Source organism: Cibotium barometz, chromosome 7 (genome assembly GCF_041138505.1).
Source record: "Cibotium barometz isolate CiBa-2024 chromosome 7, ASM4113850v1, whole genome shotgun sequence".
Lineage (NCBI taxonomy): Eukaryota > Viridiplantae > Streptophyta > Polypodiopsida > Cyatheales > Cibotiaceae > Cibotium > Cibotium barometz.
Genome location: NC_141052.1, coordinates 41,394,628 through 41,466,716, shown reverse-complemented (window position 1 = coordinate 41,466,716; position 72,089 = coordinate 41,394,628). Strand labels below are relative to the sequence as shown.

The window sequence follows — 72,089 nt, the reverse complement described above, 5'->3', positions numbered from 1 at the left end:
CTTTTATGCATCTATTTATGCATAAAAATCAATATTGATGAAAGTAACACTTTTATAATAAAAATTTTCTTCTGTGCATCATTTTATGCATAAAAATCCATTTTGATGAAAGTAACACTTTTATAATTAAAAACAAATCTTTTATGCATCTGTTTATAATTAAAAAAAATCTTTTATGCATCTATTTATGCATAAAAATCAATATTGATGAAAGAAACACTTTTATAATAAAATAAATTCTTTTATGCATCTATTTATGCATAAAAATCAATATTGATGAAAGTAATACTTTTATAATTAAAAAAATCTTTTATGCATCTATTTATGCATAAAAATCAATATTGATGAAAGTAACACTTTTATAATAAAAAATTCTTTTATGCATCTATTTATGCATAAAAATTGATTTTGATGAAAGTAACACTTTTATAATTTAAAAAAATCTTTTATGCATCTATTTATGCATAAAAATCAATATTAGTGAAAGAAACACTTTTATAATTAAAAAATTTCTTTTATGCATAAAAATCAATATTGATGAGAGTAACACTTTTATAATTAAAAAAATCTTTTATGCATAAAATCATTATTAATGAAAGTAACACAAATTATCCAATATGCATCTTTCTATGCATAGAATTCAAATGTAATGAAAATCACTCTTTTATAATTTAAAAAAAACCAATATGTATCCTTCTATATGCATATGCATAGAATTTAAATCTAATGAAAATCACTCTTTTATAATTAAAAAAATAACCAATATGCATCCTTCTATGCATAGAATTTAAATCTAATAGAAATCACTCTTTTATAATAAAAAATATTTCTACTATGCATTTTTCTATGCCTAGAATGAAAATAACACTTTTAGAATACACAAACGATGGGGATTACTCTTTTTGAATAATAAAAGGTAATACTTATTTCACAAAATTTAAGAAAATTATACCATAACCTCCTTTAAATGGCTGACCATTTTTCAATTTTTCCTATTCTTAATTTACTTAAAAATTATCCCCAATTCGTTTAAAGCATCCTAAGCTAATCAAATTCCACTTTTAAAAGAGAAACAATATAAAAAGTTTAATTCAAACAATTTGATTACTTAACTAGGATAAAGAAGGGCTGAATTTAAGAATGAGAGAGGGGGAAAGCCTTTCCAGCAAGGCATAGCATCAGATTATCATTTTAAAGATAACAAAAAATTAGAAAACCATTAAAAGAATAAGAAAAGGTAGGATTTCTAACTTACATGAATTTTTGGGAGCTTTCATTTGGCTTAATGGTTTGAGGGATCTACTCTTGTTTGCAACAAGAGTGGCCACCAATTCTTTAGAAGAGGAAATGGTCAAAAACTAATGAATTATTAATAAATTCACAGTTTTTGGCTCTGGGAGGAGTAGAGTAACAGTGCATAAAACACTATTAAGCTTCAACAAGGGGGAGGCTTCTATTTATAGGAAAAAGTGAGCTTCTAACCAAGCAAACTGATTCTAGAATTTTCTAGATCAATTTGGTCAATTTTTGACCATTTTTGGGTCAGTTTAACTTACTTTTTGGAACTAGACTTGAATTAGGAGAGAGGAGAGATGAAAAATCTCAATTTTTGGGAATTTAAAACTCCACAACACATGTGAAATAGGCGCCTCCTTCATGAGGGGGAATCCCCACATCTGACATGTCAAAAATTCATTGTTTTAGTATTTCCTTTGGTCCTTAGTCCACTCTTCATCTTATGTGAGTATTTACTCATTTTTGGGGGGGATTTTCTTTATTTCTTCTATTTATCTCCTCCACACATTTGGATGAATCTGATTGGTCCCTCAGAACCTTAATTTAAAAAATTCAAAAAATTCAAAAAATCTGGACCCCTAGGATAAGGCCTTTTGAACAGATTATAATTGATTTCCAATGCACCTTCTGAAAATCTTTTTGAACTTCTGTTTTGGGGGATTTTATTTTCATAAGAAGAGATATTTTTCCATCCAAAAATATCTAAAATCTGAATAACCTCTCTCTAGAACATTATCTCTCTCTGCCAAAATAGATAGAAATTAGATCTTTTATATTTCTGAAGAGGGATTTGATTACAGGGGAAGATACTGGACATCTTGAGGGGCTGGGGAGGAATCTTACAAGATAGATAAGAATGAATAGAGAATGGATGTGATGAGAATAGAAGTGATGAGAATGAGAGGTAAATAGATGTGATGTGAATTAGATAAATGTGAATGAATAGATGAGATGTGATGTCATGTGAATCAGGATGTAAATGAATGATATAGGATGTGAATGAATGTGTTAGCATGTGAATCGGGATGTGAATGAATGATATAGGATGTGAATGAATGTATTAGCATGTAAATCAGGATGTCAATGAATGATATAGGATGTGAATGAATGTGTTAGCATGTGAATCGGGATGTGAATGAATGATATAGGATGTGAATGAATGTGATAGCATGTGAATCGGGATGTGAATGAATGATAAGGTATGTGAATAGATGTGATGTCATGTGAATCGAGATGTAAATGAATGATATAAGATGTGAATGAATGTGTTAGCATGTAACGGGATATGAATGAATCATATAGGATGTAAATGAATGTGTTAGAGTGAATTAGGATGTGAATGAATGATATAGGATGTGAATGAATGTGATAGCATGTGAATCGAGATGTGAATGAATGATAAGGGATGTGAATGGATGTGATGTGATGTGAATGAACGATAAGGGACTTGAATGAATGTGTTAGCATGTGAATCAGGATGTGAATGAATGAGATGTGATGTGAAATAGATGTGATAAGATGCGATGTAAACTGGATAGATGTTAATGTATGTGAAGTGATGAGATGTATGGGTAGATACAAGTGGATGAGATCTGATGAGGATAAATGAGAAAATAAGTGATGAGATAGAAAAAGATGTGATTAGATGAGAATAGGAATACTTATGAAATAAATGTGGATTGATGTGGGTTATAATGTGGATAAATGTGGATTGATGTGGGTTGATGTGTGGATAATGTGGATTGATGTGGATGGATGTATGGATGATGTGGATTGATGTGTGGGTAATGTGGATTGACGTGAATGGATGTATGGATGATGTGGGTTGATGTGTGGATAATGTGGATTGACGTGAATGGATGTATGGATGATGTGGGTTGATGTGTGGATAATGTGGATTGATGTGGATGGATGTATGGATGATGTGGATTGACGTGTGGATTGATGTGGATGTCTGTATGGAAGATGTGGATGGATGTGTGGATAATGTGGATTGATGTGGATGGATATATGGATATATGGATGATGTGGATGATGTGGATGGATGTATGGATGATGTGGATTGATGTGTGGATGACGCGATTGGATGTCATTTGATGTGGGTGATGTGATAGGGATCGATGAAGAAAAAAATTTGTGGTTGGGAAGATGAGAAAAGATTGGGACTAATGTGAAAAGATGTGGAGTGATGAGAAAAGATGGAAATATTATTAGAGCTGTATTTATATGTGAAATCTGTTTTTAAATGACTGTTTTATATCAAGAATGCTGGGGAAGCATTTTGACCGTCTTGTGAATGAGGTCCTGGAGACCTATCTATTAAAGTTGTAACTACTATGACAGAGAGTCAATGGAGGAAGCGGCCTATGAGTGAAGCACTAGGTGACCTCCTGCGAAGGATCCTAGAGGGTGCTGGCCACATGGTGCTCGGGCTTTGGGTCACCAAAGATACCTACACGTACATCGAGGAAGATGTTGGAATATATAGTAAGAGTTGTTTTCTGAATTCGGGCATGGATCTGGCTGATTGACCCTGCTAGTCCTCCTCAACGGATGAGTCCATGGCTCTTTTATATGGATCTGTTGGTTGATCTTGCTGATCTTCAACGGAGACTCCATTTTTGTTAAAGTGAATACTTGCCGGTTACTATGAGCTAGGAACTATCGAAAAGGCCCCTGAGTGGATAGGGGGTGAGCGTTCTGCTTGCCAATGATGCCATAGGTACACCAATGAAGGAATGTTTGGAAATAAGGATTCAATTGGATAATTAGAGGATTATGATCAGTGATACTATGGTTTCATTAAATGATTGTTTTAAAGACTGTTGAATTTGTGAAAAAGGCAATTTCATATTGGGTGTGTAAGTGGTGTGACTAGTTTTAAGTTTGCATGAATATCCGGCTAGGGGGCCTAGGAACTCTTTTCCTTGGTACCCGAGACAGCCTAACCAAATTCTTAATTGGATTCCATCACTACAGTGGTTGGGCGGTTGGCTAACCCATGGGATTGGATGGGGTTAGGCTGGACTGATGGATCCCTAAATTGAGACTCAATTCTGTTCTGGTTCGATAGATGAAGTAAATCCCGGACAAAAATTGTTCTACAGAAAAGAAACAATGGCTGTGCCTCTCAATGAGGAAAAAAGCGTTGGTCTCTACGATCCAAGTACAATCTTTTCCCTGATCTGACTATGGGATTTACGGGTTCGATTGGATCAGTTCAGTTAGTTAAGGCTTTTGAGACTACATTAGAGAAAAGTTATCCTAGAGGAATCGCCCGTGCTTTCCAGGCAAGGGAAGGTTTTTCGGATTCGGTTTTGGAAGAACCGATGGATTAGTCTCTTGTCCGGATATCCGTGGTGGGCGAGGCCCCGAGTGTGAGACCCTGCCCACACAAGAAGTGCTACTTCTGCTGCTAGCACCCCTGAATTCGTTGCGCGATGGGGATAGGGACCTCACAGCTAGTATCAAAGCGAATTGGCTAATCAATCGAGAAGCCAAAAATGTCAAAAATTTATGAAGAAGTAGTAAAAGGTTGTAATTGTGTGATAAAATTCATACAACTTGATATTCAAACTGAAATTTATAAATTGGTAATTGAGTCTTCAAATGGAAGTACCGCAATCGTATGGAATCCCTGACTTGCTTGAGGCCTAGACATGATGGTATTTACCTTATAGTTCCAAGGACCGTGACTACCCGTATATACCGAGGGTATAACTGTAGCTCTTTACTGGTAGTATATACGAGTAAATCTAAGACTTGAAATTATAAGCATTAATACTATCCAGACGATGAATTTGAATGTGGTTGATTTGGATTCTGATTAAGAAATGAAGATTCCTGAATTTTGGTTGAAATGTAATAAACTAAGTAAAACCACAATGGGATTGTGCTGGCAGATTGCTGCTGTTTGACCCAGTGGATCAAGTTAAGGGATGTCAAATTAAAAATCTATATAATTGAAAATTTCCATGAAGGACATAAATTTCGATCTAATGGACCATTATTGTGATAAGGATTGAATGTTACGATCTGAGTGAATTATTATCTAATGATGAGTTTTATATAAGGGATCTTTAACCCCAGATTTTGTTGGGTTCACCAGACTATAAGGAACCCCAGAATCAGTTAGATCTTAAGGAAAAGAGTTCTCCTCTAATTTTGCGAGATGAGGACATCTCGCAATTTTTAAGTGGGGTAGGATGTAAGATTCTTCCCTCCGGCTTTTGAGGTGTGCAGGTGTAAGAACCTCCCCTTCTAATCTTATAATTATTCCCCTCTCTAAAATAAAAGAAAGATCCTGTTTTACCCTATTTTGGCCTAGAGAGAGAAAATATCTAGAGGGAGGTAATTCGAATTTGAGATATTTATATAAAAAAATCCTCCTAGTGTCTAAAATGGTTTCCCTTGAAAAACAGATATTCAAAAAGAAATTTCCAATGTGCAATTGGAATAAATTGAAATCACGTAAAAAGAACCTTAGACTAAGGGTCCAGATTTTTTGAAATTTTTGAATTGAGGTTCCTATGGACCAATTAGATTAATCCAAATGTAGGGAGGAGATAAATAAAAGAATAAAAAAATCTCCCAAAAATGAGTAAATGTTCACATAAGATGAAGAGTTGACTAAGGACAAGGTTATTAGTTAAAAAAGAAGAGATATTTAGAACAAATGATGCATTTTTGACACCTCAGTGTGAGGACTTCCCCTCATGAAGGAGGCGCCTATTTCACATGTGTGGTTGAGTTTTAAACTCACAAATAATGAGATATTTTCATCTCTCCTCTCTCCTGCTTCAACTAGATCAAAAAAGTAAGCTAAACTGACCTAAAAATGGTCAAAAATTGACCAAACTGATCTCAAAAATTCTAGAATCAGTTTGCTTGGTTAGAGGCTCACTTTTTCCTATAAATGAAGCCTCCCCCTTTGTAAATGGTTAATAGTGTTTTATGCACTGTTACTCTACTCCTCCCCAGAGCCAAAAATAGTGAATTCATTGATAATTCATTTGTTTTTGACCATTTCCTCTTCAAAAGAATTGGTGGCCACTCTTGTTGTTGCAAGCAACAGTAGATCCCTCAAACCATTAAGCCAAAGGAAAGCTCACAAAACTCCTAGTAAGTTAGAAATTCTACTTTTTCTTATTCTATTTTATGGTTTTTTGATTTTTGCTTTCTTTAAAATGAAAATGGATGTTATGCCTTGCTGGAAAGGCTTTCCCCCTTCTCTTCATTATTGAATTCAGCCTTTCTTTATCCTAGATGTGTAATCAAATTGATGGAATTAAACTTTTCATGTTGTTTACTCTTAATAAAGTGGAAATTGTTTACTCTTAATAAAGTGGAAATTGATTAGATTAGAATGATTTAAATCATCTTGGATAATTTCTAGTAAATTTTAGACTAAAAAATTTGAAAAATGGTCAGCCATACAAAGGAGGTTATGGCAAAATTTTCTTAAATTTGGTGAAGTAAGTTTTATCTTTTTATTATTCAAAAAGAGTAATCCCCACTGCTTGTGTATTCTAAAAGTGTTATTTTTATTCTATGCGTAGAAAAATGCATATTAGAAATATTTTTATTATAAAAGTGTTATTTTCATTAGAATTAATTTCTACGCATAGAAAGATGCATATTGGGAATATTTTGATTATAAAAGTGTTACTTTCATCAAAATTGATTTTTATGCATAAATAGCTGCATAAAAGTATTTTTTATTATAAAAGTGTTACTTTCATTAAAATTGAATTTATGCATAAATAGATGCATAAAAGAATTTTTTTAATTATAAAAGCGTTACTTTCATCAAATTTTGATTTTATGCATAGAAAGATGCATAAAGAAATTTATTTTTATTTCAAAAGAGTTACTCTCATTAATTTTGATTTTATGCATAGAAAGATGCATGAAGAAATTTATTTTTATTTCAAAAGCGTTACTCTCATTAATTTTGATTTTATGCATAGAAAGATGCATGAAGAAATTTATTTTTATTTCAAAAGAGTTACTCTCATTAATTTTGATTTTATGCATAGAAAGATGCATGAAGAAATTTAATTTTATTTCAAAAGAGTTACTCTCATGAATTTTGATTTTATGCATAGAAAGATGCATGAAGAAAATTATTTTTATTTCAAAAGAGTTACTCTCATCAATTTTGATTTTATGCATAGAAAGATGCATCAAGAAATTTATTTTTATTTCAAAAGAGTTATTCTCATCAATTTTGATTTTATGCATAGAAAGATGCATAAAGAAATTTTTTTTATTTCAAAAGAGTTATTCTCATCAATTTTGATTTTATTTATAGAAAGATACATAAAGAAATTTATTTTTATTTCAAAAGAGTTATTCTCATTAAAATTAAATTTATGCATAGAAAGATGCATAAAAGATTTATTTTTATTTCGAAAGTGTTATTCTCCTTAAAATTGAATTTATGCATAAATAGATGCATAAATGGATTTTTATAAAAGTGTTATTTCCCACTCAAGTTATTCTTATGCATAAATAGACGCGTAAAGAATCTTTATATCAAAAATAAGAATTCTCTTATATTCTATAAATAGATGTGATATGATGTGATATGAATCAGATAGATGAGAATGAATAGAGAATGGATGTGATAAGTATTAAGAGACTAAGGTTTTGTAAAAGGGGAAGAGAAGGGTGTGTGTGTGAATGGACTTATGGTCCACTAGCTCACCTATTTAAAGGCGGAGCTAGAAGGCATTTTGTATGGAGCAAGAAGCCTAGTTGTATTTTGAGAAACTTAGTAAGCAAGATATTTTGTTGTATTTTGTGAGTCTCTCACCTCCACATAATGATCTAGCATAAGCATATAAGTGATGAGAATGATAGGTAAATAGATGTGATGAGATGTGATGTGAATCAGATAAATGTGAATGAATAGATGTGATGTGATGTCATGTGAATCAGGATGTAAATGAATGATATAAGATGTGAATGAATGATATAGGATGTGAATGAATGTATTAGCATGTGAATCAGGATATAAATGAATGATATAGAATGTGAATGAATGTGTTAGCATGTGAATCGGGATGTGAATGAATGATATAGGATATGAAGAAATGTGATAACATGTGAATCATGATGTGATGAGAATAGAAGTGATGAGAATGAGAGGTAAATAGATGTGATGTGAATCAGATAAATGTGAATGAATAGATGAGATGTGATGTCATGTGAATCAGGATGTAAATGAATGATATAGGATGTGAATGAATGTGTTAGCATGTAAATCAGGATGTGAATGAATGATATAGGATGTGAATGAATGTGTTAGCATGTGAATCAGGATGTAAATGAAGGATATAGAATGTGAATGAATGTGTTAGCATGTGAATCGGGATGTGAATGAATGATATAGGATGTGAAGAAATGTGATAGTATGTGAATTGGGATGTGAATGAATGATAAGGGATGTGAATGGATGTGATGTCATGTGAATTCAGATGTAAATGAATGATATAGAATGTGAATGAATGTGTTAGCACGTGAATCGAGATGTGAATGAATGTGTTAGCATGTGAATCGGGATGTGAATGAATGATAAAGGATGTGAATGAATGTGATAGCATGTGAATCGAGATGTGAATGAATGATAAGGGATGTGAATGGATGTGATGTGATGTGAATGAACGATAAGGGACGTGAATGAACGATAAGGGACGTGAATGAATGTGTTAGCAAGTGAATCGGGATGTGAGTGAATGAGATGTGATGTGGAATGGATGTGATAAGATGCGATGTAAATTGGATAGATGATAATGTATGTGAAGTGATGAGATGTATAGGTAGATACAAGTGGATGAGATCTGATGAGGATAAATGAGAAAATAAGTGGAGATAGAAAAAGATGTGATTAGATGAGAATAGGAATACTTATGAAATGAATGTGGATTGATGTGGATTGATGTGTGGATAATGTGGATTGATGTGGGTTGATGTGTGTTGATGTGTGGATAAGGTGGATTGATGTGGATGGATGTATGGATGATGTGGATTGATGGGTGGGTAATGTGGATTGACGTGAATGGATATATGGATGATGTGGGTTGATGTGTGGATAATGTGGATTGACGTGAATGGATGTATGGATGATGTGGATAATGTGGATTGATGTGGATGGATGCATGGATGATGTGGATTAACGTGTGGATTAATGTGGATGGATGTATGGAAGATGTGGATGGATGTGTGAATAATGTGGATTGGTGTGGATGGATATGTGGATGATGTGGATGGATGTATGGATGATGTGGATTAATGTGTGGATGACGCGATTGGATGTGATTTGATGTGGAAATGATGTGATGTGATAGGGATCGATGAAGAAAAAAATTTGTGGGAAGATGAGAAAAAATGGAGACTAATGTGAAAAGATGTGGAGTGATGAAAAACATGGAAATATTGTTGGAACTATATTTGTATGTGAAATCTGTTTTTAAATGACTGTTTTATGTCAAGAATGTTGGGGAGGTATTTTGACCGTCTTGTGAATGAGGTCGTGGAGACCTATCTGTTAGAGTTGCAATTGCCGACGGAGAGTCAACGGAGGACGTCTTGCGTAGCAAGGTCGCGGCCGAGGTCTTGACCAGCCTCGGTTTGATTTAAATGGTGAGCTTTCGATACAGTGGATGAGGGACCAAGGAAGCACGCTATGAGTGAAGCACTAGGTGACCTGCAAAGGATCCTAGAGGGGGCTAACCATACGATGCTCGAGCTCTGGGTCACCGAAGATACCCACAAGTACGTCGGGGAAGATATTGGAACAAGGAGTAAGAGTTGTTTTCTGAATTCGGGCATGGATCTGGTTGATTGACCCTGCTGGTCCTCAACGGATGAGTCCATGGCTCTTTTATATGGATCTGTTGGTTGATCTTGTTGATCTTCAACGGAGACTCCATTTTTGTTAAATTGAATACTTGCTCGTTACTATGAGCTAGGAACTATCGCCCCTGAGTGGATAGGGGGTGAGCGTTCTGCTTGCCAATGATGCCATAGATACACCGATGAACGAATGTTTGGAAATAAGGATTCAACTGGATAATATAGAGGATTATGATCAATGACACTATAGTTTCATTAAATGATTGTTTTAAAGACTGTTGAATCTAGAAAAAAAGGCAATTTCATATTGGGTGTGTAAGTGGTGTGACTAGTTTTAAGTTTGCATGAATATCTAGCTAGGGGCCCTGGGAACTCTTTTCCCTGGTACCCGAAATAACCTAACCAAATTCTTAATTGGATCCCATCACTACAGTGGTTGGGCGGTTGGCTAACCCATGGGACTGGATGGGGTTAGGCTGGACTGATGGATCCCTAAATTGAGACTCAATTCTGTTCTGGTTCGATAGATGAAGTAAATCCCAGACAAAAATTGTTCTATGAAAAAGAATCAGCGGCTTTGCCTCTCAATGAGGAAAAAAGCATTGGTCTCTATGATCCAAGTACAATCTTTTCCCTGATCTGACTATGGGACTTACGGGTTTGGTCAGATCAGTTCAGTTAGTTAAGGCTTTTGACTACGTTAGAGAAAAGTTATCCTGAAGGAATCGCCCGTGCTTTCCGGGCAAGGGAGGTTTTTCCGGGTTCGGTTTTGGAAGAACCGATGGATTAGTCTCTTGTCCGAATATCCATGGGCGAGGCCCCGAGTGTGGGACCCTGCCCCACGCAAGAAGTGCTACTTTCACTGCTAGCACCCCTGAATTCGTTGCGCGGTGGGGATAGGGACCTCACAGCTGGTATCAAAGTGAATTTGCTAATGAGGATCAACCGAGAAGCCAAAAATATCAAAAATTTATGAAGAAGCAGTAAAAGTTTGTAATTGTGTGATAAAATTCATACAATTTGATATTCAAACAGAAATTCGTAAATTGGTAATTGGGTCTCCAGATGGAAGTACCGCAATTGTATGGAATCCCTGACTTGCTTGAGGCCTAGACATGATGGTATTTACCTTATAGTTCCAAGGACCGTGATACGAGTAAATCTAAGACTTGAAATTATAAGCATTAATACTATCCAGACAATGAATTGGAATGTGGTTGATATGATTTTAAATTTTGGTTGAGAACTAATGAGTTGATTTGGATTCTACTTGAAAAATGAAGATTTGGTTGAAATAATGTAATAAACTAAGCAAAACCACAGTGAGGATGAATGGGACGAGTCCCTATGATGATGTTCGTAGACGTTAATGACTTCAGTAAATCACTATTAGATTAGTGGATTGTGCTGGCAGATTGCTACTGTTAACACTTGACCTAGTGGATCAAGTTAAGGGATGTCAAATTAAAAATCTGTATAATTGAAAATTTCCATGGACTGTTTAGATAGAAATTTCGGTCTAATGGACCATTATTGTGATAAGGATTGAATGTTACGATCTGAGTGAATTATTATCTGATGATGAGTTTTATATAAGGGATCATTATCCTTGGATTCTATTGGGTTCACCAGACTATGAGGAACCCCAGAATCAGTTGGATCTTAAGGAAAAGAGTTCTTCTCTAATTTTGCAAGATGAGGACATCTCACGTTTTTTAAGTGGGGTAGGATATAAGATTCCTCCCTCCAGCTTTTGAGGTGTGCAAGTGTAAGAACCTCCCCTTCTGATCTTATAATTATTCCCCTCTCTGAAATAAAAGAAAGATCATGTTTTACCCTGTTTGGCCTAGAGAGAGAAAATGTCTAGAGGGAGGTAATTCAAAATTGAGTTTTTTTGGGATATAAAAATCCTCCTAGTGTCTAAAAATCCCCTGAAACAGATATTCAAGAAGAAATTTTCAATGTGCAATTGGAATAAATTGAAATCACGTGAAAAGGACCTTAGCTTAAGGGTCCAGATTTTCTGAAATTTTTGAATTAAGGTTCCTATGGACCAATTAGATTAATCCAAATGTAGGGAGGAGATAAATGGAAGAATAAAAGAAAACCCCCCAAAAATGAGTAAATGCTCACATAAGATGACGAGTTGACTAAGGACAAGGTTATTAGTTAAAAAAGAAGAGATATTTAGAAGAAATGATGCATTTTTGACACCTCAGTGTGGGGAATTTCCCTCATGAAGGAGGCACCTATTTCACATGTGTGGTTGAGTTTTAAACTCACAAATAATGAGATATTTTCATCTCTCCTCTCTCCTGCTTCAACTAGATCCAAAAAGTAAGCTAAACTAACCTAAAAATGGTCAAAAATTGTCTCGAAAATTCTAGAATCAGTTTGCTTGGTTAGAGGCTCACTTTTTCCTATAAATGAAACCTCCCCCTTTGTAAATGGTTAATAGTGTTTTATGCACTGTTACTCTACTCCTCCCCCCAGAGCCAAAAATAGTGAATTTATTGATAGTTCATTTGTTTTTGACCATTTCCTCTTCAAAAGAATTGGTGGCCACTCTTGTTGCAAACAAGAGTAGATTCCTCAAACCATCAAGCCAAAGGAAAGCTCACAAAACTCCTAGTAAGTTAGAAGTTCTACTTTTTCTTATTCTATTTTATGGTTTTTTTATTTTTGCTTTCTTTAAAATGAAAATGGATGTTATGCCTTGCTGGAAAGGCTTTCCCCCTTCTCTTCATTATTGAATTCAGCCTTTCTTTATCCTAGATGTGTAATCAAATTTATGGAATTAAACTTTTCATATTGCTTACTCTTAATAAAGTGGAAATTGATTAGATTAGAATGATTTAAATCATCTTGGATAATTTCTAGTAAATTTTAGACTGAAAAATTTGAAAAATGGTCAGTCCATACAAAGGAGGTTATGGCAAAATTTTCTTAAATTTGGTGAAGTAAGTTTTATCTTTTTATTATTCAAAAAGAGTAATTCCCAACGCTTGTGTATTCTAAAAGTATTATTTTTATTCTATGCATAGAAAAATGCATATTAGAAATATTTTTATTATAAAAGTGTTATTTTCATTAGAATTAATTTCTATGCATAGAAAGATGCATATTGGGAATATTTTGATTATAAAAGTTTTACTTTCATCAAAATTGATTTTTATGCATAAATAGATGCATAAAAGAATTTTTATTATAAAAGTGTTACTTTCATTAAAATTGAATTCATGCATAAATAGATGCATAAAAGAATTTTTTTAATTATAAAAGCATTACTTTCATCAAATTTTGATTTTATGCATAGAAAGATGCATAAAGAAATTTATTTTTATTTCAAAAGAGTTACTCTCATCAATTTTTATTTTATGCATAGAAAGATACATAAAGAAATTTATTTTTATTTCAAAAGAGTTACTCCCATCAATTTTGATTTTATGCATAGAAAGATGCATAAAGAAATTTATTTTTATTTCAAAAGAGTTACTCCCATCAATTTTGATTTTATGCATAGAAAGATGCATAAAGAAATTTATTTTTATTTCAAAAGAGTTACTCCCATCAATTTTGATTTTATGCATAGAAAGATGCATTTTTTTCTTTATTTTTATTTAAAGAGAGTTATTCTCATCAATTTTGATTTTATGCATAGAAAGATGCATAAAGAAATTTATTTTTATTTCAAAAGAGTTATTCTCATTAAAGTTGAATTTATGCAAAGAAAGATGCATAAAAGATTTATTTTTATTTCTAAAGTGTTATTCTCCTTAAAATTGAATTGATGCATGATTAGATGCATAAACGGATTTTTTATAAAAGTGTTATGTCCCACTGAAGTTGTTCTTGTGCATAAATAGATACGTAAAAAATCTTTGTATCAAAAATAATAATTCTCTCGCGTTAGTCATAACATCATGACAATGGACCCTTGGGTGTCATTGGGACAACCTAAACTCATCCCTACAAACAATAGCCTTGCAAGAGAAGCCAATGGCCAAAACATTGAAGTTCTAGATTACTTTAGCTACACTACTCAAACAATCAGTGGCGATATGGAATTTACATTCCATGTTACCCTAGATTACCTTGATTATGATGTCGTCCTTGGTGGACCTTGGATAGGTGAATTGTTGTATTCAATAGAAGAATCCATGCAAATAATCACCTTGAACACTCCTGCAGACATTGTACAATTGCTTTTATGGGAGAACGAGACCATAGAGAAGCTAGAAATTCCAACATATCTTACTGAGAAGATCCCTAGGATTCTGGTTGGATTGGAAATTTCAAATAAAATCACCACAGCTCAAGCACAAATTTATCCAACATGAGAATACAATCTCATGACCCTCGAGCTATGGGATTTGTTAGGTCAACCAACACTCATGGCACATCCTGAAAGAATTTCCTTTACACCAGACTTGAACATGCCATGTTTGGGGTACTTTGAACATACAATGTATATTGAAACTAACCCTCTTACTTGCAAATTTTTTGTGGTTGAGTATGTGTTGGAATCAGATTTGATCTTGGGGCATAAATGGACTATTTCTGCCCAAGCACCATTGTGCTTTGCTAGCGATAAAGTCATCATGATGGTTAATGACAAAAAGTTGACAATACCATACTGCAAGGAAGAACATCCAACTTTACTAGATTTCTATGATGTTAAACGCAAAAGGTTACAAGCCTCTTCCACACAAGCCCCTCTACACACAATGACCTACCATCTGCGTCAAAAATGATCGACTCCGATAAAGCATCTACTCCTTCAACCCCCTCCTCTCACCAACAAAGTTCAATGCCAAAACCTCACAATCAACAACCATTCTTGAAGAAGTTCCCCCCATGCAACCATCTATCTCTAACAAGGAACTCAAAGGAAAAGCCCTGGACCCTATGTCTCTTCATTGACAAACCTCATCAAAGGAGGCAACTACATGCTTGAAAGCCTCATCATCGACAACGACTCCACAAGAGACTCCAGCCTCATCATCAGCAAAAATTCCCATGAGTCTCAAACCTGTAGCCTCAATGCCAACCAAAGTCAAGGAGGGACCCAAACCTTCCGCATCATCAACCCAACAAAAACTTCACCAAAACAACCACAATCAAGGTATCTTAATAGTATCAAGATGATGTGGGTGGAAAAGCAGCTACTTGTAGCTCAAGGCTACTATGAAGGTGCCAATCAAATTTGGGCATCTCGACAGTCAAAACCTCTTCCTCAATGAAGCACTCAAAGGCCAAGGAAAAAGAAAAGTACTCCTCCACAACACTGTCACAAAAACCTATGTGAGTTCCTCAAAGAACTCCACCAAGTCAACAAGTGTGGGTACCAAAAACAGTACTGTAAGCACAAGGGTACTACCAGAATAATACCAAAGCTTGGATTCCCAAGCGCATCACAAAGTCCCCTAAGCTTAAACAAAGAAGGAAGTCTCAACACCAAGCACATTAGCAACCAGTTTATAATGTTCATCAAAGATGGGTGCTTGTGCATGGGCTTCAACAACAAGGATACTATGTTGGTAATCCTATCATATGGTTGCCAAAATCAAACAACGTGAAGAAAACCTCACCACGGACTTCAACACCAATAGCTTCAAGAATGGAGGCCCAAGCAAACACTAAGCAAGTCACTCAACCACTCTCATGCATTTAGCACCTACACAAGAGCTTGTGTGTTCAAGCAACCAACCAGCAATCTTACCTACTGCCTTGACATGTGAGCCAAAAATTCAAAAATCAATTCCCACGTCTATAAAAACGTAGACTTATGAGCACATCAAGGACAAAATAACAATGCTCTTATCACCCCTCTGGATGTGAGAAATAAGTGCACAAGAACCTATTGCTCGCAAGTCATGCTCTAGCTGACCCATAAAATCAAAAACCATAGAGGTCACAACATGCATTTTCATGGAGTCAAAACCTGCAATTTCATGGAGTTCCAACTCACGGAATTACACTTTACAGAATTCCATCTCACGGAAACATCATTTCACAGAATTCCATCTCATGGAATTCCATTTCACGAAATTATAGTTCACGGAATCACCCTTCACAGAATTCCATCTCACAAAATTACACTTCACGAAATTTCATCTCATAGAATTCCATTTCACGGAACTACAGTTCATGGCCTGCACTTTCACAGAAACACCATTTCACGGGATTAACTTTCATGGGTTTAGACCATTTCATGGAATATCCCTTCACGGCCAAAAAAAAAAAACTTGCAATCTCATGGGATTAGGCCATTTCACGGAATATCCCTTCATGGCCAAAAAACCTATAATGTCATGAGTCCAAGTCTCACACGAGTTAACAGTCTCACGACTTAAGAACTTGCACTTTCACGATTTAAGACACATCATAGATTAAGCAATCTCATGCATTAACACTTTCCCAATGATCTTCAATAGCCATTATATAATTGTTAAGCTTATAGCTTAATATTCTTTATGAAGTAGCTGTTCCATGAGTACATATCCATACTGCATAGGAAAACATTTGCACTAAAGCCTCACCATCGACAACTATGAAGTACATCTCTGGATGGGGAGCCATGGTGGGCGAAAGCACGGTCAATGGTACAACCCATAGCCTAGCATTTTCCTTCAAATTACAAACCCCTCCAAATGACGCTATCATCTTTACAAATCAATGATCTAAAATCCTTAGTGAAGATATCTATATTAGCCTCGCAAGTCAACGTAATTCTTTCAATCATCACCAACAAGTGGCTACTTCAACATAGAGCAATTCAATAAGAGTCTATATAACTCAATTCTTATGCTTCATGTATATCTGCTTCATAAAAGAGCAGTTAAATATACATAAAAACATAAAAGCACATGGGTAGAAGAAAGCAGGAACATGTCCTACTCAATAGCATTTGACAAGAATCATGCCACACAAAGGGACATCATCGAAGGCCAAATGATGAATGTCGCTTCAATGAATCAAATGAGGAACTAAGAATCACCATCTCGTTTTGATGATTAAGTCTACATTCCTATGGATCTTTCCCCCTCTTCTCTCCCATTATTAATATCTCTTAGCATCCCCACCTAACACAAATAATATGTAACCTTGCTTATGATTGCCAAAAACACAGTGACCCAAAAAAAGGCTCACACAAATATAAAAATGCAATCATTCGCAAAAAACCCCACCCTCCACCCCGTTAGGAATTCCCAATAAACCACTAACCTTTTTATTCACTAACTAGATTTTCTTATTCCTTCTGGAGGGACAAAGACCATTGAGCATCAATCAACATCAAAGCCATCGACAAAGCTTGTCCATTCTCCCCACACAAGGTCGAGCGTCAATCAACATCAAAGCCATCGACAAAGCTTGTCCATTCTCCCCAAACAAGGTCTTCAACGTAATCACAAGGATGTGATTGCCATCAAGAAGGGGGGATATATACCCAATTCTAGGGTTAACAAGATTTACCGCCATTATCTTACGTCAAGGAGTCACGATAGTAGATACACCAAAGGGTCATATATTCATGATATGAAGTAATAGTGTCCAAAGCTACATCTTGGATGGGCACCCATAATGGTGTGACAGAGTATTTATGGCGATTCTCACGTCAAGAGCGTGTGGTATAGCAAGTTAGGATGAAGTCCTAAGTGATGTACTTTATGGATATATTATGAGAGTAGTCATTGTAATAGCATTAGGTCTCTTATGAGCCTAAAGTGCTTGGCCAGCGGCCATAGCATTAGGCCTCTTATGAGCCTAAAGTGCTTGGCCAGCGGCCATAGTTTAAGTGAGTGTGAACACTTATGGCCATGTATATAAGTGAATATCTCTAATAATATAACATACTCTCCCATTGTGCAATTGAGTCTTGCTCTTTCTAATCCTCTTGCTAATCTCTCTCCCTAATGCATGCTAGTGAGTGTGTGTGAGTGAAATGAGGTGAGAGGAGGGACGAGCACCCGTAGTGTAACACGGCAGTGTGACAATGCTCGCGGGGCGGGAGGCGCGGTGGAATTTCTTCTCAAGGAGTTGTAGAGCTTGGAGACCTCAAGGGTTATGAGCTCGGCCATTGGAAAGATCCTCACGACAGTTGTGGTTCACCAGGTAATCTCTTTTTGGATATGTTTCAAGGAGGGTTAGGGTGAGCCATAACACCCCCTTCCCACCTTCATTATCTCTCAACTTAGGAATGCACACAACATTCTGGGATATACCATCTACATCCACCAAGCCCCCACCTTTTCTCGACGCTGGCCTTACAATGCGCCCTTCATCATCGACACCCCCTCCACCCCCGTCGGCGGCTCCACAACCCACCAACCCACCACTCAAAGAAGGAGAGATCCCGCCACCACCACCATCTGAGTGTGAGGAAGTCGACCCTCTACATAACCCTTTGAATTGGTGAGATCCTCTAGACCGCACGGAGTTTGAGCAGGCCGTCACCATCTTGCTCGGTCAACAACTCCAAAATCGTCCCATTAGCCGCGTCACCGCCGACAGCCTCAACATCCATTCCCTTTGCCCATACCTCAATGCGAAGCACAAAACCTGGCGGCATGACCACCCACCCCTAACCTATGGTAGATACCACTGGTCCCCACCACTACTTGTCCCATAATGTTCGATCACATGAGCGAGTATCCAACCTAGCGATAACCCTTCCTCAGCAAGCCCTTCATATATGGGAAGTCTATTGTAACGTGCCCTGCACATTGAGGATCAGCCCCGATTACCTTCCCATTTGAAGATGGTGCACTTGGAAGACGTTCCATGAAGAATAAAAGAAGAACCCAAAGTTGCATTTCAACTTCCCCTGGTTTGCGCCCCCGTCTGTGCAACATCCATGGACTAAAGAATCGATGGTCAGGCGTTTCCACAAATTTATCTGTCGCTACAACTAGGTTCTAGACCCAACAAGGATTGAAACCCTCCTGGAGTCATTCTCCACAGTGAATTGAAACCCTGCTGGAGTCATTCCCCACATGGAATCACTGCTGGAGTCATTCCCCACATGGAATCACTACTTTGAAGGAGCCTAAGTGAAAAGATGCAGGGGAGAAGAGAGCTTGAGCTCTTGCAATAAGCACACACACTCACAAAATCCTAAAAGAGAACACACAAGGTGAGAGGCTGAAAATCTTCTTCTTCTTCACACAACACTCAACACACCATATACAAAGATAAGAGTACACACCATATGAAAAGGTACTCAACCAAAAACATACTAGGGTTCTCTATAGTGTGAACCCAACTAAATGAGTTGGCGTTATAACTATGCCAGTCTCTAGAATGGCTATCACACAGCCTGTCATCCCACTGGCCGCATATCACCCATGATCTCACCAACCATGCCAGTGGTGTAAGTGTAGGGCCTATCCCCCAGGCAGGTCATCAGTGTCCACTGCCTCACTAGATGAGCTCGATATCTCAACACTCCCCCTCGAGCTCAACTCTATCTCATGTACACCAAGCGAAGCCCTGAATCTACGAAGCTTCTCTGTACCCAATGCTTTGGTGAAGATGTCTGCGACCTGATCCTGTGTGGTGCTGACATAAACAAGATCAACATCTCCTGCCAAAACCTTCTCTCTGACAAAATGGTAGTGGACCTCTATATGCTTTGTGCGAGCATGAAAAACTGGGTTCCTGGCCAACTGTATACTACTAATGTTGTCACAGAAAATGACAACTTTCTCCACTGATCCCAAATTAGCAAGTAGCTTTCTCAACTAAGCTACCTCACATGCTGCCATAGCAGCACCTCTGTACTCGGCCTCTGTACTGGATAGAGCAATCGTAGGCTGCTTCTTGCTGCTCCAAGTCACAACAACACTCCCCAAAGAAAACACGAAGCCACTAGTAGATCTTCTATCTGAGATACTACCAGCCCAATTAGCATCTGTGTACCCATGTACACATATCTCTGTCCCAGTTTCATAAAATAGTCCACAATGCAAAGTAGACCTCACATACCTCAGTATGCGTCTCAATGCATCTAAATGCGGCTTCCGAGGAACCTGCATAAACTGACTCACCAACCCAACAGCATAGCTCAAATCTGGCCTAGTGATCGTCATGTAGATCAAGCTTCCTACTATGCGCCTATACATAGTAGGATCCTCCAAAATCTCTCCTGAATCTGCACTCAACTTGCCATTCTGATCCAATGGCACTGAGATAGGCTTACAGCCTGTCATACCATACTTGGACAACATGTCCAAGCCATACTGTCTCTGCAGTAATCCAATACCATGTGGTGACCTAATCACCTCAATGCCCAAGAAATATCTGAGCTCCCCCCCAGATCCTTCATCTCAAACTTCTATCTAAGCAAGATCTTTACATCAAAGATCTCTGCATCATGGTCCCCTGTAATGTGGATTAGGTTATCTACATAGATGACAACAAGCACAACCCCTCTATCACCGTGTCTCACATACAGCGAGAAATCTGCATTAGCTACATGAAAGCCAATAGTGATAAGATATTCAGAAATCTTGTCAGACCATGCTCTTGGTGCTTGTTTTAAGCTATATAAGGCTTTCTTTAACCTGTAAACATGCTCGGGGTGACTCACAACCCCTCTATCACCGTGTCTCACATACAGCGAAAAATCTGCATTAGCTACATGAAAGCCAATAGTGACAAGATATTCAGAAATCTTGTTAGACCATGCTCTTGGTGCTTGTTTTAAGCCATACAAGGCTTTCTTTAACCTACAAACATGCTTGGGGTGACTCACATCCTCATAACTAGGTGGCTGCAACATATACACCTCTTCCTGCAAATCCCCATGCAAGAATGCATTCTTTACGTCCATCTAATGTAAAGACCATTGCTTTGATGTAGCCATCTAATGTAAAGACCATTGCTTTGATGTAGCCACTACTATCACAATTCTCACTGTTGCCATCTTGGCAACTGGGCTGAAAGTTTCCTCATAATCAATGCCATATGTCTGTGCATATCCTTCGGCTACCAATCTAGCCTTGTATCTTCTTATGCTTCCATCACTGTTATGTTTTACTTTGTACACCCACTTGCATCCAATGGCTTTCTTGCTTTCAGGCAATTGCACTAAATCCCAAGTCTCATTTCCATATAGTGCATCCATCTCCTCATCCATAGCTTTCTCCCAACACACATTTCCAACAGCCTCATCAATGCATGTGGGCTCTACAACCTGTACAACTTTTGCCATATATGCATAATGATATGCCACATAACCATCATAGGTAAACCTCTGCATAGGATTCTTCACTCTCCCAGATCTTCGCAGCTTTGCATTCATGGCTTCCATAGCCTTCTTTACACCAGGTGTTCTCATAGCTGGTATCCCAAGATCCTCATCAAGGCTCATCTTTGAGCCATCTCTGAGCCACTAGACTCTCCATCAACATGAGAATGCCCTACAGAAATGTCAGGCATACTAAGGGGCTCAATCATTTTCTCTTTGCCTTTATGTGATGTACTAAATCACATTTGCAGGACTGGTATTATGACACAGCCTGCCACTCCATGGTCTATCAACTGAACCACTAGATGAGGACTCTCCTGGTCCACTCAAAGACTGTTATTGCTGACTTGCATTCTGTGCAACCACATTTCCACTCACATCAGCCCCAACAGCTTCTTTTCCAGCAGCATACCAGCTGCTCATCTCATCAAAAACAACATCCTTACTTACCCTCAACTCACGTGTAGTAGGGTTATAACACATGTATCCCTTTTGCTCAAGGGAATACCCAATAAACACACATTTTTCAGCTTTTGGATCCAGCTTAGTTCTCAGCTCATCTCGCACATGCACATATGCAATGCATCCAAAGACTTTCAGATGAGACAAATCAGGTTTTCTGCCAGAAAACCTCTCCTCTGGAGTTACATCATGTATGGCTACAGTTGGAGTCCTGTTCATGATGTAAACTGCTATAGAAACAGCCTCAGCCCAATAGCTATGCGGTATATTCTTCTCTCCCATCAATGCTCACGCAATCTCAGCAATGTGCCTATTTTTCCGCTCAGCAACTCCATTTTGTTGCGGAGTGTACATTAGGAATTTTTTGGACCCAAAAAGGGCCTCCTAATTCCTAATTTTAATGAATTAGAGCTTAAAAAGCTGGGCTTAAGGGAGACAAAGGCTACGATGACCTCTATTTTTTGCCTTGCCACATCAGCCCATACCCCCCTAGTTTCACTTTCTAAAGGGAATATTCTCATACTCTCTCTCTCTTACTTTTTAACTTTTCTCATACTTTCTCTCTTACTTTTTGAATTTTTTATCTTCACTCTCTACAAATTGAATCTTTCTTGTCAGTTTGAAATCTCCTTTCTCATTAACTCCCACCATATCTCCCTTCCACATTAGCAAAACATTCTCATATTTAGGTGGGCCCCAAAAAGTGAAATTTTTTTATTTTTTTATTTTTTACATTTTGAGGTGGAAAAAACACCACCCAACCAATATGTATGATGAAAATAATTTTTCCCTCCAAAAAGCTTGTACTTCAAGGGTCACGTCAGAAGCCTATCAGGAGAGCCAGTACATCCATAACTAACTGTCAGGTCCCCACAACCCCATAAACTGAACCACTACATCCATGAGATCCCAAAATTGTGGGGACCCCAAAAATTATTTTTTTTTTAATTTTTCTCATAAATGTAATTTATTGATGAAAAGCTCCATGTTAGTATATTTGTATATCAAAAATATCATTTTCTACTTAGAAAAACGGATTTGTGTTAAACCTGCAACAACAGCAAAGTTTTAACACTCTCTCTCTCTCTCTCTCTCTCTCTCTCTCTCTCTCTCTCTCTCTCTCTCTCTCTCTCTCTCTCTCTCGCTCCCTATGAGGATCTCTCTGCTTTAGCTTCTTTCTCTGCTTAGCTATGGAGCCTTTGTAAGCTATGTGTGTAGCCCCTTATGAAGCTAGAAAACAGAAGGTTGATTTACACATTCGTATTCCTGAAGAGTATGGTAGCTCTAAGAAAACCCATCCTATTGATGCACAATCTATCCAAGCTCGTAGGATAACTAAGGAGAAAAATGTAGATCTTTGGGTTGATGGGCATCTCTATCCAGTTGACCCTCCATTAAGAGCAAACCCTCCTTTCTGCAATTTATTATCTTTTATGCAATTTGTTGGTGAAGGAGATCTTGGGTTGTTAGGATATTGCAGAAGATTGACTACAAGTGGAGCTTGGCAAACCCATATTCTCCAATCTCAATTGCAAGCATCACAATTCAGTCTTTTACAATGTCAAGAAGGACTTAAAACATCATTAGATAAAATGAAAGAGATCCTCGCAGAGAATGTGGAGAAGGAAGCAAAGATTCAAAGGCTAGAGGAACTTATCAAACGACTCAAAGCAATGCCAAATGGTGCTCCGTGAATGCAAAAAGACATTGGCTGGTATAGAATCTCTTGCGTTTAAAGGTGGAGTACGGAAGAAAAGGATTCGTACAATAAAGTAAGTAACATAAACTTTCATTATGAACTCAATGATTTAAACAAAATAGTCATGATTTGTGTTCTGCCAGGAATTTTCTACAAGAGGTGTGTGGTTCTAAATGAAGAGGGATGGAAGGATTTGGTCAAATCCATTCTGAATACCAAGGATATTCTCTCAATTATTACTGACCCTCATCATCCTAAAATGCGCCAAGCTGTTGTCAGCAATGTAGTGAGCGAGATTACCACCTCCATTGATTCTTCATTAATTCAACATGCTTGTGATGCGACTAGAATCAGCATGAAAGGGTACCAAGTAATCCGTCAGGTTGTAAAAGATGCATTTCTAAGACAAGGAATCACTGGCACTTTATTTCCTACACTCAAGGTATTGAGAGACTACAATAAGCTATGGTGAAGTTCTATGGTCTTTCACACCAGAAGGTGAGAACTTGCAATTGCTACTATTCATGTTTTTCAGTAGAAAATGAAGACGATTATTTTGTTTTGAATATTGTAAATTACCATTTATTTGCAGTTTTGGGGAGCGCACTTTTATTTGTGCTCAAGCTAGATGAGTGCCAAATTGTGAAAGGTCAGAAGCTGGAACATATGAGCATTACGCTCATGAATGAGGCCATAATCTATGCATCGGAAAAGACTACCAAACCAAGTTTTAGTGTGCAATATGAGAAAGAGGTCTGGTGGCTTGGTGCATTCGAGGTACCAAAGGAGACACATGAGGTATTGACATGGATGTTTGAAAGGACTCCCTGGATAACAGATGTAATCAAAAAGCAAATTGATGGTCAACTTTTAGATGTAGAAAACATAGGAAAGTTCAAGGTGGATTGGCATCTTGGGGGAGATTTGAAGACAATTAAATGCATGATGGGTTGTGCTCAAGGCGCGACATCAAGATGGCCTTGTCCATACAACAATGCTCAAATTGATATTCCTAGGCAGAAAAAGACAAATGGAAAAGGTATACAGAAGGTTGGTTCTGTTGGGAAGGATGCCTCAAAAGGTCCCAAGAAAGGGAAGAAGCAACAAGAAGATGCAGTAGATCCAACCGAGTCAACTGATGATGATGAAGATGAGGAACAACCAAATGCAAGATGGGTAGAAGGTGTCATATCTCGTGATATGCTAGGAGAACCAAACAGGAATTCAAATTGGAGCCCCATCATTAATTTTCCACTAAAGAATATTCACTTTTGCTTACTTCATGCATTCATGAGAATCTTTGATCGATTGCTTAAGTGCCATATCGATTATGCATTCACAATGCCTACACAAGAGAGGAAAGTTGTAGCCCTTGGTAAATTAGAGCATCTTTTGAATTCTCTGGGCTGCCATGGCAGAAACGTGAAAATTGAAGTGAATAAGCAGGCCTCTGGTATGTCATACGAGGTTGCTCAAAAGGTCTCCACCATGACTGGATCAAAGAGGCAACAAGGAGATTTTTGGAGAAGCCAGTAAACATAGAGAATTCAAAGAAGACTTGGGGACTCTGGAGAGACCTGTGTGCAATCACCACAAATGTAGATTGTCCAATGTCAGCTCTTGTAAATATGTGCAAACAACTTTGGATAAATTTCAATAACATGATTCGCATTATGAATCAAGTTAGCACAACTGCCCAAGAACGAGCATCATTCCAACAACATATCATAGAATTCACCAAAAGTGTGCTAGGTGCTTGGTGAGAGAGTAAAGTAACACACTATATGGTAAGTTATACAGTAAAAAAATAAACTAGTGTTTTAACCTTGACTTTTTCTAATTCTATTGTCATGTGTACAGCACATAGTTTATGCGCATGGTGTGTATTTCATGAACAAGTATGGATCACTCGACATGTGGAGTACCCAAGGGATGGAGAAATCACATTATAAAGCAAGGAGGCAAGGGAGGCGTTGGGTTGTGCACGCACCAGCATAAATCTAGATGTAATAAGGCTAAGAAAATAAGTTTAGTTAGGTTTTTTTTTCCCCCCTTAAAAAAAGCTAATGATAGTTCCTTCTCTCACTTCATTTTCATTTCACTTTTTTAGAGAGCTTGAGATCAAGATCTACGTAGACTGTAAGATTTCTCCCCAGCCTCTCAAAATGTCCAGCATCTTCCCCTGTAATCAATCCCTCTTCAGAAATATAAAAGACTTGTTTCTAACTGTTTTAACCTAGAGAGAGAAAATATTCTAGAGAGAGAATATTCATATTTTTAATATTTTTGGATAAAAAATTATCTCATCTTATTAAAATAAGTTTCCCTGAAACAGAAATTCAAAAAGAACTTTCCAATGTGCAATTGGAATTAATTAGAAATGGGTATAAAGGACCTTAGCCTAAGGGTCTAGATTTTCAGAAATTTTTGGATTATGGTCCAATTAAGGTTCCTATGGGCCAATAGCATCAATCCATGTGTAGGGAGGAGATAAATCCAATTTTGTAAAAGAAGATACCCAAAAATGAGTAAATGCTCACATAAGATGAAGAGTTGAAAATGTACAAGGTTTATTAGTAAAAAAACTATGAGCAATATTAAAAATATGAGATATTTTGGGTATAATGATTTCATATTGACACTATGTAAGGAAGGGGAGTTCTTTAAAGGAGGTGCATATTTCACATAAGATGAAGAGTTGAAAATGTACAAGATTTATTAGTAAAAAACTATGAGCAATATTAAAAATATGAGATATTTTGGGTATAATGATTTCATATTGACACTATGTAAGGAAGGGGAGTTCTTTAAAGGAGATGCATATTTCACATAAGATGAAGAGTTGAAAATGTACAAGGTTTATTAGTAAAAAACTATGAGCAATATTAAAAATATGAGATATTTTGGGTATAATGATTCTATTTTGACACATATGTAAGGAAGGGGAGTTCTTTAAAGGAGGTGCATATTTCACATGCTTGAATGAGTTTTAAACTCATAAAAATTGAGATATTTCATCTCTCCTCTCTCCTAATTCAAGTCTAGTTACAAAAAGTTAGCTCAACTGACCTAAAAATGGTCAAAAATTGACCAAACTGAGTTGGAAAATTCTAGAATCAGTTTGTTTGGTTAGGAGCTCAATTTTTCCTATAAATAGAAGCCTCCCCTTGTTGAAAAAAATATATAGTGTTTATGCATCGTTACTCTACTCCACCTAAGCCAAGAACTGTGAATTCATTAATAATTCACTAGTTTTTGGAGCTTCCCTCTTTCTTCAATCCCCATTGGTGGCTCCATCAACATACTTAACCAATTGGTTGGTTGGGGGCCTCTACCGTGAACAAAGAATTAAGCAATTTGTAAGGTAATTAGTGAATATTGATCTTTCCTATAATTTCTCAATGTTTCTCTCTTCTCAACCCCTCTCAAGCTTGAGAAGCTTAATTGGTATGGTTTTTTTAAATGCTATTGAAGTTAATTGGTGAATAGTAGTGTAGTGAAGAGTTACATAATTTGATGAATGCTATTGAAGTTAAGTAATTAATGATAGTAAAGAATTACATAAATTTCTATTTATGTTTAAATTCTAATGGTTTTTATGTAATTTCTCTCTCTCACTCAAGAAATGGTCATACTCATGACCCATTCTCAATCCAAATGAAGCTTTTCATAAAGCTTTTCCTTAACCCAAGATTAAGCTATGCTTGAGGCCAAATTAATGGCGTTTTTCTATGCTTTTAGTTTATGTATATTGATGATTCAATCCATTTTGGATTAATGATCTAATTAGAGATCATTTTAATTATTTTCTTAATGATAAGCTTTATCCCTTAGAAAAATTGAGATTTATCAGTAGCAGCGGAGCTATGGTAAAATTTTTATAAAAATTATGCATAAAATAATTTCATTCAAAGCATAAAAAGAGGACTTCCTACCATATTCTAGGAATTATCATCCTAGATTAATTGAAAGAAATTCATTATAATCATGGAGAAATTGAATTTTTATATTATGCATAAAGGATAAGTTTTTATATCAAAAGTGTTACTTTTTTCATTTTTATTTTCATGCATAGAAGTATGCATAATGGATAAATTTTTATATCAAAAGTGTTATTTTTATCAATTTTTATTTTCATGCATAGAAGTATGCATAAAGGATAAATTTTTATATCAAAAGTGTTATTTTTATCATTTTTATTTTCATGCATAGAAGTATACATAAAGGTTAAATTTTTATATCAAAAGTGTTACTTTTATCATTTTTATTTCATGCATAGAAGTATGCATAAAGGATAAATTTTTATATCAAAAGTGTTATTTTTATCATTTTTATTTTCATGCAAAGAAGTATTCATAAAGGATAAATTTTTATATCAAAAGTGTTACTTTTATCATTTTTATTTCATGCATAGAAGTATGCATAATGGATAAATTTTTATATCAAAAGTGTTACTTTTATCATATTTGAATTTCATGCATAAAGGTATGCATAAAAGTTGATTATTTTATTATAAAAGTGTGTCTTTTATTATATTGAATTTCATGCATAGAGGTATGCATAAAAGTTGATTATTTTATTATAAAAGTGTGACTTTTATCATAATTGAATTTCATGCATAATAGAGGTATGCATAAAAGTTGATTATTTTATTGTAAGAGTGTTACTTTTATCATATTGGATTTCATGCATAGAGGTATGCATAAAAGATATTCTTTTTATACTAAAAGTGTGATTTTCATCATAAATGGATTTTATGCATAACTTAGATGCATAAGAGAAATTCTTTTATTCTAAAAGTGTAATTCCTACCAAATTGAATTTATGCATAAGAAGATGCATAAAAGATTGATTTTAATTTCGAAAGTGTTGGTCTCCTTAAATGGAATTTATGCATAAATAAATGTGTAGAGAAATCTTATATCAAATATAAGAATTCTCTTAAAAAAGATATGAAATGTGATAAGATGTGATAAGAGGTGTATGAGATGTGATAAGATTTGATAAGATGCGTATGGAAAGTGATAGGATGTGATAAGAGGTGTATGAGATGTGAAAAGATGTGTATGAGATATGATAGAATGTGTTAAGATGAGTTAGGATGTGTTAAGATGTATATGGGATGTGTTAGGACGAGAATGGATGTAATATGGTTGTATGAATGTGATGTGGATGTATACATGTAGATGTATATATATGAATGTGAATGTGGATGTGGATGTGGATGTATGGATGTAGATACGGATGTGTATGTATGTATGTGGATGTGTATGTATGAATGAGGATGTGAAAATGGATGTATGTATGTAGATGTGGATGTATGGATGTATGTATGTAGATGTGGATGTATGGATGTGAATGTGAATGAAGAGGTGGATGTGGATGTATGGATGTAGATACGGATGTGGATGTATGTATGTGAATGTGGATGTATAAATGAGGATGTGAAAATGGATGTATGCATGTGAATGTGGATGTATGAATATGAATGTGGATGTGTGGATGTGGAAATGGAGGTATGGATGTATGAATGTGGATGTGGATGTATGCATGTAGATGTGTATGTATGAATGTGAAATTGGATGTATGATGTGGACGTACGAACATGGATATGTATGTAGAATAATGAATATGAAGGTGTATGTGAGATAATGTGTAGTCTATATGAGTGAATGGATGAGAACGAGTACACATTGAATGGAATGTGGAATAAGTAATGTGGTCCGAGAGTGGATAATATGGAAAGACAAGAGTTCGTTATAGAAACTGTATTTTGTGACTGTTTGTAAATGACTGTTTTATGTCAAGAATGCTGGAGAAGCATTTTGACCGTCTTGAGGATTAAGGTCATGAAGACCGAACTGATAAAGTTGCAACTGCTGACGGAGAGTCAATGGAGGACATCTCGCGTAGCAAGGTCGATCGAGGTCTTGACCAGCCTCGGTTCGATTTAAATGGTAAGCTTCCGGTACGGTGGATGAGGGACCAAGGAAGCGGCCTATGAGTGAAGCGCTAGGTCACCTGCGAAGGATCCTAGAGGGTCCCGACCATACGGTGCTCGGGCTCTGGGTCGCCGAAGATACCCACACGTGCGTCGTGGAAGATATTGGAACAAGGAGTAAGAGTTGTTTTCTGAAACCGGGCATGGATCTGGTTGATTGATCTTGCTGGTCCTCAAACGGATGAGTCCATGGCTCTTTTATATGGATCTGTGGGTTGATCTAGCTGATCTTCCACAGAGATTCCATTCTATTATATGAATATATTGCCGGTTACTATGAGCTAGGAACTATGGAAAAGGCCCCTGAGCGAACAGGTGGTGAGCGTCCTGGTTGCCAATGATGCCATAAGTATACCAATGACTAGAAATAAGGATTCAATCAGAGACTTTGAGGATTGTCATCAGTGACATAATGGTTTTATTAAAGGATTGTTTTAAAGCTAGTTGATGCTAAGGAAAAGGCAATTTCATATTGGGTGTGTAAGTGGTGTGACTAGTTTTATGTTTGCATGAACTTCCGGCTAGGGGGCCTTGGAACTCTTTTCCCTGGTACCCGGGACAAAACCTAATCAAATTCTTAATTGGATCCCATCACTACAGTGGTTGGGCGGTTGGCTAACCCATGGGACTGGATGGGGTTAGGCTGGACTGATGGATCCGTAAATCGAGATTTAATTTCTATTATTACGATAGATGAAGTAAATCCCGGATAGAAATTGTTCTATGGATAGGAATCAACGGCTGTGCCTCTTGATGGGAAAAAAAGCGTTGATCCCAATGATCTAAGTGCAAGTTTCTTCCTTGATTTGACCAAGTACCGTTAAAGGTGCAGTCAGATCAGTTGATCCGTAATGATCTTGACTACGTTAGAGTAAAGAGTTATCCTGGTGGAATCGCCCATGCTTTCCGGGTAAAGGAAGTTTTTCCGGTTTCGGTTTTGGACAAACCGACGGATTAGTCTCTTGTCCGGATATCCGTGGGGGCGAGGCCCCGAGTGTGAGACCCTACCCACGCACGATGTGCTACTTCCGCTGCTAGTACCCCGAATCCGTTGCGCGGTGGGGATAGGGATCTCACATAGACACCCACGTAAGGACACCAGCACATCACCATGTTAGAATAGTCGTACATGGATATGGCATGCACCAAGAACACCACACGTGTTACCATACCTTCACAGTGCAAGGCACCCAATGACCATATAGTGGCGACCCCACGGAAGAGACTAACCCCTTGGATTCTAGGACACGCCCAATGGGATCACCAGAGTCCAACCCTCCTCCCACAACAACACCAGCGTACACACATGCAAGCCCTTCTAGTGGGAGCAAGCGTGAAGAAGACCCCACAATGCAGCCACCACCCTAGAGATCAAGATAGAGAGGCCGATGAGATGAGCAGTTCGACTGGGTTGGTGAAAACATTCCTACATTGTGCAGCACCATAGGTGGCAAGACCCTACTACCAGGACAACAACCATTAGAACCTACAACCCCTGCTCAGTCATTTGGCCAACTGAAACCAGATTCTTTGTTATGTTCGGAACATGAAGTACATCTTCAAGGTACTTCACTTTGCCATCCTACATAGACAATGGCACATCTCCAACAAGGGGAATTGGATGAGCAGTGTCATCCCCTGTTTCCACAAAACCTGGTCTTTCAAGGTTTTTCATCTCCTTGAACCACTCCCCATGACTTGTCATGTGGTTCGAAGCACCTGAATCAACGTACCATACATCATCTTTATGTGCTACTTCAACATTTTCAGACATGGAATTAACGACATGCTGCATAACAAACAACCTTTCATTATCCTCATTGTTTCTGCTCGAGGATGCATAGTTGTTTTGCTACAATTTCAATAACATGATTCGCATTATGAATCAAAGTAGCACAACTGCCCAAGAACGAGCATCATTCCAACAACATATCATAGAATTCACCAAAAGTGTGCTAGGTGCTTGGGGAGAGAGTAAAGTAACACACTATATGGTAAGTTATACATTAAAAAAATAAATTGGTGTTTTAACCTTGACTTTTTCTAATTAAATTCTATTGTCATGTGTACAGCACATAGTTTATGCGCATGGTGCATATTTCATGAACAAGTATGGATCGCTCGACATGTGGAGTACCCAAGGGATGGAGAAATCACATTATAAAGCAAGAGGGGTTTATTTCAAAAATACAAGACATGGAGGTGGAGCTTCTGCAGGAGGAACACGTACAAACTATCTACAAGAGATGTTCAATTAGTTTTATCACACAACCTTTGGAAGGGTATTGGTTAGGGAGTGGGCCCAACAATCTAAGCTTGCGCAAGAGGCATGCAAGGCTACAAAAAGTCATGCTCGGGTTGAATGGTTGCAGACCAATCCTCCCCATAGGCATGGTTCTTGGCATGCACGAATGAGGAGGCAAGGGAGGCGTTGGGTTGTGCACGCACCAGCATAAATCTAGATGTAATAAGGCTAAGAAAATAAGTTTAGTTAGGTTTTTTTTCCCCCTTAAAAAAAACTATTAATAGTTCCTTCTCTCACTTCATTTTCATTTCACTTTTTTAGAGAGCTTGAGATCAAGATCTACGTAGACACCCACGTAAGGACACCAGCACATCACCATGTTAGCATAGTCATACATGGATATGGCATGCACCAAGAACACCGCACGTGTTACCATGCCTTCACAAAACACAGTGCAAGGCACCCAACGACCACATACTGGCGACACCACGGAAGAGAGTGACCCCTTGGATTCTAGGACACGCCCAATGGGATCACCTGAGTCCAACCCTCCTCCCCACAACAACACCAGCGCATACACATGCAGGCCCTTCTAGTGGGAGCAAGCGTGAAGAATACCCCACAATGCATCCACCACCCTAGAGATAAAGATAGAGAGGCCGATGATGAGCAGTTCGACTGGGTTGGTGAAAACATTCCTACATTGTGCAGCACCATAGGTGGCAAGACCCTACTACCAAGACAACAACCATCAGGGTTAAACTGAACCTGCAACCCCTGCTCAGTCATTTGGCCAACTGAAACCAGATTCTTTGTTATGTTCGGAACATGAAGTACATCTTCAAGGTACTTCACTTTGCCATCCTACATAGACAATGGCACATCTCCAACATGGGCAATTGGATGAGTAGTGTCATCCCCTGTTTCCACAAAACCTGGTCTTTCAAGGTTTTTCATCTCCTTGAACGACTCCCCATGACTTGTCATGTGGTTCGAAGCACCTGAATCAACGTACCATACATCATCTTTATGTCCTACTTCAACATTTTCAGACATGGCATTAACGACATTTTCAGACATGGCATTAACGACATGCTGCATAACAAACAACCTTTCATTATCCTCATTGTTTCTGCTCGAGAATGCATAGTTGTTTTGCTGCAATTTCAATAACATGATTCGCATTATGAATCAAAGTAGCACAACTGCCCAAGAATGATCATCATTCCAACAACATATCATAGAATTCACCAAAAGTGTGCTAGGTGCTTGGGGAGAGAGTAAAGTAACACACTATATGGTAAGTTATACAGTAAAAAAATAAACTGGTGTTTTAACCTTGACTTTTTCTAATTAAATTCTATTGTCATGTGTACAGTACATAGTTTATGCGCATGGTGCGTATTTCATGAACAAGTATGGATCGCTCGTCGACATGTGGAGTACCCAAGGGATGGAGAAATCACATTATAAAGCATTAGGGGTTTATTTCAAAAATACAAGACATGGAGGTGGAGCTTCTGCAGGAGGAACACGTACAAACTATCTACAAGAGATGTTCAATTAGTTTTAGCACACAATCTTTGGAAGGGTATTGGTTAGGGAGCGGGCCCAACAATCTAAGGTTGCGCAAGAGGCACGCAAGGCTACAAAAAGTCATGCTCGGGTTGAATGGTTGCAGACCAATCCTCCCCATAGGCATGGTTCTTGGCATGCATGAATGAGGAGACAAGGAAGGCGTTGGGTTGTGCACGCACCAACATAAATCTAGATGTAATAAGGCTAAGAAAATAAGTTTAGTTAGGTTTTTTTTTCCCCTTTAAAAAAAACTATTAATAGTTCCTTCTCTCACTTCATTTTCATTTCACTTTTTTAGAGAGCTTGAGATCAAGATCTACGTAGACACCCACGTAAGGACACCAGCACATCACCACGTTAGCATAGTTAAACATGGATATGGCACACACCAAGAACACCGCACGTGTTACCATGCCTTCACAAAACACAGTGCAAGGCACCCAACGACCACATACTAGCGACACCACGGAAGAGAGTGACCCCTTGGATTCTAGGACATGTCCAATGGGATCACCAGAGTCCAACCCTCCTTCCATAGCAACACTAGCACACACACATGCAGGCCCTTCTAGTGGGAGCAAGCATGAAGAAGACCCCACAATGCAACCACCACCCCAGAGATCAAGATAGAGAGGCCGATGATGAGCAGTTCAACTGGGTTGGTGAAAACATTCCTACATTGCGCAGCACCATAGGTGGCAAGACCCTACTACCAGGACAACACCCATCAGGGTTAAACTGAACCTGCAACCCCTGCTCAGTCATTTGGCCAACTGAATCCATATTCTTTGTTATGTTCGGAACATGAAGTACATCTGCAAGGTACTTCACTTTGCCATCCTGCATAGACAATGGCACATCTCCAACATGGGCAATTGGATGAGCAATGTCATCCCCTGTTTCCACAAAACCTGGTCTTTCAAGGTTTTTCATCTCCTTGAACCACTCCCCATGACTTGTCATGTGGTTCGAAGCTTGAATCAACGTACCATACATCATCTTTATGTGCTACTTCAACATTTTCAGACATGGCATTAAAACGACATGCTGCATAACAAACAACCTTTCATTATCCTCATTGTTTCTGCTCGAGGATGCATAGTTGTTTTGCTGCAATTTTCCATTTTGCATGTCAGCCTGCTTCTTATAACAATCTGCTTGCACATATCCAGGCTTACCATAATAAAAGCATCCACGTGTATCATTATACTGCCTTTGCCAATGTCCACGACCTCTTTGACTCCCCCTACCTCTGAATTGGCCTCTTCCACCTGCGTGTTCTTGTGAATTCTCGGACTGTTGTTGTTGCTGCTGCTGGCCTCAGAATTGGCCTCTTCCACCTGCGTGTTCTTGTTGTTATGAATTCTCGGATTGTTGTTGTTGCTGCTGCTGGCCATAGTTCTGATTACCTATTCGGCCACCTCCTTGGCCGCGTCCACGACCTCCTCTACCTCGTCCTCGTCCTGAACTTGTGTAGAAAGCCTGTTGCTTTGAACTATTTTTGTTTTGTAAAGACTGTTGGTCTTCGCCCAAGCTCTTCTCTTCTATAATCAACATAGACACCAAATCCGTAAAATTGAAAATGTTTTCTCGAGTCTAAATAGATGTCTTGAATGCCTTGTATTGTGGCCAGAGACCACGTAGACAGACTTCCACCTTATCATCATCATCTACTGAAACGCCAATAGATACAAGGGATTCCACAATACCCTTGATCTTCAATGCATGGTCATTCATAGACATACTCTTTTTCTCCACAGTATGAAGTTTATTCTTCAACTATATCTTTCGTGCCTTAGTATTCGTTTCATAGAGTTTCACCAAGGTGTCCCATGCCTCCTTGGGGGACTTGGCATCCTGTATGTACCCAATCATGGTGTCCTGTATACTGATAGAGAGCCAATATATAACTTTTCTGGCTCCTTGGTTCCAATCCTTGAAGTCTTTCACATCTGCAGCAGTCGGATTGATCTCCGGTATCTCCAGTGCCTCTTCATGCTCACCTTGTATGTAGTCCCAACAATAACCATTTCCCATCAGGAAATTTGTCAACCTGAACCTCCAAGCATGGAAGTTGTTCTTATCAAGCTTCTCAGCAACAATCTGGTTTATGCCATCGTTTGACATCTTGCCAGACACACAAATTTACCAGAAACAACACTCTGGTTTGTCCTACACAAACTGCTGTATTTTTTGCAGCGGTACTGTACTGCACTCAAATGTCACAACCAGTGACCTCAATGTGCATACATACACCCAATGGCAACTGTTTGACCTCCTTGCAGCACACACAATGTCTGCACAACCAATCTATCTTCCTGCAGTTCTTAACACAGAGTTCTGCAGAGAATCGATGACTTACCCACAATGCTCAAAATCGCCTGCTTTTCAAAAAACGGAGGCTCTAATGTGCCCGAAACGCGTTTTTAGCCTAAAAATTGTTGTCCAATAGGACTGTATAGTTGCCCTATAGCTTTACTTCCGCGAAAAAAGCTCCTAAATCAGATATCGTTGTCAGTGCCTCCCATAGAGCTCCCGACAAGGGTGTAGTCGCCAACACAAATAGGAAAGAGTAGATGAAGCTCTTACCCTCGTACCGCCTCCTGTGCTTCTCTTGCTTGTAGCTCAGCCCTTAGCATGAACCAGGCTCTGATACCATGAAAAGATGCAGGGGAGAAGAGAGCTTGAGCTCTTGCAAGCACGCACACACTCACAAAACCCTAAAAGAGAACACACAAGGTGAGAGGCTGAATATCTTCTTCTTCTTCGCACAACACTCAACACACCATATACAAAGATAAGAGTACACACAATATGAAAAGGTACTCGACCAAATACATACTAGGGTTCTCTATAGTGTGAACCCAACTAAATGAGTTAGCGCGCGCTATAACTATGCCAGTCTCTAGAATGGCTGTCACACAGCCTGTCATCCCACTGGCCGCATATCACCCATGATCTCACCAACCATGCCAGTGGTATAAGTGTGGGGCCTATCCCCCAGGCAGGTCATCAGTGTCCACCGCCTTACTAGATGAGCTCGATATCTGAACACTAAGGCCTTGCCCTTTGACAGCAACAAAGGGCCAACTATCAAGCAATCGTTCGGCTATTTACGAACGCGTTATGTGCATGCTTTCTTGGAGGCTCCAAACTTTTGAAGACATGATGGAGACCACCTTTTGGACTAGCTACTGGGTCTTCCATCGTGCCCTTCCTGGTCCTACCTTGTGATGTGACTTCGTCTACACCTATTCCATATACTATAGATAGCTCCGACCAGTTCCAAGGATGGACCTGCTTTAGGGAGGGAGGTATGTTAACCACCCTAGTTAACATGAGCTTCACGTGGCTACTATGCCTTTTGTAACTCATCTTTTTGCAACCGCACAATGCACCAATTGTAAATGAGACATGGGATGACCGAGCTTATGGCATGTGTAACACTGGTCATGAGGATTTGATGTACATAGAGCTAGTAAAACTAGGAAGACTAGTTTTGGGTCCCCACTTGTAATTGGGCGGACGGACATTGTAAATATGAGCTCATGTATATAATACATTTCATGAAATATGAAAAGAGACAATCCCATTTGTCTCAATTGAGTCTTGCCTTCTCTCTCTCTCTCTCTCTCTCTCTCTCTCTCTCTCTCTCTTTTGAGTTTATAGTTGCTTGCTTGTGTTGTGGCTTGCTTGCTAAGATTGTTGGTGTATGTGAGCAGGAATGGTAGTGCTCTCCCTTCTCTTCTACCTTCTCATTGCTATCTACCATGTCCCATTTGCATACGATTGGCATGAGGTAGAAATGGAGCTCTCTATAGCTCTTTCCCTCTTGCTCATTACCTAGCCTTGGATCTCTCTTTGGGTGAGAGAAGGAGAGTGTGGAGTGAGCCCCTAGTGGCCTCACATCGGGGAGTTAACCCTCATAGGGTTGGCTAAGTGCCATTCACCGGATTTGACTCTTGCATGCACCTTTCTCTTGTGTGTGTGAGGAAGTATGTTATCCATTAACAACCACCATAAAGACCACTCGAATCGCTCCTTTTTCCCAAGATAAAGAGGTCTTCTCCCCTTAATGATTTTACATGAGTCTATAGCTTATGGTGGAATTCCTTGGCTCCTACCTTTATCTTTTACACTTTTTCCCCTTCATTCGTAATGCAAATGTGCTAGATAATCATGGGTGGTGGTTGACTTTACATTTTTGTTGAGGAGGAAAAGCCTTAAAAAAACATTGAGGTCCTAAAGAAAATAAGAAGAAAGCCACATAAAAGTTTGGGATTGAGAAAAAAACACGATATACATTACCTAGTGTTTTTATTTATATTTTTATTTGGATAGTGACCCTATAATATTTTCATATATAATGACCCTAGAATATTTGCCTAGATAGCTTTTATGGTCAAAAACTATGTAAACTTTATTGACCCTGTAATATTTTACTAGCTAGCTTTTATGGTTAAATGTACACAAACATTATAGACCCTAGAATTATTATTTACCGAGCTAGCTTTTATAGTCAAAGTACATAAACTATATTACCAAAAGAAAATGTAGACACTAATAGTGGTTCTTTTAAAAAATTTAAAGGAATCATTAGAATGATTTCATTGCATGTTTTTTGATGTGAACTATAAAGAAATGTACCAAAAAAGGGTCTTCGGTGTTCCTCACTATTAGCTCATTGTGTATTAGCACACATGATATGCATATAAATGTCGATTAATTTGTGTGCTAAAATAGAAAGGGCATCCATTTATATGCTTTTATGTGTGTTAATGGGATAGTCTTCAAGGATGTATAAAGAAGTATGGCATGCTTATAAATGTGTGCAAGCATAAATACTTTATTTAAGCATACCCAAATAATGGGATGAATCCTATCAAATAAATCAAAGCTTGATTTTATGAAGAATTTTGTTGTGAAACTTCAAGATGACACTTTGATCCTTTTATAATTGTACACTTTGATCCTTTTATAATTGTACACTTTATTTTATTTGAATTGTTTATGAAACATTTGTTTTCATTTAAAAAATAAAAGCATTAATTCAAATGATGTTAGAACTAGATCCCTTTGATATGCTTAAAGGGTAAATTATTTTCCACTTAACTAAATGTAAATAACCATGAGCTTAAAATTATTGCACTCATAAAACTTATGTATTCAAGTGGATGATTTTTATCGACAAAACTATGTGGGCTAAGTTTTCAATGAAAGAGTCCCTCATCTTCTTATTCTTTGAGCATGGCAAGGACTATGGAGAGGGGCAACAAGAGATGAAGAAGAGTCTTCACAAATTACAATAAGCATGTGACTTCTTCTTGCTATATTCTAGCCTTGAGCAACATCACACAACTCCAAATATATCTCTATCTAAAATAACCTTAGGAAATTAAATTTATTATAAATATAAAATGGTTTCAACATAACCCTTAGACCTACCCATACATATGAAATCCATGATCATGGTGGGACCTGAGATGTCTAATTATTATAAATTTACTTAATGAAAATCCCATTATAACAACAACCTTGATGCCTAGCTTTTGAAGTGTCCAATGAAGAGTTTAATTGGTAAGCCTAAAGATGTTTTCTTTCTACATTGGCCATGAAATTGATGTACCAAGCAAGTGATCTATAGATGAGTAAAGCCGGATAGGGATCCACCTAGGGATTATATATCGTGAAAATAGAAACTATATGAAATAAAAAAGTTCATTGACAATCATAGTAGTAAAATGTGGTAGCAAAAGATATCTAACCATAAGTATGTAACCTTAATCAATTATTTACAAGTGGAAATCTCCAAAATAAAGTGAATATCAGCTTTTAAAATGAAAGGGTTTAATATGTGGCAAGAGAGGAATCATTCAAAGAGATCTTACTTAATTAATCGAAATACATTAAAATTTTCAAACTTGAAGTGCAACAAACTTCAAATTAATTCCTATTTTAATTCCAATATTTTTTAAAGATATAAAGTGGATCAATTTGTGATGTTTTTCAAGGGCAAAGTTAATTACTTTCTATATTAAAGGCATTTATGCCCCCTACTTTTAAGAATGAAGAAATTATATATCCATAAAGAAAGGTGATGTGACCACATTTTAAATGCAATTTCTACACAATTCTATAATGTTGCTTTTGATGAGAGCATAAGTATGAACGTTGATATTGTCTAAACCATGTTCTATTCTTCATTAAATATGCAATTTCTACACAATCTTATGATGCTGCTTTTACGCTTTTACTGACAGCATAATCATGAAAGTTGATATTATCTAAATCATGTTCTATTCTTCCTTTATGGAAATCATTAATATATAAAAATATGACTAGTACATTGTCTCCCTTTTGAAGCCATGAAATCATTACAAGATTAAGTATACAAATTTTATTAAAAAGTCCTCATGTTATGGGGAAACTAGTCCATGTAAACTTAAGATTTATTCATAGCACATATGTACTAAGATAAGGTTGAAATTCTCATGACTAGCGTTTACTAAACACGAACACTTATAAAAATATTACTAGTCTAGAAATATTTCCTCAATAAGACTTGGACCTCTTAACTTCTTTAAGAAGGAGAGTTGCGTCTTTATGTAAGAAGTGGTTCTCAACATTTCAACACAATTGTCCTAAATTATGTATTATGCTTATCATTTCAAGTGGTCTCAACATTTCAACACAATTGTCCTAAATTACGTATTATGCTTATCATTTCAAGTGTTGTCAACATTTCAACACAATTGTCCTAAATTACGTATTATGCTTATCATTTCAAGTGGTCTCAACATTTCAACATAATTCTAAAATATGTATTATGCTTATCATGCCTCTTTTGATCTTTTCATCGCAATAGTATTTGAATAACAGCTTGCAAACTCCATAAATGAGCAAAAAACAAACTGTATTCAACTAAGTTATGAGCCATCAACTAGATTTACACACACACACACACACACATGCGTTCAAGGCCTATTTTAAAAATCCCTTCTTTGTGAATTTTTTATGAATAAAACATACCCTTCTTCGATTCAATCTGTGAATACGCCCTTTAAATGGTACCCTTTTGTATGTAAAAATGTATAAAAAGGGGATTTGAAAAATTCTTTCTTTTGAACCCACATACTACGCTTACATATTTATGAGTGATCCCCCCTGAGACACACACACACACACATAGAGAGAGAGAGAGAGAGAGAGAGAGAGAGAGAGAGAGAGAGAGAAAGAGAGAGAGAGAGAGAGAGAGAGAGAGAGAGAGAGAGAGAGAGAGAGAGCTTACACTCATTATTATGCCAAAAACAAGTTATAAAAAGAATGCTTCCATCCATGCTAACATTTACATCTTTAACCGCCACTTTTGTGAAGAATTTTTTTTGTGGAAGGAAAAGCCAGAAGTGTCTTACTCATGCACTTTAAGTGGTGCTCCGTAGTGGAGGTATATATGGAAACTACATGTGAAAAGGAAGTTTCATATGCAATAGTGTTGTGTGTATGCACCTCAACATGGGCTCAGCTTGCCATCCCCTCAACTTTCAAGATTGGTGGTAGATAAGAGATTCCATGTGATTCAATATGATTGAGCACGATGATTTGCTCAAAAAGGGCATTCAAAAGTAACTTGCATAATGTTCTTTACACTTTCTCATGGATCTTAAGTAAGATCCTCGAGGGCCCTCCTATTAGGAAGTTCCAAGTAGGCAATATGTGTAGGAAATCCAAGGTAAGGTGTAAGGATTGCTTAGGTAAGATCCTTGAGGACACTCATACTAGAAAGTTGCCACCCACATTTAGGCATGGAGGACACCCTTACATTCCTACAATCCTTACCTTCCTTACCTCACCTTAGATTTCTTGAGATATTGCCTACCTACTAGAAGCCTAAAAGGTGTAGGGATTGTAGAAATGTAAGGGTGTTCAACGGTGGGGGAAAAAGCCTAAAAGGTGTAAGAATTGTAGAAAAGGGTGTTCAACTATGGGGGGAAAAGCCTAAAAGGTGTAAGAATTGTAGAAAAGGGTGTTCAACTATGGGGGGAAAAGCCTAAAAGGTGTAAGAATTGTAGAAATGTAGGGGTTGAGATGATAATACAGGGTTGGGGAAAGGACAGGTTCGACTTGGCCGAGAACTTGTCCAACTTTAGGAAAAAACTTTTCAAAATTACACTGAAGGAAGAAGTCTCGTCAGAAATTTCAAGATTTAATTATGTTTTGGAGAGAAGATAAAGAAAATGCGTGCTGAGAAATGATAATTTCCTCCTCAACCATGGGGAAAAAGGACCTCCTCAACCATGGGGTTCATGTAAGGAAAAAAGAAGATATGCCTTGGTGTCAACAATCCAAGCAATCGTTATAAGCTACATAAATGCGCACGTGGATTATGCGAGCTGGAAGGCAGTCCACACGCGTGTAGCGCACTAAGGATCACCGTAATATCACACTTTATAAGAGCAAGTGTTTCACTTAGACTAAGCTTCAGTAGTTAAAAGTAAATAATAAAGCGAATGGAGCAAGTGTTTCACTTAGACTAACCTCCAGTTAAAAGTAAATAATAAAGCTAGCTAGAGGACTGTTCCATGCTAGCGTCTATATAAATTGGCCTGTGTAGGAGAGTTTAGGGGACAAGAAAGAAAACCATGGATGAGGGTGGCAGCTCCGCCCAGCTTGAAGCTGGCTTACCGCCAGCTAGCTTCCTGTACGCTGGTGATGATCATAATGTAGACGATGATGGGCGGCCAAAGAGAACAGGTAAACGCCATTTTGAGTGAATTGCTGCACAGCAACGTCCTGTGCAAGAGACGCTCATTTTGTTTTGGTTTCATGCAGGGACGCTGTGGACGGCGTCCGCCCACATCGTGACGGCCGTTATTGGGTCCGGCGTTCTGTCGCTGGCGTGGAGCATGGCCAAGCTGGGCTGGGTGGCCGGCCCCACCACTCTGCTGGCCTTCGCCCTCATCACCTACTTCACCTCGCTCCTCCTCGCCGACTGCTACCGCTCGAGCTCCACCAATGGCTCAGCCGGGAAGCGCAACCACACCTACATGGAAGCCGTCAGGTCCAACTTGGGTAAGTCCACTCCCCAAAAGAGTAAAATTTTAATTCCCAAAATGTCCCCTTACCCTACCCCTTTTATAAAACACATGCGTCGCACGTGTCCCCCCCTTGTTAACATGGCCTGAGCCTCCTATGCACCCATGGACAGGAGAAGTGCAGACTAAGTTTTGTATGCTCGCACAATTCACCAACTTCATCGGCATTTTAACTGGCTACACTATCACCACCTCCATCAGCATGATGTAAGTGTCATACTCTCCTCTTACACATGCCATGTCATTGAGTGCCAAGATGATTAGATGATTATAAAGTGACCAAAACTATAGGAACCATCTACAATGTAGCTTTTTCAAAGCTACCTTGCTTCTACATGTGCATGTCCTTACACATGCCCAAGTGTGTGTGTGTGTGTGTGTGAGTGAGTGAGTGTGCCCATAAGCGTGCATGCATATATAAGTGCGTGTTGTGTATGTACAAGTGTGTGTCTGTGTGTGTGTGTGTGAGAGAGAGAGAGAGAGAGAGAGAGAGAGAGATTCAAATGTGTGTGTGTGTGTGTGAGAGAGAGAGAGAGAGAGATTCAAATGAAAGTCATTTGAGATTTAATTCACTCTAAATTCTACCTTCAGGGCCATTAAAAAGTCCAATTGTTTCCACAAGCGTGGACATCATTCACCTTGTTATTCTTCTACCTACACATATATGAAACTATATGGGGCAGTTGAGGTTGTTCTCTCACAAATCCCTAACTTTAGCAAGCTATGGTGGCTCTCCATAGTTGCAGCGGTGATGTCCTTTTCATATTCTTTAATTGGAATTGGGCTTGGTATAGGCAAAGCCGTAGGTGATCTCTCTTTCTCTCTCTCTCTCTCTATGCGTGTGTGTGTGTGCGTGTTTCCTCATCTTATTTATTGACTTCAACTTTGTTTACAAAGTAGCAATGTGAAAAGACACAGCCTTACAAAAAAATAAAAGTAAAATGCTACATTTAAAACTTTTAGTTGTGGATTATGGAGAGTGAATTTATCATGTGGTATGATTCCATGTGCAGAGAGCGGTCATTCACATGGCACACTTGGTGGCTTGATTTATTCCAATGATAACTCTTTTCTTCACAACACAAATCATATTTGGCCTATCTTCCAAGCCCTTGGAAACATTGCTTTTGCCTACTCCTACTCTGCTATTCTCATTGAGATCCAGGTAACCCTCTAATGGTTATATTATCAAGCACAAAGTTTGATGTAAATGGTTTTCTTTCATGCATAAGATTTTAATGTGCATAATAAAACTCTTTGCCACCCATTGATGTAGATATTATCTTTTATTTAGCTTTGTTTGAAATAATACAAACATGATGATATCAATGTACATGGAAATTAAGGGAATCAATAATTTATGCAGGATACACTACGATGTCCTCCTGAAGAAAGTCAAATTATGAAGAAGGCCAACCTCTTAGGAGTCTCTGCCACCACCATCTTTTACATGTTGTGTGGTTGTATTGGCTATGCCGCTTTTGGAAGTGATGCCCCCGGGAACCTTCTCACAGGCTTTGGGTATTATGAACCCTATTGGCTTGTTGACCTTGCAAATGCATTTGTTGTCGTACACCTCATGGGAGCATATCAGGTCTCATTCTCATCTCTACTATTTATACGATCTCATCTTATCTCATGGTTTTTTCAATACCCCCTAGTCAATCTTTATGCATGTTTATGAGTCCTTATGAATGTCTAGTCGATACTTTTTTTCATTAGTTTGTGATTGACTATCACTAATGAACTCCCACTAATGTAGTTTAAGTATGGAATGTTGTAAATTCTAGGTAGATGGCCATAAGTAGAGCCCATAAGTAGACTTAAATGATAGGAAAGTGGGTATGTTGCCATAGCAAACTTCCAAAAATCTAACAACGCTATAACTACAAGTCATGGGTTCACTTTAACCTCAGGTAGGGAAAAAGTAGAAAAATAGGTGTACAGAGAGAGAGAGAGAGAGAGAGAGAGTCCATGGGTTCTAGATTACACATTGAATATATAAAAAAGGACTTCAATGAGACTCCATGGCTATTTGGGCAAACATGGTAAGGAACTAGGCAAAACAAAAAAGATTCAATAGACATGCCTCGACTTCTTCACCACTCTTTAGACAAGCCCACAAGATATGAAGCAAAGCAAGAGATGATGGCTTAGTGTTCTCTTATTGTAGACAGTAAAAGACTCTTATTGTAGACACTAAAAGATTCAATAGACAAACATTGATCAAAGTCATGGGAGATGATGTTACAAAGCTATGGTAGGTATAACTTTGTGTGGATGGATTCGGTGCCAAGGTCAAGGATTTTGACAATTGAAAAGGTGGTAAGTACTATAAATGGAAAAGGTTTTGTAAGATCCTTGCAAGCTTTATTAAATGAAAGGCCACCAACTCCTCAAAAGTAGTAACTCAAACTTCCTCTTTGACTATAGGATTTTATGCACAAATTCCTACTTAATGCAAAATTCTAGAATAAAATGATTTGATGAGAGTTCTTACATAAGCGAGAGTATTCTTAATATTGAATTTTTTTCTTCGTGTCTATACTAGTTTTTGCTCCTCGAAATCTTGGATATGTGGTGGTTTCACGGGACCTCCATTAAGATTGTCCAAAACTTAAGCAAATTTAGTTCCATCAGTGGAATTATACTTGCAGTAGAAGGGCATTATCCTTGTTCTAGCTCTAAAGGCTGTAATTTTGACAAATGGGATATCCAAGATTAGGGAATTAGCTTTGCATGCTTGAAATTGACAAAGTAGAGTATCCAAGGTTAGGGCATTAAAAGCATATAGATATATTTAGTTTTGGGTTCTTTCAACTTCAAAAAGGTGAACCATGATATTTATATGTGGTAGAAATGAGGCTACAAAGGAAGCTATTCTACTAAGGGGAGTACTTGAAAATGAGATGTGTGACTATGAATGGTGATAATGTGATACACAAGATTTCCAAAATCAATTGAAGGCAATACTGTTACTTTGGAAAATTAAAAATAAACCTTCTCTTGTTTTTTTTGGGCATCCCATAAACACCTTTTCTTGTTTATTTGGAAAGCAATTGTGGATTCTATTCTTGTTCACTATCACACTCACTCCTCTTGATTCCTAAATTGGATTTAACGCATTGTTTTTCATAGCACTTTTCTTTCTATGCTTAGTATTGTGTATGCAAAGTTTATGAGTTAAAATTTGATGAAGTACATGAAAAGATTTTATTACATCATATTATTTCAACATGTGCAACATCATTTTTCCAAAATTTAATATCTCTGAAGATGCTAATAAGTCTTTGTGTCTTTTATTTGTAGGTCTTTTGCCAACCCATCTTTGCATTTGTTGAAGCATGGGTCTCATTTTCCTTCCCCAAGAACCCCTTGATCAATAAGGTCTACAAGACAAGAATCCCATTCGTAGGGATAGTCTACCATGTTAGCCTCTTTAGGCTAGTGTGGAGGACCACTTTTGTATTCTTAATCACATTAGTTGCCATGATTCTCCCCTTCTTTAATGACATATTGGGAATAATAGGTGCTTTAGCATTTTGGCCTCTCACTGTATATTTTCCCATCCAAATGTACATTTCTCAATCTAAGATACAAAGTTGGAGTCTCAAGTGGTTTTCCCTTCAAACACTTAGTTTCTCTTGCCTACTCATCTCTATGGCAGCACTTATAGGATCCATGCAAAGTGTGATAGAGAACCTCAAAACATACAAGCCCTTCCAAGAACACCAATGATTATCATTACATTTGTCTACTAGGGACCTATTGATAATTATTGTGAGATGATTTCAAGTGAGCATATATAGATACAAAATTCCTCTTTCCTCCATGTTCCTTTTCATTCATTGTCAAGAAAAAAGAAGAATTTACTTCGCTCTTTAAATGATTCAAAGATGGTTGAAGGATGTGGGAACACTTTGATTTGTTAACATTATCACATGATCTCCAATAATTAAAGTTAAAGAATCATGCATTTAGTTGGGCATCCGTATCATAATGAATAAAATATCAAGACTCCATATTGTGATTGTGTATGAAATATATATACTGATCTCTTATTATTTAAAAGGAATTCTTTTTTCACAAATAGAAATATTTTCATTCAATATAGTATCATAATGAATAAAACATCAAAACTCCATATTCTACTTGAATATATATTTCTAATATCTAATTATTTAAAAGGAATTCTTTTTTCACAAATAGAAAATATTTTCATTGAAGATATTATTGAATAATTAAAGAGTTTTAAAATATAAAATTTAGAAACTTGAGAATAAAAACTATAACAACAGTAAGGAAATTAAGAATTAAACATTAGTTAACACATTTTAATTGATTCCATATTTATGCAAATTAAAATTTCTAATTTGATGGGTAAATTATCTTTAATGGGTTAAGAGAGAGAGAGAGAGAGAGAGAGAGAGAGAGAGAGAGAGAGAGGGTCAATTGGGTGGTCTTACCTAAATGAAAGTACAACATGGATGTTCCTTATACAAACTTATCAATCATGTTAAGAGTATGTTAGTGTTGCATGCAATATGCTCTAAATTCGTATAAGTGCACTAAAGCACAATGTTCATGTGGAATAACCCAAATAGAAAAGGTATAAGAGAGGGTACACTCTTCTTGGTTTGTTTACCTTATTAACTTAGACTTACCTTCGGATCCTTATTCAAATTCATAACTACCTCATCAAAAGAGATTCCAACTACCAACACCCATAGAAAATAGTTTCACACCAACTAGTTATTTAGGCTTCCTAAAAATTAGTTATAATGGACGCTAAGCACAAGGCATATTATGAAAGACATACATGAGTTTGTAAATTTTAACTTATAGAGTTAGTTTATGTTCCTTATGTCTTTGTAGCCTTTAGTTGTATTTTATAATTTGATTTATCATTAATAAGTATTTAGTTAACCTAATTCACTAATAATTCTATTGGGATATCAAGATTAACTAGTGCTCAAACTTTGATGATCCTTGTGTCTTTGTAGCCTTTAATTGTATTTTATAATTTGATTTATCATTAATAAGTATTTAGTTAACCTAATTCACTAATAATTCTATTGGGATATCGAGATTAACTAGTGCTCAAACTTTGATGATCCGCATGTGTGATAGCTTCTGCACTTACACCAATGGCATGGTTGGTGAGATTATAGTTGATATGACGCCAGTGGATGACAAGCTATGTGACAGCCACTTTGGAGTACTAGAGTTATGGCATAGTTATAGCGCCAGCTCCTATAGTCAAGTTCACACTATGGACCAACCATTGTATGTTACTGTAGAAGAGTACTTTCCCTTATAGTATGTACTCTTATCTTTTCAGTTATATGGGTGTAGAGAAAAGAAGAAGATTGAAGAAAATTCAACCATCCATCTCTCTTGTGTCTTACACTCTTTTGTGTGTGTGTGTGTGTTTGCTTACAAGGAACTCAAGCTTTCTCTCTCTCTCTCTCTTTATGGTATTAGAGCTCTGGTTCATGTGAGAGCTAAAGAGGAAAGTAAGATGCAATAACAATACAAGTAAGGAAACGGTACATGGGTAAGAGCAGTATCATCCCTCCTCCTCCTCATTTAGATACGACACCCCCACTGGAGCTACACATCTTTAATTGAGGAGATATTTTTGCAGGCTTAGAGGTGCATGTGAGGTGTGTAATACTATGTACTAAATTTTTCAAGGCTAGAATCACATTTTGGGTGCATTTCAGTCTCCATTTGGGCACTGCAAGGTGTTTTCGACAGTTTTGGGAAGTTCTGTTTATAAACTGGTTATTACAGTAGTGCAACAATGCATTTTGGGAGTAGAGACAATGTTTGCTAAAATTAGGTGTATGTACATGTACTTTGGTCACATTTGGTGACATACAAGTTGTGCTAAAGTACCGTTATAGTAGTCAGAGAAGATATGCGGTGTTATGAGTTGCATACAGAATTTATTTGTTTGCAGGTTTTTGGTTATTATAGACAAACATGTCTGACGGACTTAATCAAATTATTAGTGAGAAATTGGACAAGAACAACTTCCACGCCTGGAAGTTCAGAATGACCAATTTTCTAATGGGTAAAGGATTTTGGGACTATGTTGAAGGAGATAATGAGGAGCCTTTAGAGTTGTTCGAAGAGAATGCCACTCCAATAGATATAAAGATATTCACGGAATAGAACTAGAGTGCAAGGAAAGTCATGTATTAGCTTTCAATCAGTGTCACTAACATGATGATAGGACACATACATGATGCCAACACTCTAGTAGTTGCATGGCATAACCCAGCATAGATGTTCTAGACCAACATAAAGGCAAGGAAACTGCAGCTAAAATAAGACCTGCATATTATGGTGAAGAAAAGCATGTCTATTAATGAGTATGCTTTAAAGATCAAGGGCATTGTTGAATCCCTTAGGTCTATCAATGTATCGGTGAAAGATGATGATTTAGTGAGTGTTTGTCTGAACGGGCTTTGGCAAAGAGTACAAGTCATTCAAGACCATTGTAGTTAGAGAGAATTTTCCTTACTTTCGGGACTTAGTGTCTATGCTGATCATAGAAGAAAATTCTCTAGGTGAGGAATCTTCTTCACAAAGCAAGAACACATCAGAACAGGCCTTCTACTCCAATTCAAGTAGAGGCAGAGGTTTAGGCCAAAGTGGTGGCCAACATGGAAACTAGAATTATGGACAACAACAATCCAATGATTTGGAGAGCAACAATCATACAGAAGTGGAAGAGGCTAGTCTAGAGGAAGGGGGAGCCAAAGGGGTTGAGGTGGTTGGCAAATAAATTAGAGTGCAAATAGCATAGACTGCTATTATTGTGAGAAACTAGGGCACATGTCAAAGGACTGCTTTAAAAAGTAGAATGACATTAAAAGTGGAAAGTTGCAGCAAGGCAACTATGCATCGTCTAGTAAACAGGGTGGTGATGAGACAAAAGTAAGCAATTGTTTATGATGCAACACATGCTTAGTTCCACAACATGAGATGTGTCAGGATCTAAAGATATATGGTGCCTATAACCACATAACCAATCATTGGTGAGTGGTTTAGAGACATGTTGAAAATGGAAAAACCATGCTATTAGTCATCTATGTGGATGACTTGATTATCACTCGTGGTAGTGATGCTGCCATACATAATGTTAGGGTGCTTTTGAAGTAGAAGTTTGAGATGAAGGATTTGGGTGAGCTACGATATTTCTTGGGCATAGAGGTGGTGAGATCATCTCATGGCATTTTGTTATTGTAGAGGTAGTATGACTTGGACATGTTGCCCAAGTATGGTATGATAGGCTATAATCCTACTTGAGTGCCATTGGAGTAGAACACAAAACAATCCATGGGTGCTGCTTATGGTGGGCAGCTTTCTGGAGGACCCCACTATGTATAGTTGCATAGTGGGTAGATTGATCTACATAACCATTACTAGGCCAGACTTGAGCTATGCTATTGGACTTATGAGTCAGTTTATGCAGGCCCTTAGGAAGTCACACTTGGATGTGGCTAGATAGATTCTCAAGTACATAAGTCCATAATTGATTATGGAATTTTCTATGAGGCTGGTATAGAGATATAGCTACATGGGTACACAGATGCTGATTGGGCTGGTAGTGTTGTAGACATGAGATCTACTAGTGGTTTTATGTTCTCATTTAGGAGTGATGCTGTGAGTTGGAGAAGTAAGAAGCAGCCAAAAGTTTCCTTGTTGAGTACAAAGGCAGAGTACATGGGTGCTGCTTATGGTGGGTAGCTTGTGAGAGGGAGCTTGGTTTTTCAGAAGCTACTTGGTGATATGGGTGAGCCTGTGGATAGGGAAGTTGTCATTTATTGTGACAACATGAGTATCATACAGTTGGCTAGAAACCTAGTATACCATGCTAGAACAAAGCACATTGAGGTGCACTATCACTTTGTGAGAGGGAGAAGGTTTGTAGGTGATGTAGATCTTGTATATGTCAGCATAGAGGATCAGGTGGCTGACATCTTCATTGGGCATAGAGAATCTCCATAGGTTGAGGAGCGTACTTGGAGTGTAGTGTGTGGAGTTGAGCTCGAGGGGGAGTGTTGAATATTGAGCTTAACTAGTGCTACATTCATGACCCACATGGGTGATAGCTTCAACACTTATGCCACTGGTACGGTTGGTGATATTATGGTTGATATGCCGCCTATGGATGACATGCTGTGTGACAACCACTTTGGAGTACTAGAGTTATGGCATAGTTAAAGCGCCAGCTCATATAGTTGGGTTCACACTATGGACCGACCATTTGTATGTTATTGTAGGAGAGTACTTTCCCTTTATGTATGTACTCTTATCTTTTAGTTATACGGTTGTAGAGAAGAGAAGAAGATAGAAGAAAATTCAGCCATCCATCTCTCTCTTGTGTCTTGCACTCTCTTCTATGTGTGTGTTTGCTTGCAAAGGAACTCAAGCTCTCCGTCTCCCCCACATTCTCTTTAGGACTAATACCATTCTTAGTAATTGAAAGAACCCCAGACGGTGTTGTATGCATCAAAACACTTGATGCCATAGAGATGGTGGGTTATTTCAATGGTAGCAAACTACGATGCTATTATGGACCGCTTATGTAGAATGCCTTGAAGACAGTTCACCTCAAAAAGGAGGAAAAACAAAAAATGAAACGAGATGAAAAAGGCAGTATAAAAGGAAGCTAAGGTAAGTTAAGAAAAGGCAGTATAAAAGGAAGCTAAGGTAAGTTAAGAAAAACTTAGAGGGATGCAAATCTCTATGAACATGTGTAAGATTCCTCCCTAGCCCTCAAGATGTCCAGTATCTTCCCCTGTAATCAATCCCCTCTTCAGAATAATAAAAGATCTTGTTTCTACCTATTTTGGCTTAGAGAGAGAAAATATTCTAGAGAGAGGTTATTCAGTTTTTAGATATTTTTGGATGGAAAAATATCTCTTCTTATTAAAATAAATTCCCCCGAGAATCAGAAGTTCAAAAAGAATTTCAGAAGGTGCATTAGAAATAAATTATAATCTGTTCAAAATGCCTTAGTCTAAGGGTCCAGATTTTCTGAAAATTTTAGATTAAGGTTCCTATGGACCAATAAGATTAATCCAAATTTAGGGAGGAGATAAATTGAAAAATAAGAGAAAAACCCCCCAAAAATGAGTTAATGTTCACATAAGATGAAGAGTGGACTAAGGACCAAGGAAAATAGTTAAAAAACTGATTTTTGACACCTCAAGATAGGGATTCCCCCTCATCAAGTAGGCAACTTTTTCTCATCATTGCTTTTTAATTTTAAACCATTAAAATTAGATATTTTATCTCTCCTCTCTCCTAATTCAAAACTAGATCCAAAAAGTGAACTAAACTGACCCAAAAATGGTCAAAAATTGACCAAACTGATCTGAAAAATTCTAGAATCAGTTTGCTTGGTCAGAGGCTCATTTTTTCTATAAATAGAATCAATTTGCTTGGTTAGAGGCTCGTTTTTTTCTATAAATAGAAGCCTTCCCCTTTGTAGAAGCTTAATAGTGTTTTATGCATTGTTACTCTACTCCTCCCCAGAGCCAAAAACATTGAATTCATTGATAATTCACTTGTTTTTGACTAATTCCTCTACAAAGAATTGGTGGCCACTCTTGATCTAAGCAAGAGTAGAACCCTCAATCCCTCAAGCCAAAGGAAAGCTCACAAAACTCCATGTAAGTTAGAAATTCTACTTTTTTTTAATTCTATTCTATGGTTTTCTGATTTCTTACTTTTTTTAAATGTGAAATTGGATGTTATGCCTTGATGGAAAGGCTTCCCCCTTCTCTTCATCATTGAATTCAGCCCTTCTTTATCCAAGAAGTGTAATCAAATAAATAGAGTTAAAATTTTCGTATTGTTCTCTTAAAAAAATGAGAACTGATTAGATTAGAGTGCTAAATTCATCTTGTAATCAAATAAATAGAGTTAAAATTTTCGTATTGTTCTCTTAAAAAAATGAGAACTGATTAGATTAGAGTGCTAAATTCATCTTGGGGTACATTCTAAGTAGACTTAGAATGTAAAAATTGAAAAATGGTCAGCTATACAAAGGAGGTTATGGCAAAAATTTTCTTAAATTTTGTGGAAATAAGTTATATCTTTATGTTATTCAAAAAGAGTAATCCCCTCCGTTTGTGTATTCTAAAAGTGTTATTTTCATTCTATGCATAGAAAGATGCATATTGGAAATATTTTTATTATAAAAGTATTATTTTAATTAGACTTAATTTCTATGCATAGAAAGATGCATATTGAAAATTAATTTATTATAAAAGCATTATTTTCATTAGAATTAATTTCTATGCATAGAAAGATGCATATTGAAAATATTTTTATTATAAAAGTATTATTTTCATTAGACTTAATTTCTATGCATAGAAAGATGCATATTGGAAATAATTTTATTATAAAAGCATTATTTTTATTAGAATTAATTTCTATGCATAGAAAGATGCATATTGGAAATATTTTTATTATAAAAGCGTTTTTTTCATTAGACTTAATTTCTATGCATAGAAAGATGCATATTGAAAATAATTTTATTATAAAAGCGTTATTTTCATTAGAATTAATTTCTATGCATAGAAAGTTGCATATTGGAAATATTTTTTTATATAAAAGTGTTACTTTCACCAATATTGATTTTAATGCATAAAGTGATGCATAAAAGAATTTTTTTAATTATAAAAGTGTTATTTTTATCAAAATTAATTTTTATGCATAAAGTGATGCATAAAAGAAATTTTTTATTATAAAAGTGTTACTTTCATCAATATTGATTTTTATGCATAGAGTGATGCATAAAAGAATTTTTTTATTATAAAAGTGTTACTTTCACCAATATTGATTTTTATGCATAAAATGATGCATAAAAGAAATTTTTATTATAAAAGTGTTACTTTCATTAAAATTGATGCATAAATGATTTTTATATCAAAATTAGAGTTCTCTTTAATTCTATGTTTAATTTCCATGAATAATTGATAAATGAATAAGTAAATACTCTGTGAGAGAAAAATTCTATCGTTTCATATTCACTTGGATGGTAATGAGAAAACTCGAAAAAAAACTATCGAAGTTGAAATTTTAGATAAATGATTAATCTATTCTTCATAGGAATTCGTGATTAGTTTAGAAATCAGTTAAGCAAATATTCAATGAATGAAACTTAGAAAAATAGTAATTGAAATATCACCCCTTTTGAGAAAGATAGTTCTGGAAGAACCTTACCAGACTCAAATCCTGAATCAGGTTATGACCAAGACCAAACTCCTTCGTCAGTTTCAAGGAAAGACGATGTGACCAGTTCAAGAAAAATACACTCAAATCACCCACCAAATCTGAAACTAAATTGAGACCCTTTGGTTTTGATCTTCTGAGGATCAAGGTTACAGAATTCGAGGAATTCTGTTTGGAATTCAGACTTGCGATCTAGAAGTCTTGGATACGGATTTAAGATATACTCATTGTATTTAAAAGAAAATCAAAATTGAAAACTTGCATAGAAACCCTGTTTTCTTAAAGGACTGTCTTACGCCAGAATGCTCGAGGGAGCATTTAGTATATGTGTTTTTCTATGGGAAGTTTGGTTGCAACAGCTGGCGGGGAGTGTTTAAAGGATGGCTCACACGGCAAAAACCTACCCAGGACTTTAACCAGCCTCCGTATGGTGAAAAAGGTGTGCTTTCGGTACGATGGGCGAGGGCCGACAAAGCGGTCCTTGAGTGAAGTGCCAGGACACCTACGGAGGATCCTGTGGGTGGAGGGTTCTGACCAGGTGATGCACGGGCTCGCGGTGCTTAGGACACCCATGCGTATGTCGTGGAAGATATATATATGTATGATGATGAAAAAAAATTATTGTAATCTATTACTTAATCTCATTGTGCTGACCAGCTGGTCTCGACGACGAAGAGTCTAGAGTGATACCTATTTTTGAGAAACAAGGAACTGGATGGAAATTTTGAGTTATGATATCTGTAATCAATAACTGTTTGTTCAATGGATCATTTTATAAGTTCAAGTTTTAAAGAGGAGTGTGTGCGTATCTGTTTTCTAAAGCTAAAGTTAAAAAAGGCATTCAATTATGGGTGGGTGAGTAATTGTTTTGTTCTACCGATTCTAGTGGGTAGGGTGGTGGCTAACCCATGGGCCAGATGGGGTTAGGCTGGAATCAGTAGAGTTTTAATAATGAAATTGAACAATAGGAATATGCTTAGAACTCGATTAGTTAAATAATAACCTGAAGGCTTCTCAAATGAATAGATCAACGGTTGTGCCTGATCTTGAATTAGGAAAAAAGCGTTGATTTCTTCAAGTGAAGTCAGAGATAGTTTTCCTTCTATCGAGTTTACTCAGGTGAAGGATATTTCAGTATCTTGACCTTGTTAGAAAAATTCGTTAAGAAAATCAAAATGGTGGAATCGTCCCCATTTTTCGGGCATGGGAAATTTTCCCGGTGTTTCGGTTTTCGGAATGACCACCAGCTTAGTCTCGTGCCCAGACATTCGAGGGCGAGGCCTCGAGTGGGAAACCCTGCCCCGCACAACAGGGAGCTGCTTCCGCTGCTAGCAATCGGGAATCCGGTGCGCGGAGGGGGCAGTGGGATCTCACAGCTGGTATCAGAGCGCTATTGTAAACTTATGAAACAGTAGCAGAAACTGCCTAAAATTCTAAAATAAATATCTGAAAAAAATGTTTTCACTTGCTAAGATTATGTATGAAATGAATTCATAAATTGAAAACTCATAAATTTGAATTGGACTTTTTAGATGGATACCCCAAATCTGTCTAGCATTCCTAGACTTTCCCAGAGTCAGAATATGATCGCCTTTGCCTTCGAACATCTCGTCAACTCCGCTCTACAACCCGTGTAAGCAGAGTGAGGCTTGCCAGTCACTTTGAGGATCTATACTTCCCTGATCCTATAGAGCGACGTCGGTATATGTGGTTCTCTGGAGGAAGATGTATTAATATCAATACCAATCAGCGTCAGAGACTCAGGCAAAATATTTCCTTAGCCATGATCTTGACAAGGCTAGGGGTTGTTCATTATGTACAACTCTTTAATCATTCACCTAGGAATTTTAGAATTTCTTGCTGAGTTTTTAGGCTTCTTAGCCGCTTTATCCCTAGAAGTAGAATTACAGTGATGAATCATGTTTATCATGGCATGTCTCCTTCGTAGTTTTGCTTCTTTATGCATACGCGATTGAGGCACTAACTTTGGAGCCGTGATGCTCTATGTATATATCTCAAACTTTTGATAATAAACGATGTTTTGCAAAAAAAAAAAAAATCCAAATTGTTTTCATGATTGTGAATATGGTTGATAAAATTATCAGAGTAAATCTTATTTCAAGAAGTATGATGAAATAATTATCTGTTTAAAGAATAAATCATAAAAATTAAATAATCATAAATCTGTTGTCAAAGTTAAGTTGACGAAAATCTCGTTTTGTCAGAATCATGAGACGCGCAGCCCGTGTAAGGCAACCAGATCCTCTAACCGATGAGGAAGAGTTAGATCCGGATGTTCGTAAAGCCCTGCACAGATCCCAACCTAGTCCCTTCAAGGGTGAAGGGGAGTAGTTAGGTGAAGTAGTGAAAAAGTGGATTGAGGCAATGGAAGAATACTTTGATGTAACTGGCTATAATGAGAGAAGCAAGATGGCTCTTGCCAGATTAAAAATTGTGAAAACAGCCAGGGTCGCATGGAGGAACCATTGCAAGACAAACCGTCTCGACAGAAATACCCAGACCTGGTGGTCAGATCTTAAAGCATACCTCAGGAAAAGGTTCTGTCCTCCGCGCTTCCTTGAAACCAAAATGAATAAGTTCTTAGAACTAAAGCAGGATAGCCAGACAATTGAAGAGTACCATCAGGCCTTTGCCCTTCTCCTCAAATATTCCCCACAATTGGATGAAGAGCAGCTGATGGCCAGATTTATTCGAGGAATGAATGAGCCATTGGACACCTTAGTGAAGAATGCCAAACCTATCTCAATGGCCAAAGCTGTAAGGATGGCAAAGGACTTTTCCAAAGCCTTTGTTGTTGAGATTCCGCCGAAGCCTGCACCCTCTAACTTTTAAAGATTCCAAACCTCGAGAAGTACTTCAAACTTTCCAACCCCAAAGAGGCAGCAAGGCCCAAATCAAAATCAGGATACTGGGAGATTCAGAAGTGAAGGAAGACCCTTCCCATAGAACACTTTTTCAGGAGCCCCACCTCTTTTTCAAGGATTCAGAGGGATGAGCTTAGAAGTGAGAACCGGTGTTTTGGATGTCAAGGTTTTGGTCACCAGCTGAAAGACTACCCAACTCCTGCCATGTCAAGGGGATAGGGAAGTCAAGGACCGAGAGTGCAGAGACCAACCCCTTCGTATCAGTCAATCAAGGTCTGTCTAGCCAAAATCAAGGCAATCCCAAGAGAACTCTAGCTCAGCCATCTGCCTCTGTTCAGAGTAGTCTCAAAACTCCTTCCCAGAACTGGGGTAACCAAAGAGAAAGAGTTCTGTCCCAATTTGTAGCAGCCAGAGCAGTCACAATAGCAAAAGTAGTGGAAGAGGAAAGAGGACAGATTTATGCAGCAATTGAAAACCAAGAGCCAAATCATCAATTCTCTGTCATCCATACTCCAGCTGAGTATCAGGGTAAGCCTTTTAAGCTTTTGATTGATTCAGGTAGTACTCATTCATTTATTTCCCCAGGATGCTTGCGTAAGCTAGTCTTAGAACAGAAATCAGGGAAACCTATGCAAGTTGAATTGGCCAATGGGAAGATTCTTTTCACTCACTATGAGACAGATTGTATTCAGTTCAATCTAGATGGTAATGTAACTAACTGCCAGTTCAGAGTCTTTACCTTTGGGAGTTTTTGACAGAATCCTTGGAATGGATTGGCTCCAGAAAAATCAAGCTGACATACACTGTCACAATGGAACCATTTCTTTCCGTGACCTTCGTGGGAAGAAAGTTCAAGGAACTGGAATTTTCGGATCCCCAGATCTGTAGTTAGTAAAAGCTTCTAGATTACTAAAAGGACTTAGAAAGAAGCAACTCATTTACGTTGTCAAAATGAATCCAGTAGACATAAAGTTAAAGGCTAAAGAACCAGAATGGTTAAGTGATTATGATGATTTATTCCCATCAAAGCTAACTGAGATACCTCTGATTTGGGAAGTAGATCATGTGATAGAATTGACCCCCGGAGCTCAGCCCTAGTAGCCCAGTGCACGTACAAAATGCCAGTTCCTAAAGACATCAAACTCAAGGAACAGCTTAGACAGCTGTTAGAACAAGGGTTTGTAAGACCCAGTGTTTCACCTCGGGGAGCGCCAGTTCTCTTTCAAAAAAAGAAGGATGGAACGTTAAGACTCTGTGTGGATTACACAGAGGTCTCAACCAGCTGACAATTAAGAATAAATATCCTATCCCCCCCAGAATTAATGAGCTTCTAGACAGGCTAAATGGAGCCCAGATCTTCACAAAGATAGATCTCAAATCAGAGTATTACCAGATTAGGATTAATGATCAAGATATCCCGAAGACAGCCCATCAATACTCGCTATGGGCATTATGAATTCACTGTCATGCCGTTTGGATTGACAAATGTCCCAGCTACATTCAATCGCCTAATGCAGGACATTCTCAGAGAATACTTGGATGATTTTGTTCTTGTTTTCTTTGATGATATTCTGATTTACTCAAAGAATGCAGCTGACCATGAAGCTCATGTCCGAAAAGTTCTTGAGATTCTAAGGAAGCACCAACTCTTTGCAAAAAAGAGCAAATGCACTTTCTCTACCAACCATGTTGAATACTTGGGCTTTTTGGTATATCCAAAGATGAAATTTCTCCAGATTCCGCCAAAGTCCAAGCAGTCATAGATTGGCCTGAACCAAAGACAGTGAAAGAAGTCAGGGGATTCTTGGGATTGACTGGTTGGTATAGAATTTTTATACCAAAGTATGCTCTCATAGCTTCCCCCCGACTAATCTTCTCAAGAAGAATACCCCGTTTTCAATGGTCTGCCAGGTGCCAGAGTGCTTTTGATAAGCTAAAGACTGCCTTGGTAACCAATCCCGTTCTGAAGTTGCCAGATTTCTCTCTACCCTTTGAGGTAGTAACTGATGCCAGTGGTTTTGCCCTAGGAGGTGCACTCATGCAGGAAGGTCATGTAGGAGGTGCACTCATGCAGGAAGGTCATGTAGTGGCCTATGAATCCCGAAAACTCATAACACATGAGAGAAATTATGTTGTCCATGACCTGGAACTACTTTCAGTAGTCTATGCCCTGAAGTTGTGGAGACATTACCTACTGGGTCAAAGATTCACTTTGATGTGACAGATCATCAGAGCTTAAAGTGGATCTTCACTCAGAAGGATCTCAACATGTGCCAAAGAAGGTGGATGCAAACCCTGTAGGAATTTGATTTTGAAATCAAGTACCGCCCAGGCAAAGAAAATGTGGTAGCAGATGCCCTCAGCAGAAAAGCCTCCTTGCTTGCAATTACTATAGTGTCAAATCCTTTGATTATTGAAGCAAGAGAGAAGATCATGCAGGATAGATTCTTTGGCCCTATTGCTACCCTACTTATGCAGGAAAGCAAAACTCCACAAGAGTTGAACCGAGTTCAAGGGTATAGCCTGGATGATGGAATTATGTATTATAATCGCAGGCTATGCATTCCCAATGATGAGGGGACTAAGGGGGTCAAATTCTGAATGAAGCCCATGACAGCCTTATTGCAGGACATCCAGGTTTCATCAAGACCTACATGTCTATAAAAAAAAGTTTTTTTTGGCCTAGTCTAAAAAAGGATGTACTTAATCATGCACGTCAATGTCTGCTGACATGTCAGAAAGTCAAAGCCGAGAGAGTAAAAATGCCTGGGAAGTTACATCCCTTAGACATCCCCCAGATGAAGTGGGAATGTATCAGTATGGATTTTATTATTGAATTACCTTCAGTGCAATCAGGTTACAACTCCATCTTCGTGGTAGTTGATAGACTAACCAAAGTTGCCCATCTGATTCCAGTAAAAGAATCCTACACTGCAGTGGATGTGGCCAGAGTGTTCCTCAAAGAAATCTTCAGATTGCATGGCCTGCCCATAAGAATAGCAAGTGATCGAGATCCCAAATTCACGTCAAGATTATGGACTGCATTTTTCAAAGCAGTAGGAACTTTCTTGGATCTCAGCATAGCTTACCACCCCGAGACCGACGGTCAATAAACAGAAAGGGTAAACCAAGTAATTGAAGATATACTTCGGTCATGCTGTGGCAGGGAACCCAAGAAGTGTCTAAGCTATTTACACCTAGTCGAGTTCACCTACAATGCTTCTTATCACCGAAGTATTGGGATGAGCCCTTTCAAAGCTCTGTATGGACAAGATTGCTTAACTCCATTAACTTGGTCCGACCCATTGATTAGGGTCGAGATGTCCAGACAGATGCTTGATGACATGGAGCAGCAGATGCAGTCAATTCGCAAAGATATAAAAGTTTCCCAGGATAGACAGATAGACAGAAGCAGTATGCAGATAAGAAGAGGACAGACAGAAAATTCGAAGAAGCCCATATGGGCTTCATTCGAGTATGCCCCAAAAGAAGTTCTCTATCTCTTGGGAAGTACAAGAAGTTATCCCCCAGGTATTGTGGGCCATATCTGATTACAAAGAAAGTAGGTGACTTAGCCTATGAGCTTCTTCTGCCTCCTCATCTCAAAGTACATAATGTATTTCATGTCAGCCTACTTAAAAAGCATGTACCAAGCTCGAATCATGTGCTTGATGATGAAATCTTAACTTCTTTAACCCAAGGGTAGATGGAACTCCAACCTGAAGAAATCCTTGATGTTCGAGAGAAGGTTCTCAAGAACAAAATTCTGAGAGAATTATTGGTCAAATGGAAGTTCTATCCTTTTGAAGATGCCACCTGGGAGAAAGAAGCCGAACTGTTGCGGGATTACCCCCAGTTTGCGAGATGAGGACATCTCGCATTTTTCAAGTGGAGAGAATGTAAGATTTCTCCCCAGCCCTCAAGATGTCCAGTATCTTCCCCTGTAATCAATCCCCTCTTCAGAATAATAAAAGATGTTGTTTCTACCTATTTTGGCTTAGAGAGAGAAAATATTCTAGAGAGAGGTTATTCAGTTTTTAGATATTTTTGGATGAAAAAACATCTCTTCTTATTAAAATAAATTTCCCTGAATCAGAAGTTCAAAAAGAATTTCAGAAGGTGCATTAGAAATAAATTATAATCTGTTCAAAAGGCCTTAGCCTAAGGGTCCAGATTTTCTGAAAATTTTATATTAAGGTTCCTATGAACCAATAAGATTAATCCAAATGTAGGGAGGAGATAAATTGAAAAATAAGAGAAAAACCCCCCAAAAATGAGTTAATGTTCACATAAGATGAAGAGTGGACTAAGGACCAAGGAAAATAGTTAAAAAACAGATTTTTGACACCTCAGGATAGGGATTCCCCCTCATGAAGTAGGCACCTTTTTCTCATCATTGATTTTAAATTTTAAATCATTAAAATTAGATATTTCATCTCTCCTCTCTTCTAATTCAAAATTTGTGAGATCCCCGTTCCCACCGCGCAACGGATTCGGGGTACTAGCAGGCGGAAGTAGCACATCATGCGCGGGTAGGGGTCTCACACTCGGGGCCTCGCCCACACGGATATCCGGACAAGAGACTAATCCGTCGGTTTGTCCAAAACCGAAACCGGAAAAACTTCCTTTACCCGAAAAGCATGGGCGATTCCACCAGGATAACTCTTTACTCTAACGTAGTCAAGATCATTACGGATCAACTGATCTGACTGCACCTTTAACGGTACTTGGTCAAATCAAGGAAGAAACTTGCACTTGGATCATTGGGATCAACGCTTTTTTCTCCATCAAGAGGCACAGCCGTTGATTCCTATCCATAGAACAATTTTTATCCGGGATTTACTTCATCTATCGTAATAATAGAAATTAAATCTCGATTTACGGATCCATCAGTCCAGCCTAACCCCATCCAGTCCCATGGGTTAGCCAACCGCCCAACCACTGTAGTGATCGGATCCAATTAAGAATTTGGTTAGGTTTTGTCCCGGGTACCAAGGAAAAGAGTTCCAAGGCCCCCTAGCCGGAAGTTCATGCAAACATAAAACTAGTCACACCACTTACACACCCAATATGAAATTGCCTTTTTCTTAGCATCAACTAGCTTTAAAACAGTCCTTTAATAAAACCATTATGTCACTGATGACAATTCTCAAAGTCTCTGGTTGAATCCTTATTTCCAGTCATTCATTCATCGGTATACTTATGGCATCATTGGCAACCAGAACGCTCACCACCTGTTCGCTTAGGGTCTTTTCCATAGTTCCTAGCTCATAGTAACCGGCAATATATTCATATAATAGAATGGAATCTCCGTGGAAGATCAGCTAGATCAACCCACAGATCCATATAAAAGAGCCATGGACTCATCCGTTGAGGACCAGCAAGGTCAATCAACCAGATCCATGCCCGGTTTCAGAAAACAACTCTTACTCCTTGTTCCAATATCTTCCACGATGCACGTGTGGGTATCTTCGGCGACCCAGAGCCCGAGCACCGTATGGTCAGCACCCTCTAGGATCCTTCGCAGGTGACCTAGCGCTTCACTCATAGGCCGCTTCCTTGGTCCCTCATCCACCGTACCGGAAGCTCACCATTTAAATCGAACCGAGGCTGGTCAAGACCTCGATCGACCTTGCTACGCGAGACGTCCTCCATTGACTCTCCGTCAGCAGTTGCAACTTTATCAGTTCGGTCTTCATGACCTTAATCCTCAAGACGGTCAAAATGCTTCTCCAGCATTCTTGACATAAAACAGTCATTTACAAACAGTCACAAAATACAGTTTCTATAACAAACTCTTGTCTTTCCATATTATCCACTCTCGGACCACATTACTTATTCCACATTCCATTCAATGTGTACTCGATCTCATCCATTCACTCATATAGACTACACATTATCTCACATACACCTTCATATTCATTATTCTACATACATATCCATGTTCGTACGTCCACATCATACATCCAATTTCACATTCATACATACGCATCTACATGCATACATCCACATCCACATTCATACATCCATACCTCCATTTCCACATCCACACGTCCACATTCATATTCATACATCCACATTCACATGCATACATCCATTTTCACATCCTCATTCATACATCCACATTCACATACATACATCCACATCCGTATCTACATCCATACATCCACATCCACCTCTTCATTCACATTCACATCCATACATCCACATCTACATACATACATCCATATCTACATACATACATCCATACATCCACATCTACATACATACATCCATTTTCACATCCTCATTCATACATACACATCCACATACATACATACACATCCGTATCTACATCCATACATCCACATCCACATCCACATTCACATTCATACATATACATCTACATGTATACATCCACATCACATTCATACAACCATATTACATCCATTCTCGTCTTAACACATCCCATATACATCTTAACACATCCTAACTCATCTTAACACATTCTATCACATCTCATACACATCTTATCACATCTTTTTACATCTCATACATATCCTATCACTTTCCATACGCATCTTATCAAATCTTATCACATCTCATACACCTCTTATCACATCTTATTACATTTCATATCTTTTTTAAGAGAATTCTTATATTTGATATAAGATTTCTCTACACATTTATTTATGCATAAATCCCATTTAAGGAGACTAACACTTTCGAAATTAAAATCAATCTTTTATGCATCTTCTTATGCATAAATTCAATTTGGTAGGAATTACACTTTTAGAATAAAAGAATTTCTCTTATGCATCTAAGTTATGCATAAAATCCATTTATGATGAAAATCACACTTTTAGTACAAAAAGAATATCTTTTATGCATACCTCTATGCATGAAATCCAATATGATAAAAGTAACACTCTTACAATAAAATAATCAACTTTTATGCATACCTCTATGCATGAATTTCAATTATGATAAAAGTCACACTTTTATAATAAAATAATCAACTTTTATGCATACCTTTATGCATGAAATTCAATTATGATAAAAGTAACACTCTTACAATAAAATAATCAACTTTTATGCATACCTCTATGCATGAAATTCAATTAAGATAAAAGTCACACTTTTATAATAAAATAATCAACTTTTATGCATACCTTTATGCATGAAATTCAATTATGATAAAAGTCACACTTTTATAATAAAATAATCAACTTTTATGCATACCTTTATGCATGAAATTCAAATATGATAAAAGTAACACTTTTGATATAAAAATTTATCCATTATGCATACTTCTATGCATGAAATAAAAATGATAAAAGTAACACTTTTGATATAAAAATTTATCCTTTATGCATACTTCTATGCATGAAAATAAAAATGATAAAAGTAACACTTTTGATATAAAAATTTATCCTTTATGCATACTTCTATGCATGAAAATAAAAATGATAAAAATAACACTTTTGATATAAAAATTTATCCTTTATGCATACTTCTATGCATGAAAATAAAAATGATAAAAATAACACTTTTGATATAAAAATTTATCCATTATGCATACTTCTATGCATGAAATAAAAATGGTAAAAATAACACTTTTGATATAAAAACTTATCCTTTATGCATGATATTAAAATTCAATTTCTCCATGATTATAATGAAATTCTTTCAATTAATCTAGGATGATAATTCCTAGAATATGGTAGGAAGTCCTCTTTTTATGCTTTGAATGAAATTATTTTATGCATAATTTTTATAAAAATTTTACCATAGCTCCGCTGCTATGACTGATAAATCTCAATTTTTCTAAGGAATAAAGCTTATCATTAAGAAAATAATTAAAATGATCTCTAATTGGATTATTAATCCATAATGGATTGAATCATCAATATACATAAACGAAAAGTATAGAAAAAAGCCATTAATTTGGCCTCAAGCATAGCTTAATCTTAGGTTAAGGAAAAGCTTTATGAAAAGCTTGATTTGGATTGAGAATGGGTCATGAGTATGACCATTTCTTGAGTGAGAGAGAGAAATTACATAAAAACCATTAGAATTTAAACATAAATGGAAATTAACTTCAATAGCATTTATTAAATTATGTAACTCTTCACTACTATTCACCAATTAACTTCAATAGCATTTAAAAAACCATACCAATTAAGCTTCTCAAGCTTGAGAGGGTTTGAGAAGAGAGAAACATTGAGAAATTATAGAAAAGATCAATATTCACTAATTACCTTACAATTGCTTGATTCTTTGTTCACGGTAGAGGCCCCCAACCAATAAATTGGTTAAGTATGTTGATGGAGCCACCAATGGGGATTGAAGAAAGAGGGAAGCTCCAAAAACTAGTGAATTATTAATGAATTCACAGTTCTTGGCTTAGGTGGAGTAGAGTAATGATGCATAAACACTATATCTTTTTCAACAAGGGGGAGGCTTTTATTTATAGGAAAAATTGAGCTCCTAACTAAACAAACTGATTCTAGAATTTTCTAAATCAGTTTGGTCAATATTTGACCATTTTTAGGTCAGTTAAGCTAACTTTTTGGAACTAGACTTGAATGAGGAGAGAGGAGAGATGAAATATCTCAATTTTTATGAGTTTAAAACTCACTCAAGCATGTGAAATATGCACCTCCTTTAAAGAACTCCCCTTCCTTACATATGTGTCATAATGGAATCATTTTAATATTGCTCATAGTTTTTTACTAATAAACCTTGTACATTTTCAACTCTTCATCTTATGTGAAATATGCACCTCCTTTAAAGAACTCCCCTTCCTTACATATGTGTCATATGGAATCATTTTAATATTGCTCATAGTTTTTTACTAATAAACCTTGTACATTTTCAACTCTTCATCTTATGTGAAATATGCACCTCCTCTAAAGAACTCCCCTTCCTTACATATGTGTCATAATGGAATCATTTTAATATTGCTCATAGTTTTTTACTAATAAACCTTGTACATTTTCAACTCTTCATCTTATGTGAGCATTTACTCATTTTTTGGTATCTTCTTTTACAAATTGGATTTATCTCCTCCCTACACATGGATTGATGCTATTGGCCCATAGGAACCTTAATTGGACCATAATCCAAAAATTTCTGAAAATCTAGATCCTTAGGCTAAGGTCCTTTATACCCATTTCCAATTAATTTCAATTGCACATTGGAAAGTTCTTTTTGAATTTCTGTTTCAGGGGAACTTATTTTAATAAGATGAGATAATTTTCTATCCAAAAATATTAAAAATTTGAATATTCTCTCTCTAGAATATTTTCTCTCTCTAGGTTAAAACAGTTAGAAACAAGTCTTTTATATTTCTGAAGAGGGATTGATTACAGGGGAAGATGCTGGACATTTTGAGAGGCTGGGGAGGAATCTTACATTCTCTCCCACTTGAAAAACGCGGGTTTGGCACATATTTCTATGAAATACATTAAGAACTTTGAGATGAGGAGGTAAAAGAAGCTTGTAGGCTAAGTCACCTACTTTCATTGAATTCAGATATAAGGCTCACAATATCTGGGGGATAACTTCTTATACTCCCCAAGAGATAAAGAACTTCTTTTGGGCCGTACTTGAATGAAAACCAAAACCTTGGTATCCAAAACACCGATTTTCACTTCTGAACTCATTGTTCTGAATCCTTAAAACCGGCGTGACTCCTGAGAAGTATTCTAGGGAGAGGGTCTTCCTTTTTTTAAACAGAATCTTTCTTTTATTTTAGAGAGGGAATAATTATAAGATCAAAAAGGGAGATTCTTACTCTTGTATACCTCGAAGGCTGGGGAGGAATCTTACATTCTACCCCACTTAAAAAAGTGTGAGATGTCCTCATCTCGCAAGGTAGAGGACACCTCTTTTTCTTAAGATCCAATTTTATTCTGGGGTTCCTTATATTCTGGTCAACCCAACAGAATACTGGGATAAATATCCCTTAGGACTCATCATTAAATAACAATTCATTTAGATCATATCATTCATATCTTAAACATGATAATGGTCCATTAGACCGAAAAATTTCCTTCTGAACATTCCTCCACGGGAATTTCAGTCAAGTTCTCAATTTGTCATCCCTTAACTTGATCTAACGGTCAAGTGTTAACAGTAGCAATTTGATAGCACAATCCACTAATCTCATAGTGATTTGCTGAAATCATTATCATCATTTATCATCACAGGGACTCGTCCCATTCATCCTCATTGTAGTTTTGCTCAGGTTATTATATTTCAACTAAATTTCAGAAATCATCATTTTTCAATCAAAATCCAAATCAATTCATCAGTTCTCAAACAAAATTAAAATCATATCAACCACATTCGAAATCATCATCTGGATAGCATTAACGCTTATAATTTCAAGTCTTAGATTTACTCGTATATACTGCCGATAAAGAGCTGCAGTTATACCCTCGGTATATACGGGTCGTCATAATACTTGGAACTATAAGGTAAATATCATCATGTCTAGGCCTCAAGTAAGTCAGGGTTCCGTATAATTGCGATACTTCTATTTGAAGGCCCAATTACTAATTTACGAAATTAGTTTGAATATCAATTTGTATGAATTATATCACACAATTATAACCTTTTTGTGCTACTTGATAAATTTTTGACATATTTGGCTTTTCAGTTGATCTTTATTAGCCAATTCGCTCTGATACCAACTGTGAGATCCCCGTTCCCACCGCGCAACGGATTCGGGGTACTAGCAGCGGAAGTAGCACATCATGCGCGCAGGTAGGGGTCTCACACTCGGGGCCTTGCCCACGGATATCCGAACAAGAGACTAATCCGTCGGTTTGTCCAAACCGAAACCGGAAAAACTTCCTTTACCCGGAAAGCATGGACGATTCCACCAGGATAACTCTTTACTCTAACGTAGTCAAGATCATTACGGATCAACTGATCTGACTGCACCTTTAACAGTACTTGGTCAAATCAAGGAAGAAACTTGCACTTGGATCATTGGGATCAACACTTTTTTCCCCATCAAGAGGCACAGCCGTTGATTCCTATCCATAGAACAATTTCTATCCGGGATTTACTTCATCTATCGTAATAATAGAAATTAAATCTCGATTTACGGATCCATCAATCCAGCCTAACCCCATCCAGTCCCATGGTTAGGTTTTGTCCCGGGTACCAAGGAAAAGAGTTCCAAGGCCCCCTAGCCGGAAGTTCATGCAAACATAAAACTAGTCACACCACTTACACACCCAATATGAAATTGCCTTTTTCTTAGCATCAACTAGCTTTAAAACAATCCTTTAATAAAACCATTATGTCACTGATGACAATTCTCAAAGTCTCTGGTTGAATCCTTATTTCCAGTCATTCATCGGTATACTTATGGCATCATTGGCAACCAGAACGCTCACCAGTCATTCATTCATCGGTATACTTATGGCATCATTGGCAACCAGAACGCTCACCACCTGTTCGCTCAGGGCCTTTTCCATAGTTCCTACCTCATAGTAACCGGTAATATATTCATATAATAGAATGGAATCTCCGTGGAAGATCAGCTAGATCAACCCACAGATCCATATAAAAGAGCCATGGACTCATCCATTTTGAGGACCAGCAAGGTCAATCAACCAGATCCATGCCCGGTTTCAGAAAACAACTCTTACTCCTTGTTCTAATATCTTCCACGACGCACGTGTGGGTATCTTCGGCGACCCAGAGCCCGAGCACCATATGGTCAGCACCCTCTAGGATCCTTCGCAGGTGACCTAGCGCTTCACTCATAGGCCGCTTCCTTAGTCCCTCATCCACCGTACCGGAAGCTCACCATTTAAATCGAACCGAGGCTGGTCAAGACCTCGATCGACCTTGCTACGCGAGACGTCCTCCATTGACTCTCCGTCAGCAGTTGCAACTTTATCAGTTCGGTCTTCATGACCTTAATCCTCAAGACGGTCAAAATGCTTCTCCAGCATTCTTGACATAAAACAGTCATTTACAAACAGTCACAAAATACATTTTCTATAACGAACTCTTGTCTTTCCATATTATCCACTCTCGGACCACATTACTTATTCCACATTCCATTCAATGTGTACTCGTTCTCATCCATTCACTCATATAGACTACACATTATCTCACATACACCTTCATATTCATTATTATGCATACATATCCATGTTCGTACGTCCACATCATACATCCAATTTCACATTCATACATACGCATCTACATGCATACATCCACATCCACATTCATACATCCATACCTCCATTTCCACATCCACACGTCCACATTCATATTCATACATCCACATTCACATTCACATGCATACATCCACATTCACATGCATACATCCATTTTCACATTCTCATTCATACATCCACATTCACATACATACATCCACATCCGTATCTACATCCATACATCCACATCCACCTCTTCATTCACATTCACATCCATACATCCACATCTACATACATACATCCACATCTACATACATACATCCATACATCCACATCTACATACATACATCCATTTTCACATCCTCATTCATACATACACATCCACATACATACATACACATCCGTATCTACATCCATACATCCACATCCACATCCACATTCACATTCATACATATACATCTACATGTATACATCCACATCACATTCATACAACCATATTATATCCATTCTCGTCTTAACACATCCCATATACATCTTAACACATCCTAACTCATCTTAACACATTCTATCACATCTCATACACATCTTATCACATCTTTTTACATCTCATACACCTCTTATCACATCCTATCACTTTCCATACGCATCTTATCAAATCTTATCACATCTCATACACCTCTTATCACATCTTATCACATTTCATATCTTTTTTGATATAAGATTTCTCTACACATTTATTTATGCATAAATTCCATTTAAGGAGACTAACACTTTCGAAATTAAAATCAATCTTTTATGCATCTTCTTATGCATAAATTCAATTTGGTAGGAATTACACTTTTAGAATAAAAGAATTTCTCTTATGCATCTAAGTTATGCATAAAATCCATTTATGATGAAAATCACACTTTTAGTATAAAAAGAATATCTTTTATGTATACCTCTATGCATGAAATCCAATATGATAAAAGTAACACTCTTACAATAAAATAATCAACTTTTATGCATACCTCTATGCATGAATTTCAATTATGATAAAAGTCACACTTTTATAATAAAATAATCAACTTTTATGCATACCTTTATGCATGAAATTCAATTATGATAAAAGTAACACTCTTACAATAAAATAATCAACTTTTATGCATACCTCTATGCATGAAATTCAATTATGATAAAAGTCATACTTTTATAATAAAATAATCAACTTTTATGCATACCTTTATGCATGAAATTCAATTATGATAAAAGTCACACTTTTATAATAAAATAATCAACTTTTATGCATACCTTTATGCATGAAATTCAAATATGATAAAAGTAACACTTTTGATATAAAAATTTATCCATTATGCATACTTCTATGCATGAAATAAAAATGATAAAAGTAACACTTTTGATATAAAAATTTATCCTTTATGCATACTTCTATGCATGAAAATAAAAATGATAAAAGTAACACTTTTGATATAAAAATTTATCCTTTATGCATACTTCTATGCATGAAAATAAAAATGATAAAAGTAACACTTTTGATATAAAAATTTATCCTTTATGCATACTTCTATGCATGAAAATAAAAATGATAAAAATAACACTTTTGATATAAAAATTTATCCATTATGCATACTTCTATGCATGAAATAAAAATGGTAAAAATAAAACTTTTGATATAAAAACTTATCCTTTATGCATGATATTAAAATTTAATTTCTCCATGATTATAATGAAATTCTTTCAATTAATCTAGGATGATAATTCCTAGAATATGGTAGGAAGTCCTCTTTTTATGCTTTGAATGAAATTATTTTATGCATAATTTTTATAAAAATTTTACCATAGCTCCACTGCTATATGACTGATAAATCTTAATTTTTCTAAGGGATAAAGCTTATCATTAAGAAAATAATTAAAATGATCTCTAATTGGATTATTAATCCATAATGGATTGAATCATCAATATACATAAACGAAAAAGTATAGAAAAAAGCCATTAATTTGGCCTCAAGCATAGCTTAATCTTGGGTTAAGGAAAAGCTTTATGAAAAGCTTGATTTGGATTGAGAATGGGTCATGAGTATGACCATTTCTTGAGTGAGAGAGAGAGAAATTACATAAAAACCATTAGAATTTAAACATAAATGGAAATTAACTTCAATAGCATTTATTAAATTATGTAACTCTTCACTACTATTCACCAATTAACTTCAATAGCATTTAAAAAACCATACCAATTAAGCTTCTCAAGCTTGAGAGGGGTTGAGAAGAGAGAAACATTGAGAAATTATAGAAAAGATCAATATTCACTAATTACCTTACAATTGCTTGATTCTTTGTTCACGGTAGAGGTCCCCAACCAATCAATTGGTTAAGTATGTTGATGGAGCCACCAATGGGGATTGAAGAAAGAGGGAAGCTCCAAAAACTAGTGAATTATTAATGAATTCACAGTTCTTGGCTTAGGTGGAGTAGAGTAACGATGCATAAACACTATATCTTTTTCAACAAGGGAGAGGCTTCTATTTATAAGAAAAATTGAGCTCCTAACCAAACAAACTGATTCTAGAATTTTTTAAATCAGTTTGGTCAATATTTGACCATTTTTAGGTCAGTTAAGCTAACTTTTTGGAACTAGACTTGAATGAGGAGAGAGGAGAGATGAAATATCTCAATTTTTATGAGTTTAAAACTCATTCAAGCATGTGAAATATGCACCTCCTTTAAAGAACTCCCCTTCCTTACATATGTGTCATAATGGAATCATTTTAATATTGCTCATAGTTTTTTACTAATAAACCTTGTACATTTTCAACTCTTCATCTTATGTGAAATATGCACCTCCTTTAAAGAACTCCCCTTCCTTACATATGTGTCATAATGGAATCATTTTAATATTACTCATAGTTTTTTACTAATAAACCTTGTACATTTTCAACTCTTCATCTTATGTGAGATATGCACCTCCTTTAAAGAACTCCCCTTCCTTACATATGTGTCATAATGGAATCATTTTAATATTGCTCATAGTTTTTTACTAATAAACCTTGTACATTTTCAACTCTTCATCTTATGTAAGCATTTACTCATTTTTGGGTATCTTCTTTTACAAATTGGATTTATCTCCTCCCTACACATGGATTGATGCTATTGGCCCATAGGAACCTTAATTGGATCATAATCCAAAAATTTCTGAAAATCTAGACCCTTAGGCTAAGGTTCTTTATACCCATTTCCAATTAATTCCAATTGCACATTGGAAAGTTCTTTTTGAATTTCTGTTTCAGGGGAACTTATT

General features: G+C 37.0%; 1 protein-coding gene across 1 annotated transcript; it reads left to right on the top strand.

The window, feature by feature from the left end:
- Positions 1-41,983: 41,983 nt before the first annotated feature.
- LOC147637024 (amino acid permease 4-like) lies at positions 41,984-46,315 on the top strand. Its single transcript, XM_086800640.1, has 7 exons — positions 41,984-42,142; positions 42,221-42,460; positions 42,597-42,690; positions 43,075-43,289; positions 43,497-43,648; positions 43,850-44,077; positions 45,793-46,315. The coding sequence occupies exons 1-7, from the start codon at positions 42,031-42,033 to the stop codon at positions 46,219-46,221; spliced, it is 1,470 nt and encodes a 489-aa protein (XP_086656766.1). The 5' UTR covers positions 41,984-42,030; the 3' UTR covers positions 46,222-46,315.
- Positions 46,316-72,089: the final 25,774 nt, after the last annotated feature.

Excerpts from the sequence above, each read along its gene's own strand:
- LOC147637024 (XM_086800640.1), top strand. The coding sequence starts at position 42,031 with ATGGATGAGGGTGGCAGCTCCGCCCAGCTTGAAGCTGGCTTACCGCCA. Across the intron at positions 42,461-42,596 it reads AGCCGTCAGGTCCAACTTGG|GAGAAGTGCAGACTAAGTTT; the intron begins GTAAGTCCACTC and ends ACCCATGGACAG. Across the intron at positions 43,649-43,849 it reads CTATTCTCATTGAGATCCAG|GATACACTACGATGTCCTCC; the intron begins GTAACCCTCTAA and ends TAATTTATGCAG.